Below are 72089 nucleotides of genomic sequence, written 5' to 3'. Positions count from 1 at the left end.
GACCCCCCACACCCCTGCACCATAAAACCCAACTCCTCCAACACGCCCCTAAAAGCAAAATTACCCCACTCCCTCCACCCCACCCTAAAAACAAAAATTCCCTAAAAACTACCTCCAGCCCCACTTACCTGACCGCGTCCTCTCCCAATGCTGACTCCCTTTTTCTCTGCCTTAACCACGCATGTTCATTGTTCAGCAAATGCGTGGATAAGGCAGAGAAAAAGGGAGTCATTGTTAACGCAAGTGTGGTTCCGCTTGCATTAACAACATTGTTGTAGTTCCATCATCATTGTTCAGGACGCTTTCCCTGACAGGAGATCAACAAATGCTACATAATGCTTTTGGCCCCTAAATTAAACATATTTCCAATGAAGTCGAATAAACCTAAATGTTTGATCACAAGTGCTGATTTTGTCACAAAAACCCGCTTGAAGGGCAGACACAATATGACTGTTATCCATCCTGGCCTGCAGTTTGTCGAGTACCTGTCTTGCAAAAATCTTTTGCAGGTTATCAATTAAACTTATTGGCCAATAGTTGGAAGTGCTTTGAGCAGCACACTTTTAAAAAATGTTGATAATCATTGTCCCCCTCCAAGTCTTTGAGATTTCTGCTCCTGCATTTATGGTTTGGATTGAAGATTTATGTAGGGGGCCCATATCCCGGTCATTCTTGTATAAGTAACCAGTTATGTGATCAGCTTTTAGGCAACTTTTTGCGGAAAGAGTATCCTCTAAACTAAAATTTAGCAGCATGCTGCTACGAGGGGAGAGCTCAACTTCTGTCAAGGGGGTCAGCTCAGTCAGTGATGTTTCAGTGTAACCTCCTTCCGCTTCAGAATATAGGGGGTCATTACGACCCTGGCGGACGGTGTAAAAGGTGTGGTAATACCGCAAACAGGCCGACGGACAAAAAAAGGGAATTATGACCCTGGCGGAAACCGCCAACAAAGACAGCCACTTTAACACACCACCCGCCATGGCGGTACAGACAAGCAGCACGGCGGTCACCGCCAACAGACAGGCGGGAGACAATGTACCGCCCACACTATTACAACCCGCCAATCTGCCACCTTTTCCGGGGCGGATTCTCTGTGGATAAAAACACGGCGGAAACAGCTTTTGCTATGGGAAAACGCTCATCTGAACATATCCCACGAGGAACGACGACTCCATAGACCCCGAACTCCAAATACTACCTGCCCTTGTCTTTCTGCTCCTTTACGACCAACAGCGAAGTAGGCGCAGAAGATACCGGTGAGTACTGCATCTACGACACAGGAGAGGGGGGAGGCAAAAGTTAGGGGGACACCCACCAAACACCCCCACCCTCGCATAGTACAACATACACACCAATGCAGTAAAAAATATCACATTAACAACCCACAATCCGCCCGGAAGAATGAAAACACAAAGCGAATTTCGGTCAAACATTGTAATGTGCCAATATACATGTCATACAAAAATATACAGATATATATGTCTAAATCACTCATAATTATATATACAATACAAGAAGTAGTGCAGATATGTACACAACAATGTCCGTGCACCAACAGTCCAAAAATGCATGGGCGAGGCCCACAAACGATACCTGACCAAAATCGGAGAGAATACTGCCGGGGCATCAGATAGAAATTAAACAGGCACCTCAGGGGGAAGGGAAGGGCGGGCACCTCAGCCAGATGAATGCGAAGCCAGATCCACGACGGGGCTCCATGCCCATTGATGTATCCTGGGGAGTGCAAAGCCACAGTCTCTCAAGTCTCTACAGTGGGTGGTTTGCCCACCGTGCCATCCTGGGGAGTGCAAAGCCACAGTCTATCAAGTCTCTACAGTGGGTGGTTTGCCCACTGTGCCATCCTGGGGAGTGCAAAGCCACAGTCTCTCAAGTCTCTACAGTGGGTGGTTTGCCCACTGTGCCATACTGGGGAGTGCAAAGCCACAGCCTCTCAAGTAGATGCAGGTCTCCACTTGTTCTGGAGGGGGACTGGTGCCCAGACTGGATGAGTCCCCCCGTGAAAGTTCCTGTCCTGTCACTGTCCCAGCTGCACATGGGATAAGTATGCCTGATGTGGCGGTCCATTCATTCCTACACGGTCTTTGCCCTGTTCAGCGGTGCTTTGCCATTGAGGTTCAGGACTGTTCAGCGGTGCTTTGCCATGGCGGTCCTGATACTGACATTGGTGTGTGGCATGACGATCTCTACTCTGGGTATTGGTGTGTGGCATGACGATCTCTACACTGGGCATTGGTGTGTGGCATGATGTTCCATCATTGGCCAGCGGGGCTGTGGCATCCTGTCCCCTTCTGGGCTGTGACTCTGGCGGTGGTCTCTGGACCAGTGACGATACTTGGGCCCTCCTGGGCTGTGACTCCGGCGGTGGTCTCTGGACCAGTGACGATACTTGGGCCCTCCTGGGCTGTGACTCTGGCGGTGGTCTCTGGACCAGTGACGATACTTGGGTCCTCCTGGGCTGTGACTCCGGCGGTGGTCTCCTGACCAGTGACAATACTTAGGCCCTCCTGGGCTGTGACTCTGGCGGTGGTCTCTGGACCAGTGGCGATACTTGGGCCCTCCTGGGCTGTGACTCCGGAGTGACGATACTTGGGCCCTCCTGGGCTGTGACTCCGGCGGTGGTCTCCTGACCAGTGACGATACTTGGGCCCTCCTGGGCTGTGACTCTGGCAGTGGTCTCTGGACCAGTGGCGATACTTGGGCCCTCCTGGGCTGTGACTCCAGCGGTGGTCTCCTGACCAGTGACGATACTTGGGCCCTCCTGGGCTGTGACTCTGGCGGTGGTCTCTGGACAAGTGACGATACTTGGGCCCTCCTGGGCTGTGACTCTGGCGGTGGTCTCTGGACCAGTGACGATACCTGGGCCCTCCTGGGCTGTGACTCCGGTGGTGGTCTCTGGACCAGTGACGACGGTGCTGGCGGTTGTGTCTGGACCGCCGGAAAAGATGGCGCACTTCTCCGCCGTGACACTCACAACAGGCTGGGCAGACTTCCTCTGGACCTTCCCCACCTTTTTTGGAGTTACAGCTGACTCACCAATCGCCTTCGATCCCATTTAACTTGTTGTCCCACCAGGAGTCTTGACACGGTCCCGTCGTCCACTCTACATTTTCAGAGCCTTTACATGAGGTGGGCTGCCAGTGCCTTGGCTCCGGGTCCTACTGCCTGCCCTGGTGGACGGTGCACTCCAAAAACCTGGAACACGCACCACTGGTACTGGAGGCTTTTTGGCTGAGGTGCTACGACGGGACTGATGAATTGGAGGGGGGGTGGGGGCAAAAAGGTCAATTTGGCATAGGGACAGTTTCTGACGGACACTGGGATGGGTAGCTGGAGGGGGTCTGGGAGTGGAGGAAGAGGAGGTGGTTGTCGGAGGTGTCACTTTAGGTGTTTTGGGTGCAGGTGCAGGTACTGGAGGCTGTCGTGAGGTGGAGGAGTGATTGCCGGCGTTTGTGTACTTTGGGAGGGGGCGTCACAGACACACTGGGAGAGGACACAGGGGACGTGTAAATGGCAGTGGAGGTGGTGAGTGCAGGTGAGCGGCTTGTGGTGCTGAGTGTCCTGGTGCGAGTCCTAGTGCCTGTAGATGGGGTGCATGTAGGTGTGTGTGTAGATGAGACTGAGAGGGAGGAGGGAGAAGAGGAGGAGGGGGACACAGTGGAGACAGTGGATGTTGCTGTATCTGTATGTGTGTGTGATGCTTGTGTGAGTGCCTGTGGTGTGTGTGGTGCCTATGTTTGCTTGAGCTACTTGGGTGTGTTGACTTGTGTGCATGCTGGTCTGTAGGTGTGCTTGGGATGGGCTGGGGTACAGGGGATTGGGTCTGGGAGGAGGAAGTTGGAGGGGGGAAGCTAGACACAGGGAAAATGGCTGCCATCAGTGCTGAGGCCGGAGATTGCAGGGTTCGCTGAAGGGCAGCCTGACCAGAATGAATGCACTCCAGGAATGCATTACCGTGTTGCAACTCTCGTTCTACACCCTGGATGGCATTCACAATGGTAGACTGCCCAACAGTGAGTGACCTGAGGAGGTCAATGGCCTCCTCACTGAGGGCAGCAGGGGTGACTGGAGCAGGGCCTGAGGTGCCTGGGGCGAAGGTGATGCCCACCCTCCTGGGTGTGCGGGCACGGGGCGAACGCTGAGGGGCTGCTGGGAGGGTGGTGCTGGTAGGGGAGGTGGCGGCTGTACCTGTAGAAGTGGGGGCACAGATGGTGCTGCCACCACAAGGGAGTTCCCATCGTCGGACGAGTCCGTGTCGCTGGTTGCTGATCCGGTGGCCGACGTGAAGCTCCCCTCGCCCTCCGTCCCACTGGTGCATTCAGAGTCTGTGGTGTGGCCCTCCATGGCCTAGTGGGATGCAGCTCCCTCGTGCTCCGGTGCCACTGTACCTCCGCCTGATGATGCTGATGTACAAAAGGACAGGGAGAGCAGAAAATGTGGGGGAGACAGAAGTAAGAGAGTTTTAGTGCATGGCATACCGCTACCGTTGGCGGACAAGACAGACGCAGCAGCCCCATGCATTACGCCGTGCTCCTGGCCTCTGCACATGCAATTTCTGGGATATGGCCTACATGGCAATGGTGGACATCTGCGCACATGGATGCCACAGGGGCAACTATACCTCAACATGGCACTCTTCTGAGGTGGGGTAGAGTGCCACATGGCCTACATTACAGAGGGGCCTTGCCTACCCAGCTCGCCCTGGGCTAGGGACACCCACAGCCCACCTCCCCCACCCGGACCCCTCCACTGCACGCAAAGTCCGCACAATGAGGCTGTACTCACCCCCTTGTGTCTGCTGTGATGTCCTCAAGCACCCATCCAACTCTGGGTAGGCCACCGCCAGGATCCGGAACATCAGGGGGCTCATGGTGCGACGGGCACCCCTCCCACGTTGGGAGGCCATCCCCAGCTGAGCCTCTGCCGTCTTCTTGCTGCAGCGGCGAATGTCCTCCCATCTCTTCCGGCAGTGGGTGCCCCGTCTCTGGTGGGCCCCCAGGGTCCGGACCTCCCTGGCGATGGCATGCCAAATGTCCCTCTTCTGGTGGGCGCTGACCTACATGACATGCACAAGGGAAGAGGAACAGTCATTACCAACTGCACCATCAATGTGAGTGGCCCCCTCCCTACTCTGACCATGTGGCCCATTTATTCCCATGCTTTACTGTAGTATGAACTCTGCCTCCTTCCCTCTTCCACCCAGCCCTGTCCACCCAGGCCTAGCCCATACAACGTGCTCCCTGTGTACTAACCTGTTGGTCTGGAGGACCGTAGAGTAGCATGTACTGGGGGAGGACCCCATCCACAAGTTTCTCCAACTCCTGTGCAGTGAAGGCAGGGGCCCTTTCCCCAGACGCAGCAGCCATTGTCGCTTCCAGACCGAGGTCACAGCAGCACTAGCAGTGTAGGTCCTCTCCTGTCGAAGGTCAGGTATCTAGTGATTGAACAGATAGAAAATGGCGGTGACGTCCGCGGCGGTGACGTCCGCGGCGGTGCGCATCATCACTGCCAGCGCACCTGTTCATTGGCTCCTGGGACCCATAGGGTCCAATGTTAACCAATGCAGCAGTGCGCCGCGGTCTACGACCGCCTACCGCGACGGTGTGCAACGCCAGCGCTGTTACCCCACAATCCCATTGTCCCAGGTTAGAGGTCAGGCAGCCACCATTTCAGGGGCCCACATGGATTCTTTTTCAACTGCGTCACACATACCGAGGCCTACACTCAACACACATACAGGAAGGGTTCATTGTCTGGTGTAGTCTTGTGTGTGACTGTGGGTACATACCTGGAGGAATAGTGACTGTTTCTTCACTGTTGTCCTTCTTAGGCACTGTCAGCTGGGACATATGAGAAGATGGCGGAATCATCTGGTGTACCGATCGCTGGTGGACCTGTTGACAATGGAAGAGAGACATTTAATCGTCACCTACAGGTTTGACCGTGCCACAATCCACGAACTATGTAGCCAGTTGGAGCCAGACCTGATGTCACCAATCCGCCATCCGACTGGAATCCCCCCTGACGTGCAGGTGCTGTCAGTGCTCCATTTCCTTGCAAGTGGATCTTTTCAGACAACAGTGGCCATGGCATCAGGGATGTCCCAGCCTATGTTTTCCAATGTGTTGTCCAGAGTGTTGGCTGCCCTGCTGAAACACGTAAGGAGATACATCATTTTCCCTGAGGTGGAGGATTTGCCTACAGTGAAAGGTGACTTCTATGCACTTGGACATATCCCCAACGTCATAGGTGCCATTGATGGGACCCATTTAGCTCTGGTCCCCCCCGCAGGATTGAACAGGTGTACAGGAACCGGAAGAGTTATCATTCAATGAATGTCCAGATGGTCTGTTTGGCAGACCAGTACATCTCGCAGGTAAATGCTATGTTCCCTGGCTCTGTGCATGATGCCTACATCCTGCGCAATAGCAGCATCCCTGATATGATGGGTCAACTCCAGAGGCACCGTGTATGGCTATTGGGGGACTCTGGTTACCCCAACCTTTCCTGGCTATTGACCCCAGTGAGGAATCCCAGGACCAGGGCAGAGGAACGGTACAATGATGCCCATGGGCGGACTAGGAGGGTGATCGAATGCACCTTAGGCTTTCTTAAGGCCAGGTTCAGGTGCCTCCATATGACAGGTGGGTCTCTATTCTACTCACCGAAGAAGGTGTGCGACATCATCATCGCCTGCTCCATGCTCCATAATTTAGCATTGCGACACTAGGTGCCTTTTCTGCAGGAGGATTGTCCAGATGACGGTGTTGTAGCAGCTGTGGAGTCTGTGGAGCCTGTGGACAGTGATGAGGATGAAGCTGAGGAAGAAGAAAACGACAACAGGGAGTCAGTCACACAGCAATATTTCCAGTGAAACTCAGGTGAGTACATTTTCAGGTTTAACATTACATTAACTTTCACACGTCTACCTCTATCCTGTACCGACATTTCACTCACTAGTTGTTAACTGAGTTGTCCCCTTCCATTTCAGTTTCACAAATGTGGTTACCTACGTGTCAACTGCTTGCATCCTTGAAGGGCTTGTGATGTGTGACATTGGTATGTTAGCCTTCCAATGGGTAACCCATTATGACACTGTTATTGATAAAACAAAATTACAAATCATAGACTGACTCCAGTTTTTTTAGTGTTTCAAGGGTGTTTATTTAAGTGCTAAAAATGAAGGGGGGTTGTAAAATGGTGATGGATGATGGTGGAGGAATGTCCATGGCAGAGTCCAGTCTATTAGTCTCACAGGTACATTGCACATCTGCCTATTGGAAGTGGAGCTGGGGCAGTTCCGATTTGGACAGGGTAACAAAGTGGGACAGTGGGGTGACAATCAGGGTGGTCTCATTTCCTGGCGGGGGTCTTGCCATCTTGCTCTGTCCTGTTCCTGGATCTCAGGGCCCGCTTGCGTGGTGGTTGTCCGTCTGCAGGGGATGGGGTGCTGGTGTGGTGGTCCTGTGGCAGGGCGTCCTGTCCACTAGCGCCGGTGGAGGTGGTAGGCAGTTCATCATCGTGGCTAGTGTCAGGGGCCCCTTGGAGTGCCACGGTGTCCCTCAAGGTCTTTTGAATGTCCCTACTCTGACCATGTGGCCCATTTATTCCCATGCTTTACTGTAGTATGAACTCTGCCCCCTTCCCTCTTCCACCCAGCCCTGTCCACCCAGGCCTAGCCCATACAACGTGCTCCCTGTGTACTAACCTGTTGGTCTGGAGGACCGTAGAGTAGCATGTACTGGGGGAGGACCCCATCCACAAGTTTCTCCAACTCCTGTGCAGTGAAGGCAGGGGCCCTTTCCCCAGACGCAGCAGCCATCGTCGCTTCCAGACCGAGGTCACAGCAGCACTAACAGTGTAGGTCCTCTCCTGTTGAAGGTCAGGTATCTAGTGATTGACCAGATAGAAAATGGCGGTGACGTCCGCGGCGGTGACGTCCGTGGCGGTGCGCATCATCACTGCCAGCGCACCTGTTCATTGGCTCCTGGGACCCATAGGGTCCAATGTTAACCAATGCAGCAGTGCGCCGCGGTCTGCGACCGCCTACCGCGACGGTGTGCAACGCCAGCGCTGTTACCCCACATTCCCATTGTCCCAGTTTAGAGGTCAGGCAGCCGCCATTTCAGGGGCCCACATCGATTCTTTTTCAACTGCGTCACACATACCGAGGCCTACACTCAACACACATACAGGAAGGGTTCATTGTCTGGTGTAGTCTTGTGTGTGACTGTGGGTACATACCTGGAGGAATAGTGACTGTTTCTTCGCTGTTGTCCTTCTTAGGCACTGTCAGCTGGGACATATGAGAAGATGGCGGAATCATCTGGTGTACCGATCGCTGGTGGACCTGTTGACAATGGAAGAGAGACATTTAATTGTCACCTACAGGTTTGACCGTGCCACAATCCAGGAACTATGTAGCCAGTTGGAGCCAGACCTGATGTCACCAATCCGCCATCCGACTGGAATCCCCCCTGATGTGCAGGTGCTGTCAGTGCTCCATTTCCTTGCAAGTGGGTCTTTTCAGACAACAGTGGCCATGGCATCAGGGATGTCCCAGCCTATGTTTTCCAACGTGTTGTCCAGAGTGTTGGCTGCCCTGCTGAAACATGTAAGGAGATACATCATTTTCCCTGAGGTGGAAGATTTGCCTACAGTGAAAGGTGACTTCTATGCCCTTGGACATATCCCCAACGTCATAGGTGCCATTGATGGGACCCATTTAGCTCTGGTCCCCCCCACAGGAGTGAACAGGTGTACAGGAACCGGAAGAGTTATCATTCGATGAATGTCCAGATGGTCTGTTTGGCAGACCAGTACATCTCGCAGGTAAATGCTATGTTCCCTGGCTCTGTGCATGACGCCTACATCCTGCGCAATAGCAGCATCCCTGATATCATGGGTTAACTCCAGAGGCACCGTGTATGGCTATTGGGGGACTCTGGTTACCCCAACCTTTCCTGGCTATTGACCCCAGTGAGGAATCCCAGGACCAGGGCAGAGGAACGGTACAATGATGCCCATGGGTGGACTAGGAGGGTGATCGAACGCACCTTCGGCTTTCTTAAGGCCAGGTTCAGGTGCCTCCATATGACAGGTGGGTCTCTATTCTACTCACCGAAGAAGGTGTGCGACATCATCATCGCCTGCTTTATGCTCCATAATTTAGCATTGCGACACTAGGTGCCTTTTCTGCAGGAGGATTGTCCAGATGACGGTGTTGTAGCAGCTGTGGAGTCTGTGGAGCCTGTGGACAGTGATGAGGATGAAGCTGAGGAAGAAGAAAACGACAACAGGGAGTCAGTCACACAGCAATATTTCCAGTGAAACTCAGGTGAGTACATTTTCAGGTTTAACATTACATTAACTTTCACACGTCTACCTCTATCCTGTACCGACATTTCACTCACTAGTTGTTAACTGAGTTGTCCCCTTCCATTTCAGTTTCACAAATGTGGTTACCTACGTGTCAACTGCTTTCATCCTTGAAGGCCTTGTGATGTGTGACATTGGTATGTTAGCCTTCCAATGGGTAACCCATTATGACACTGTTATTGATAAAACAAAATTACAAATCATAGACTGACTCCAGTTTTTTTAGTGTTTCAAGGGTGTTTATTTAAGTGCTAAAAATGAAGGGGGGTTGTAAAATGGTGATGGATGATGGTGGAGGAATGTCCATGGCAGAGTCCAGTCTATTAGTCTCACAGGTACATTGCACATCTGCCTATTGGAAGTGGAGCTGGGGCAGTTCCGATTTGGACAGGGTAACAAAGTGGGACAGTGGGGTGACAATCAGGGTGGTCTCATTTCCTGGCGGGGGTCTTGCCATCTTGCTCTGTCCTGTTCCTGGATCTCAGGGCCCGCTTGCGTGGTGGTTGTCCGTCTGCAGGGGATGGGGTGCTGGTGTGGTGGTCCTGTGGCAGGGCGTCCTGTCCACTAGCGCCGGCGGAGGTGGTAGGCAGTTCATCATCGTGGCTAGTGTCAGGGGCCCCTTGGAGTGCCACGGTGTCCCTCAAGGTCTTTTGAATGTCCGTCAGCAACCCTACGATGGTGCCCAGGGCGGAGCCGATGGTCCTGAGCTCCTCCCTGAACCCCAAATACTGCTCCTCCTGCAGACGCAGGGTCTCCTGCAACTTCTCCAGGACCGTGGCCATTGTCTCCTGGGAGTGGTGGTATGCTCCCATGATGGAGGAGAGAGCCTCGTGGAGAGTTGGTTCCCTTGGCCTGTCCTCCCTCTGTCGCACAGCAGCCCTCCCAGTTCCCCTGTGTTCCTGTGCCTCCGTCCCCTGGACCGTGTGCCCACTACCACTGCCCCCAGGTCCCTGTTGTTGTTGGGATGTTGGGTTAGCCTGGGTGACCTGTAGTGGTGGACACAACGCTGATTGACCTGTCCTGGGTAGGGAGGTTTGGGCCCGCTAGGTGGGTGCTGTGCTGGTGTTATCAGAGGGTGGAAGTTCGGTGTTGGGCTGTGGCTGGGCAAGGGGAACCGACTGTCCTGAGGCCCATGATGGTCCGGGCTGGTCATCAAGATCCAGTAGGGCAGAGCTGCTGTCGTCATTGTGGGCCTCTTCTGGGGGTGGAGTGGTGTTGTCTGGACCCTCTGGTGTGGTGACGTTCCTTCGGGTTCCTGCGGGGGTATAAGTACATGATTATTGCATGTGTGTGTGTAATGGTGTGCAATGGTTGGGTGTGCGTGAACCCCAGTGCAGGCATTCCTGTGTGTGGGGTTGTGTGCTGATGGTTGGGGGGTGTTCTGGGTATGTGCAGTGGGCATGCTTTAGTGATGGGTGTCCATGGTTAGTTGTGTCATGCAGGTCTTGGGGTTGGGATGTGTAGTTGGTGTTATTAGTACATTAGTGAGGAGTTTGGGTGATAGGGGAGGGTGTGAGGGTGTGGGTGTGTGATAGCTTGCAGGTAGGGTGAGGGATGTGATAGTTAAGATTTGACTTACCAGTTTCCGTTCCTCCAACTACTCCTCCGAGGCCCTCAGGATGCAAGATGGTCAAGACTTGCTCCTCCCATGTTGTTAGTTGAGGGGGAGGAGGTGGGGGTCCGCCACCAGTCCGCTGTACCGCGATGTGGTGCCTGGATACCTTTGAACGCACCTTCCCCCGTAGGTCATTCCACCTCTTCCTGATGTCCTCCGTATTTTTTGGGTGCTGTCCCACTGCGTTGACCCTGTCAACTATTCTTTGCCATAGCTCCATCTTCCTTGCAATTGATGTGTGCTGTACCTGTGAGCCAAATAGCTGTGGCTCTACCCGTACGATTTCCTCCACCATGACCCTGAGCTCCTCCTCGGAGAAGCGGGTGTGTCTTTGGCGTGACATGGGGTGGTGTGTGTGATGTGTGGGGTGGTGTATGTGGTGATGAGTGTGGTGAGTGTAGTGGTATGTGGTATTTTGTGCTTGGATGTTGTGTGGGTGATGGTGTTGTGTGCCTCTGTGTGGTGGGGTTGTCTATTGCTGTAGTCTCTGTCTGTCGCCTTCGTCTTCAGTTTTTGGTCGTAGGGGTTTGTGGGTGATGTGGGTGTGTGTTTTATATTGTGTTGGGTGTGTGGGAGTGTTGTTTGTATGTGTCTCAGGTGTGTGTAATTCGAATTGTCCAATGTGGCGGTGTTTTGGAGATGTGTGTGTATTTTGAGCACGGCTATGTGTACCGCCAATGGAATACCGCGGTTGAAAGACCGCCACGTGGATTCGTGGGTCGTGATAGCATGGGCGTGTTTCTGTTGGTGTGACGGTGGAGGTTTTGTTTTCGCCAGTTTATCACTGACCTTTGGTGTGGCAGTCTTGTGTGGGTGTCTGAATTTCGGCGGATTCCGTGATGTGGGTCATAGCTGTGGTGGAATTCCGCGGCCGCGGAGGTGTATTGGCGGTCTTCTGCACAGCGGTAAGCACCTTTTACCGCCAATGTTGTAATGACCCCCAAAGTACATTTCTATTAAAAAGGCTCCCCTCAAGAGATAGTGACATTGGGTTTTGGTCACTGTCCTCACAGGAAATAACTTTCATATCATGGAGCAGTGGCCAAACCCTTACATCAAAAATAATATAACCTATGGTGCTAGTGTAAAAACCCATTTTAAAGGTAGGAGACCTTACAGAGTCAGAATGAGTTTGACCATTGCACACTCTGAGGCTCCTCCCAACTACTACAGAAGCTAACTAAAGAGCAATATTGGAAAAAGAGCATTTTGCTCTCCCAGATAAACTAGGTATATTCCATAATTCATCTTCATCCCCAGTGAGTGCTATGTTTGACAATGAGGGCTCTAATGAAACATTAAGATCCCCTGCTACCAAAATCATAGCCTGCTGCTGATAAAAACCAATCAGATCATCAAGCATTGTTAAAATTGGAGAATTAGCAGATCTTACATAAACATTAAACAGAATCAAGATGAACTCTGAGGGGAACCCCTGTACCCACATTAGATCTGGTGAGTCAATATTCAACTGTTTGTGTGCAGAGGCAATAGTCTGTTTCTCCAAAATTAAGAGGCCACCCAGAACCCTCCCATGATTTTTCAGGGAACCTACTTTGCCACTATTAGTAATATAGCCATTAATTTATACGCTCCCCACATCCCAAGTCTCCTGGAAGACACGAACATATTTGTCTATAATAAGAAAGCCATTCCAGGTCAATTAGCTTGGAGTTGATTCCTGCCAATTTCTAATAAATCACAGTTAAGTGCTTTGCAACCTTGTAGGACCTTTGCGATCCTCTGCGCCTGTTCCCAGAGCCACTCAAGGGGGAAGAAGTAAGAGCAGATTTAGCATCGCCCTTGCTAGGAGAAACAGCATCAGCAGATACAATTGTCTGTGATGGAATATTCAAGGTGGGGTATAGTCAACTCAGCTGATCCGAGTGCAAGTTTGGTGTAAACCTGTTATGAGTGGCAATGGGCTGGCCCAAAGGGGTTTGTGGGATCATGCTTCTCTGCAGCTTATTTGGCGGCTTATAGAAAAGCCCAATTGGGAGGACCTCAGTTACTGAAGGGGATGGAGCTGCAAAGTCTACTTTCATTAAGATGTCTTTAGCCACCTTTCTATGTTTGAAATGTATTACTATACAATAATTATCATTAGGGGAGTTTCCCACCTAAGCCATCCTGTATACCGGATTAATCTGGTCATGTACCAGCACCTGCCTGCCCAGTCTCCTGTTGGTCCAATGAACCTCTTTGTTTACAAGTTGGTTGTGCTCCTCTCCGCTGTGGAACATTCTTCAGGATGATCACATATGGAGTTGGCTGGTGGGGCAATTGAAGCATGGGGAGATTTGAGAGACCGAAAGACCTCTGTTAATGACACCCTGGGATGCCTGTGTACTGTGGCAACATCTCAAGTTTCCCCTGAGGCTGAAGGTCCTGTCCAGGTCTATTCAGCGTTCCAACAGACACAGCCATTAGGGCCACATGGCCCAAGCCTTGCTTCACTGGAGCATCAGATTCTCATCCTTCGGTCCCCCTGATAGCATCTTAATGTTCTGTGCCCTGTCACATCGCCCCCAAATCTCTCACTGCTGTTTCCAGTTTCTCTATCTGAGCCAATAATCGGCCCAGTGTGTCCCTGAACATTAATGCTACCCTCTCACAGATTTTGTCCAGGCTATCTGCTAGGACTTGGCCAGATACAGTTGTCAGGTCACTGTTAGTTTTAGGATTAGGTAGTGGGGCTTGGTCAGACAGGGTCAATGGAAAACCTGGGCCTTGTCATTTAGACGTAGTTCTTTTCTCCACTCTCTTTCTCTTATCCCTGGTGTCTTTGGGCTTTCCTTTCCCAGCACAAGGGCTATTTGAGGGTGGTGGCACTTGTGGCACTCACCTCTACTACCGTTCGCCTCTGGTAAGAGGAGTGAGTTAAGAGGGGACACAGTGCAGTTGCCCCTGTCAATCGTATGGTTAATAGGTGACCACTGTGGTGAAAGAGTCTTAATGGAGGAATTTTCTGTGGTCGTCAGTGATGGCCCATGCTCCGAGTCTCAAGAGGCAGATAATGACATGTGCAGTTCGGCAAGTCCTATCTCATTGCCAATTGCCCCCTCTGCACGCTGTAAGAACTCATCAAGGGTGCAGTGACGCTGATGGCAAAGCTAAGAGATTACTCTTCCTATGAAAATGTCACCATGTTTTTGGACCTGTCCACATTGATGACCAAGTCCTTTCTTCCAGCATATTTGGGTAAAATAGTAAAGTCTTATTTACATGTGAAGACTCCTAGTTTAATGGCCAAAATTTACCCATCAGGCACATCAAGTGATGGTGTTAGCCAACTCTAGCGAATTGCCCATCTCGCTAGGGGTCCTGTCAATGTTTTTTTTTTACAGAGGTTCCTACTTGTTTTGGGTTGGTTTTAAGCTCTTCCAATATTTTTACGTATTGGAAAAAAGGCAGAAATATATTGTGAGACCTTTACTTTGAGTCTGGAGCAGTAGGTGTTTAATTGGTTGGATCGGTGGTGGATACCATGTTTACAATTGCGGTTTTAGAATTTAAGACTATTTCATCTAATTTGGATGGGTCCTCCTTTTTTTAAACGTGGCCCTTCAAACATGTCAATAGTGAGCAGTCAAGACCTACTCAAAGAGGAGGTGACGGTATTGAACCTCAAAGACCGTATTCCACCTAAATCATACCCTATAAGCACCTTATCAGCCATTCTGGTAATATCTTTTAAAAGGATCAGATTTAGAAATGGTGGTTATGAAATGAACCACCACAAACTGCACCCTGTGAATAATGTTCCCTCAATCCCCAACAAACATCTTACAATGTGTCTGTGTGTGCAATGTGACATGTGAAGTGATAAGGGAACTAAGACCCATACTTATACTTTTTTAATGCCGCATTTGCATCATTATTTGACGCAAAAGCGGCGCAAACTTACAAAATACAATTGTATTTTGTAAGTTTGCGCTATTGTTGCGTCAAAAAATGACGCAAATGCGGCGCTAAAAAAGTATAAATATGGGCCTAAGCCACCCTGCAAGACTTAAATGCTGTGAGGGAATGTGGCCAGACTTGGATAGGTAAAAAACTGACCAAAGATGATCAATGGGTCTGTGGCTGGAGCCAGCCATTTGGTGGGACCTTATCCTTTAATGCAAAAATCAGTGCATTTAACTGAGGGGAGGTGCAATTTGATCATTACATCAGGCTACATATGAGCCATGTGGCTTGGTTGTGGACCCTTTTCTATTTGGCAAGTGGCTTCTCTTTTTAAAACTGTAAATCTCTGGCATTACAGTGGCTTTATTTTGCATCATGCGGGATTTCCTCTCCTTATAGGTGTGGACTGCACAGAGTCTAATATAATCACTATAATACGGCAAGCCCTTCTTACTTGTTGCTTTAATGTACTACTTGCTGTTTAATGCCTGATTCAGTATAGCTTTAGGTACATTCTCCCCACTGGCATGTAATTGCTGACCCTTTTTAACCATCTCTTCTTTATTTCCAAATTAGTTCATCTCTCTTTGCATCTTTAAAAAATGGGGTTTGAGAGTAATTGCTGTGTTTTAGGTGCTCAAAGTTGTAGCCATGGTCTAGCATTTGGTGCTTCTACCTGCTTGTATATCAGCTAGCCCACCAGTGTAGGACATCTGTGCCTTCTCTAAATGCCTCATCTTCAAGTCTCACTGGCAAAAAGGAAGGTGTGGGACTATCTGTCTTTGAATTTTAATCGTGCACTAACCTGGAAACCATTAGTGAACAGCCCCATAATTATAGTAGTGTTGGAGAGGCATAGACCTAGCTTCTTCACCCAGTTTGATTAACCTATTGTATTTCCACTTAATTAAGCTTTCAAATATGTGTACATATTTTAATAGATTATTGAAGATATGTTTAGCCATTTTACTGGTAGCCCCATTAGATAAGTAATGTCTTGCAAAGTTGCTTTCAGTGATGCCAGGTAATTAATGGTCAATTGACGTCACTTCCTGTGAGGTTATAGTTTATGCAAATTATAGGGGTCCCGCATGTTCCTATTCTTTCTGGGGTCCCACAAATCCTTGAACCAGTCCTGTGGAGAGTAATGTGAGAATATAGTACTAGTTCCAATTTTCCACTTTCTCCTCGGACAACAGCGACATAGCTATATTTTCCAAATGCAACTGATGACCCTTCTTTTCTCTCAGGCCTTCGCCGAGACTGGCAATTTGACTTTGAATGGACTCAAGGCAACACAAATACATAAAATAATTATTCCGTACATGACTAGCTCTTGGCATGGTTCAAATGACTTCATCTGGCTGTCACTACATTATTTAAGAAGAATAGCCTATCACCCTGGCGCAGTGGGAACTAGAATTCATATAGGTATATACGTGTTTATAATAAATTGTGAATATTAGCTGATTTTACTCTCTGTTTTATGCTGTTTTTCATAATTTGTCAACTCCTTCACTATGCTTTTCCTGGGGAACTTTAAAGCGACTACAAGTGGTGCCTAATAAATCACAAAGATAGGATAAAAGAAATATTATTTTAAAAGAAGCATACCCACTGTCAGTTTCATCATCCCATGTTACACATTTATACGCTTTCAAGTGAACATATAAAACATCATGAAACACAGTTACAACACCACAAGGCTAGAAAAACGTAGGCTGTACTCATATTCTGGCTATACCTTTGGAGAAGTGTTGGGTCCACAACAATAGGAAAACATATCAGAACTCTACAAAGGGTTCAGGACATAGGGCCAGATGTAGCAAGCATTTTGCATGGTGCAAACTGCGAAAATTGTAGTTTGCGCCATGCAAAACGCCCATCGCGATGCACATTCACAATTTGCGAGTCGGTACCGACTCGCAAATTGTGAATGCGACTCACAAATAGGAAGGGGTGTCCCCTTCTTATTTGCGACTCGCATCGCTATGCTAAATTGCTTTGTGACCGCGAATGTGGTCGCAAAGCAATTCGCAGTTACCATCAGTGTCACACTGGTAGTAACCCATTCGCAAAAGGGAAGGGTTCCCATGGGACCCTTTCCCCTTTGTAAATGTTGCCCAGAATGTTTTTTCAGAGCAGGCAGTGGTCCAATGGACCACTCCCTACACTGAAAAAACGAAACCAAATGGTTTCACTATTATTTTATTTTGCAACTCTTTTTCCTTTAAGTGAAATGGGCTGCAAAATAAATTTAAAAAACTGCTTTATTTAAAAAGCAGTCACAGACATGGAGGTCTTCTGTCTTCAGCAGGCCACCATCCCTTTGAGTGTAGGGAAATGCTAGGGGGTCGCAAAATACGACCCACCTCATTAATATTAATGAGGTGGGTCTTTGCGACCCCATAGCGATTCGCAGAAGGTGTCTGAGACACCATTCTGCATATGCTTTTGCGACTCGGAAATTGCAAGTCGCACGACCCACAATTTCAGAATTGCAAAAGCATATCTTGCTACATCTGGCCCATAGTCCTCAATGGAGGTCGAAAAGAGGTTACAGTGAGAAAAAAAACGTACAATTTCACACTAGGTTGATCTTTAGAATGCACTGTCTGAGGCAAGAAAATATACAGTCATATTTTTATAGGCCAGACCTTCTGCGGACATGTACTCGCCTTGATGACCAAAAGCATAGTGAATTTGAAATGCCCTGCCGAGGTGTTTAAAAATAACCAGAGCAAAATATTTCACTACCATTCATATATGGTTAGAAAAAATAATTCAACAATTGTCTAACGAATAGTGAGATGCATAAAAAAGTTATATGAGCATTTCCAGGATTTTTAAATTATTGGATTACACATTATGGGATTTTTGGCAAACTATGAGAATCAGTTTAAAAGAGTCTTAATGGGAATAGGAATTTTTACATGGTAATAAATATAAATCTTTGAAGGGTATGGCATGTGACTATTTTTTGTTTATGTAATACCAATGTAAGCAATTGGGTTCTTAATTGAGGGAGGTAAGTGGCCCCCTCAAGTAATAATTACATTCCTTATGAGAGTGAGCTCTTATAGTCACTTATACCTGAGTTCAACACCCTGATAGCCACGATACAGAGTAAGCATCAGTAACTTTGAGGCAATGTGTAAAGCATTTATGTAACAGTAAAATATTAATAATATCAAAATGCAAAACAACATAATAAATTAGAAAAATAGAGTAACATTTAATAAATTAAATGACAAAATTCCAAAAACAGGAACAGAAGATATGAAGTTTTAAAGTTTTATGGTATGGTTTGTGCCAAGCAGCACGGAGTGCCAATGATAATCGATGCTTGCGGTAGACCAGGTTCTATGCACAGTTTGCTGCTGACTGAGATGAATCGTGGGTCGGATACACTACCAGGCTTATCCTGGTGAAAGATTTTAGCCTCCGACTTTAGTCCTTTAAGTCCAAATCCACCACAGGAGTACACTTCTGAAGCCCCCCAGAACCTCAGCGGAGGAAATTAGAAACTCACAGGATAAAAGTCAAAGGCCAACAGAAGGGCCCAGTCCAGGTTTAGTTGCCACTGGTCAGCTGGACACTTGAAGGAAGAGGCCTCTTGTAACTTTAACAGGATGTCAGTCTTAAGTTCCTTAGAATCTAATTCTTGGGCCTTTGTACAAGACAGAGAGCAGGGTTAAGTCTTGTAGGTTCTTCCCAGGTCTCTGACAGCAGGCTGTGTCCACTGCTGATGTTCCCAGGTCCATGATTGATCTGAACATGCCACATTCATGCTTTGCATGAACTAGTGGGTGCAATTGACCACTGGGGATGAAATGTTCCTGGGGCAACTCTTACCTGCTTTGGGCATTTTCAGGATTGCTGAAGCCTTTAGCCACACTGAACCTGGGCTCTGAGAGGTTGGGGGGGGGTGTTATTGAAGTTCTACTGTTCTCTCACATCCAGTACCAAAATCTAATTTTGGACAAACCTTTAACCACATCAGAGTCAGAAGTGTGGTAGAACAAAGCTAAGTATTCAGCAACTAAACATGGTATACACAAGGATTGGTTTGGTGTGCCAGTCCTTTCAGCAGCACAGCAGCTCTTCTTCCTGGTATAGTATCCACAGGTACAGAAGTGTACTGAAGACTTGGTGTCTGGTGTCCAATATTTATAGCTGGGACTTTGTTTGAAGTGGGGAAGCTTCTAGTGTTTTTCCTTTGAAGTGCACAGGTTTCCTGCTTCCTTTGGCCTGGCTCTAGACTAATTATATGGGCTATGCAGTTCTTTGTGGGGAGGTAGGACACAGCCAATTCAAGTATAAGTAGGGCTGTGCCCAGCTCCCCCTCCAATCCTGCCAGTAATGGCCCATCCAGGCACAATAAAGCTTTCTTTCATGTGTGGCTGTCTAGGAAGAATAGACAAAGTCCAACTGTCAGCGACATCCAGTAATGTGACCCAGTAATGTGGTCGCAGGCACTAAATGCCTAAGGCAGGAAAATGCCAAATTTCTAAACATGCCATTTACAAAACTTATTTTTAAATCTGTCTTCACCGTGAGAGAGGATTTTTCATTACAGTTCCAAAGATATCAAACATGAGCTGTGCACCTGCTCCCATTAGTAAAGTATCACTTATTAAATGTAATGTAATAAGGTAACTCTAATAATATCTTATGTGAGAGGCAAGCCTTGCAGTAGTGAAAAACAAATTTGAGAGTTTGTCACTACCAGGACAGAAATCAATCAATTTATTGTTTTTGTTAATTAAAACCATAACAATGTTACCATTAGAAATAATCACCATAACAATATTACCATAAGAAATAGCACAATATGGTAATGTAAGAATATTTAAAGTGCATCTGTGCTCAGTCAAACTTGATTACAACCAATTTTCCTTATACTGCATCATTTGGTAGGAGGACAACTCTAGAAAAGATGCTTTAGCAATTAGAGGACAGATTGGTTCAACTAACCTAAAAACGTGTCTGTTAAGATCAGTTAAAGGATTGTTTGGTTCACCTAAGCTACAAATGTCTGTTAAGGTCAATATCCAGTTAAATATACAACCTTTAGAATGTGCTAAAACACTATCCAACCGTGTATAATGTGCTTTAAAAAAGGCACATTACCCCAACCCATGGGCTGGCCATCTTTTCACCACTGACGGGCCATCAAGACTGACTGTCCTCAGCTCATTTCCAGCATTAAAGCGGCAAAAGGAAGGCTGCCATCAGAAAATTCATGAATTTGAAGTTCAGCTGAAGGCCTGCTGGGTTGAGACTTGCTTTTATTGCTTCTCTGCACGTTCAAATGCCTCTGATGTTGAAAATACTTTTCAGTAGACTGTGCAAACTTATAGAGATGGGGACATTTCCAAACCAGGTATATGAGGTCATCCTTTCTATTGTTGCAGAACCTACAAATTGTTGAGAAAATAAATGCAAGTTTATAAGGTCAAAAAGTATTAGACTTCAGTTCCATAAAATGATGCATATTATTGAATGCAGGCGGTTATCATGCTGTGAATTCTTCTATTTGTATTAATCTTTTGACTTTCCTCTAAATAATTTTTTATAAGAATTTACCTAAGTTTATGAAGAAATTCACAAAGTTTACAATTGTGAATAATAATTTGCTTGAAATGCCTTCATTTTTTATAGTCGTACGTTCATGTGTATATTTTCTTGGCCTGATAAAGCATCTATTGTCATGAAACAAGTGCTGGCCTGAATCTAAGAAATTTACCCGAGAAAAATAATAATCAAATAAAGCAATCTATTATTTAATTTCAACTTTTGTGGAGCTGAAGTCTATTACTTTTTGGCCTTAGAAACTTGTCTTTATTTTTTAATTCCAGTGCAGGAGCTGAGGGTTCGGTCTCCCAGTATTCTTGAGGTCCTAGGTGTCTCAGCTTCATGTTCATTCTCTGTATCCCTCCACTTGCCTAATCCGTTTCCAGGGAGGTTGACTTGCCAGTGCTGGTAGTTGGCTGTAATATAGAACAATCAATCTTCTCTTGATGTATGCAGGGAAGGCAGTATTTAAGAATGGTGAAGGTTTCAAACATTGTAATGTCTGAGATCTGTAGCAGTTTTTATTATCCATATGTGACTGAACCCTTACCACTTTATTCACCATACACTTGAAGGCTGGAAATGGTAAAGTCTTGTCCCAAAGGTCTGCTAAGTGCAGCAGTTTCATAGTACTGAACTGGTACTTGTGGTAAGCGATTGTAGATCATATTCCTGGAAGCCCATAGTGATCTGTTTAATGGATTTTTGGAACCCTTCCAAATTTTGTACCAGAATTTTAGGGAAGCATCCATTCTACAAAGGTCTTGCTTTATAAACCCAAACTCCAACCACATTTGAGCTGGGGATACATTTTGGGGGCGGGAGAAGGCCTGCCTGAAGGAACTGGCCTGCAGTCTGTCAAGAAGGGCTGCATCCTGGCCTCTCAGGGGCATGTAAAACGTAAAAGTACATGTCCTAGATTTTAAGTACACTGCACCCTACCCTCCGGTGTTAGATCCTGTTACCTGCTCAGATAGATTGACCTGACATCTTGGCCCAGCAGGGGCCTTACCACATAAAGGCGGTCATTCTGACCCTGGCGGTCAAAGACCGCCAGGGCGGAGGACCGCGGGAGCACCGCCGACAGGCCGGCGGTGCTCCAATGGGGATTCCGACCGCGGCGGTAAAGCCGCGGTCGGACCGGCACCACTGGCGGGCTCCCGCCAGTGTACCGCCGCCCCATTGAATCCTCCAAGGCCGAGGGGATTCCGACCCCCCCTACCGCCATCCAGATCCCGGCGGTCCGACCGCCGGGATCCGGATGGCGGTAGGGGGGGTCACGGGGCCCCTGGGGGCCCCTGCAGTGCCCATGCCACTGGCATGGGCATTGCAGGGGCCCCCGTAAGAGGGCCCCTAAATGTATTTCACTGTCTGCTGCGCAGACAGTGAAATACGCGACGGGTGCAACTGCACCCGTCGCACAGCTTCCACTCCGCCGGCTCGATTCCGAGCCGGCTTCATCGTGGAAGCCTCTTTCCCGCTGGGCTGGCGGGCGGCCTGAAGGCGACCGCCCGCCAGCCCAGCGGGAAAGTCAGAATTACCGCCGCGGTCTTTCGACCGCGGAACGGTAACCTGACGGCGGGACTTTGGCGGGCGGCCTCCGCCGCCCGCCAAGGTCAGAATGAGGGCCAAAGTGTCCTACCAAGCCCTCTATAGCCCCATGAACCACATTTACTGCTTGTCCGAGGTGCATCAAGGGGAATTGGACAAAATAGTAAAGGCTTGGTCACAATGGTCTCACTATATCACCGCTGTCACACTTGCATCACCACCAAAGCTTCCTGGATTGTGTTTCTGGATTTCTGTGAATGCTGTAGAAGAACAAGAGCAGCATTATCAGTCTGCATCACCACACTCTCTGCTAACTTCCACAGCTTTCATTCTTGAGATTTACCCTTACATACCTATTGTGTGACCAGTTCTCGCTGTTGTTTCTTGGTAGGTTATCACCTTGCAGTTGCCTCCATGCAAGATTACAAGATTGTCCAATTACAAATCTCTGGGCTTGTGGGTGCTCTGAGGCCCTCCTTTTTGAGCTTACTAACAAGTGTCAGCTCGCCGAATCAGTTACTGCACTAGTCAGGCGCAAGCCATTAGGAAGCAATGGTTAGTTCTTAGTTTGCAAGGCACGAACTATGGTGCTGAATAGTCACTAGCTGTTGCAGAAGTGCTAATTGTAGTGTGATTAGTGAAGGCTGCACAAGGATATTGTTCCTGAGTGGACCGCGTTAGCTTTGATCACAGTTCTGGTTCCAGATCGTGATCCCTGCTGTTAGGATGTGGCACAATCTCTGCTAGTCTTTGAATGCTACACACGCTTATCAGTTCTAAAACTTACTGTCTTTCTTTTCTTTCTGTGTTCTGGGATGAACGACTGCCCCCAGAACTGGTGGTGGAGAACACTTAGGTTTAGAGGAGAATGTAGCCCAGCTTGGGTGGTGGTGTCGCAGGAGCCGTTTCAGGTGAGTGTTCTCTATTAAGTCTAGCTTGCCTAGGTATGGGGTGCAGTCAGTGCATGGTCTGGTTTAAATAGAGGCAAATCCAAGATGGCCACTGAGATGTGTTAATCTCATAAGGCCTCACACTCTTCTCCTGTACATGCAGACTCCTCCAGAGCTAGCCACATGCTCCCATCGAGTCATATAATAAGGCACGCTTGCTTAACTTCAATGCACCTAAATTCAATGTCGCCAACATTTTATCAAATTCATGCTCCACCCAATCAAACCAGTCCCCCAAACAGTCAATGTTGAACAGCTCATTCTTGCCCCTCCATGCTTGCACTATAGTGACCCAGGAATATATATTTATGGTTTTGCCTATTGTAGTATGTTCTGCAATAAGGTAGTTTAGGGCTTTGGAAGTACTTTTAATTCCAAAGTTGAATTTGAGGTTAACTTTAACTTCAAAGGAGCTAGTAATGCAGACCTGTTTTTAACATGACACTGGACATCACAGCAGTGCCCTTATGGGTGCACTATCTGTACTGGGGTCCCTAAACCTACATGCCCTACCGCATACTTGTGACTTACAGGTAGTTGTCAGAGCCAATTATAATTAGATCTCATTTACATATACCATTTTACACAGAGCACTGGCCCTGGGACTGGTTAGCAGTGTCCAGAGCATAGTCAGAGCCAGTATCAATCCAAAAGTTTGAGGGGTAATCAGGGCAAAAAGGATGACTTTCCCACACTGATCAAATGTGGAGTCAGTGGAGGGCCAGGTTTGCTTCTCCGAATGCCTAGAATGGGTCCATTGGTGACAACACTTTCTGGTGTAAATGCACAAATTAATGTTGATAAACCACGTAACACCATCTTGTTTTCAAGGAGGGTAGGGGATGGGATTTCTCCTCATGGGAAAATATTTTCAATGTCAGAAAAGCAATGATTTGTAGTTTAACAAGAACTGCAAATGGACATATTTTCTAGAGCAAAAAAATCCCTATGAATTTAGGGATAAGCGATAAATGTGAGTTTTACTGAGGTTGCGATTGACTGAGAACAGTAACTTCATAGAAATTGTAGGTATAAATGTACTGCTCCGAAATGTACTATTTATGTGAAGGAGAACCAACATGTCTGTTAATTGCTGAATCTAGTTTAACCAAAACAAGCATATTGATTTTGTTCTTAATGCTCGTACAAATGTTGGTGCAAGTGGTAAGCAGACATTTGAGCCAATGCGATTGCCGTAGTTGATTACATGTTCTACTTAATTGTCTGGACTGCGAATTTAGCCAGTATAATTCAGTATAAGGCGATCTCTATATGTAACACCCATATATAGAGGTAGATTTCAAACCAGCAGGCTGATATTTTTGTTACAACTTTTTATTCAGCTTAATCATGCTTGTTTATGGATAATAATGCATGTTCACTTCGACTCCTCTCAGACCCTTCTTATCCATCACAGTAATGCTTCCCAGAGGGATGATGGAACGCACTGGTGTGGTGGTTTATGTATAATCGAACATTTCTGGAATTGAAAAGGCACGCATACACACTCCGACTATTACAGAAAAGAGGAATTGAAGCAGAAAAATAAGCTTCAGCAAGTCCATTTCCCTACTTGAATTCAGGATCTGTGCAATTTGTGGAAAAGGGATTAAGAGTTGTGTTCATAGGCTGACTATAGAATGTTTAAGTCCTACTTATTGCTTTGCAACTTCTTACAAAGCCAGCTTTGGTTTTGTCACCCTTTCATCTACACATATGCTCAGGAAGCTTACTTCATACTTAGCCAGCTTCACATTCCATATTCCTGAAATATAATCAACATACAGTCTTGAAGTTCCTCTCACTTGGTAAGAATGTAAATGACTTGTTTGTGTGAGCAGCCACCTTTATTCAGTCACTAAATAAAGCAACTCTTCTATGTGCTAAGAGATGGAGCCCACTGGCCCACTGACATTGTGGAAATCAGCCCCATCTGCTTAGCTGGTGGTATTCTATGTTATGTTGATAAGCTTTGAAGAGTGCCCAAAAAACAATTTGGTTTCTTGTTATTGTTAGATTAATGCATACCTGTCAGCTTTACAGCTTAACAGACATTTAGAACTAATTAAGGTATGCATGAGGAAAGTTCCACAAGGTTGAGGCTTGGAACAAACATCTTTGACTCCCGAACTAGACTCTACATCCCAGAATTCTTAAAAGTGCTGTCTATGCAGACCTGGGATGGTGACCTGGAAAATACTGATGAATTCTATTTTTATTGAAATTAAAGGTAGAGCTGAAAATAGCCTTGAGTAAAATACACATGATTTTTAAAATGATCCGTTCTATGAGTAAGAATCAATGGAGAGACTTCATGATGGGTGAAATAGTGATGAAAACTTAGGGGCATAATTACGTTCCCCTAACCCCACTGGAGCGTCACTTTTTGTGATGCTCCGGTGGCGCTGTGCACTGCACCATATTTAAAGGTGACTCTAAGCCACTTTTTGTGATTTAATGCTGCCTTGTAAATATGGGCCCCTGCAACGCAGTTTTCTGCTAAAGAGGGGCGTACAATGAGTGTTGCTGTGGGTATTCCACTGCAACACTCAGTGCTTTTGACTCTGCCCCATATTTAGAAGAATTTGTAGATCTGTGGCAGTTCTGAAAACTAAGCCACCCCAGGGATGGCATTAGCATGGCACAACAAGGAGAAATAGTTATATAAACTATATAACTTATACAAACTATAAACAATCATTCAATAATGACGATTTGGTACTTCCATGTGGATTGCATTTTGTAGCACACATAGCAGTGCAAAATCGCCATTGTAGATTGCTTATGTGCAGGAAGGGACACCTTCATGCACATAAACAACCATTCCCTTCAAAACAGACACCCTTGTACTACGGTGAAAGGATGCCTATGCTGGTGCTGGCTGCTAAATTTTGCGCCAGCACTAGGGGAAACACAGCTGTGTTCCATACGTGTGTAAATATGGCGCATTCCTGCGTATCAGAAGTGATGCAGAGTGGCACTGCCAATTTTGTCGAAGTGCCACGCTGAGCCACTTCTGCTTAAATATGCTTCCTGGGTCCTAACAATTAAAGGGCCATCTAGATTTGCAACGCTTCAAGTCTGGCCATGAAATATTATAGGATGCATAGATGAACACACATTACAGAGTCTAAAGTGGATCTGACTGTCACGGCTAAGGATAGCCTTTTGTCATCGTCATTGAGGTAAGGAAAGATCTAGCTAGAGTTGCTGTACTTGAAAGGTGCAACTAAACATTGTATAATTGTGGCTGCAGATCGTAAATTTCCATTGAATATTGATTTTGGGTTACAAATTATTTGGCCAAGGAATAGCTAGCTCCAGTTTGTAAGGCCGATACCTTCCTATGAAGAGAATATGATGACATAGCTCTTCTTTGCAAAGACATTTGACAATCATCTTTTAGGTCTAAGGTAAATTTTCAAATCCATGGGAATGGACAAGAAAATCTAGAAGCCATGACATTCACACCTTTCCTGGAGAACACAGATCCCTAACCATGTACATGTGTAAATGTACATGATCTATATTTATGACTGTGTAAATCGACAGAAAGCTTTTCGATTTCCCTGGAGTGACTACCAATTTTGTTTTGAGGGGCGGTTGCCTCCGCATTATATGTCAGATTTAAGCACTGATTTGAAGTTTCACAGACAGGGCACTCCATCACAAACGTGGCAGAGTACCCTGTCTGCCAAACTGAGGGTTCATCTGCCTTATTTAGGGTCTGAAGGACCACCAGGTTTCTGTTGACAGAAACACTGTCAGAGAAAGAGCATTATACTGCCCACCCTAATTAGGGTTCAAGGTGTCATGTCTTTTTTCTGTCCATCACTGCCAAGTAAATTCTGGCATTGAAAGACAGAAAAAAACAAATAGGGACCTCAGGGAAAAAAACTCCCTGATTGTGGGGGTAATGTTTTTGTCTTCTGATAACAATCTCCCCCTTTGGGAGTTTGTATTAAAAAAAAAAAATTGTTAGAGTTTGGTGGACAGCTGTCAACAGCAGTCGCCCGCAAAACTGTTTGTACTTCGACGGAAACTGCCAGGTTGATGGTTCCGCTCAAGGTACAGAAATCATGGCTGGACCAGCAATGATCTCTAAATTTGGAAGATGGTAGTCCCTCATGGTGGTAGATGTAATGTCGTTCGGTCACTCTGATGGATGGAGTACCATTCAGCAAACTCTGGATCTAGCCCTTAATCATCCTCGTGGAATTGTGTGTCAGTCCCAACGAAATTGTGAGTTTTTGGATGTTCGGCTATTTTTCAAGTTATTCAAGTCCTGCTCTGCACCACTATCCCATCATTGGGAGCAGATTTCCTTTGTCATATTAATACTTTACAGTGGTATAAACATACATGCAATTTTTTCGACTTATAAGTGTAAAATTTAGGTTTTAGGAATTGCCGACCTGAACTTCCCCTCGTAAATTATGTCATGTGCACAGCTCTGCTTATTTTAGGCCTACAAATGGATTTGTGAACAACATCCTAGTTACCGGATTGTGCGGAAATTGTATTGTGAATCAGGTCCAAGAGTGAAAGTCACGATCGGCCACAAAAACCTTTTCATGTGTTCTCAAGTATTAGTCGCAATTCTTCATTCCACAGCAGATTAAAATAATATTTTTCGACATAATCATGAAGCGAACCCACGCAGAACGAAGATTTGTAAAGGCAATGTCAGCATATGTTTTTAACCACCACATGCTTTTCCCGTTAATGAAGACCTACAGCGGCCCTCCTTTGTGACAACCCTTTCAGCTTTTCGGTTCCATATGACTAAGGGGTTGCAATGTGTCAGGGGCACTACGGAGTGAGCAAATTTCAAAATGAAGTTGCTTTATGAAAACAGGCAACCGACAGGAGTCAAGAGGCCAGCGGGACGTCACTGAACACAGCTGCAGTGTTTTGCAGCTAATTTAATTATTTTTAAGAGAAGAGAGTAATGTGCATTAACGAACGATACATTATCGTGACTCTTTCAGTTCAACAAGAGAGTGCTACAGGAAACCGAGATTCTTTGGTAAATAATTGAATTGTGCTGCAGACTCCTGCGCTTTTTAGTAGAAATAAAGATATGGTAGAAAAACTCAGTGAAACTGCAATCCTTTTAGGGAAGATATTAGGTGATGTGCAAGGTTCAAAGGTGTGTTCCTACCGTAGTGCTGCAAACGATGCTGCACATATGTATGTATGTATGAGGAGAATAGATGTGTTAGACCTGACAGCCTTAGGGTAGCCTTCCCCCAACCTGTTGCCTGCCTCCCTCCATTTTTCTGATCTCATTTTATGGTTTTAGGACTCTGCACACTTTAACACTGCTGACCAGTGCTAACGTGCTTGTGCTCTCTCCCCTAAACATGGTAGCATTGACTCATACCCAATTGACATATTTAATTTACTTATAAGTCCCTAGTAAACTACACTATATGTGGCCAGGGCCTGTAAATTGAATGCTACTAATGGGCCTGCAGCACTGATTGTGTCACCCATTTAATTAGCCCATTAACCATGTCTCAGGCCTGCCATTGCATGGCCTGAGTGCAGTTTTACTGCCACTTCGACTTGACATTTACAACTGCTTGTCAAGTCTTAAATTCCCCTTTTCTCACATATAAGTCACCCCTAAGGTAGGCCCTCGGTACCCCATAGGTCTGGGTTATATGTAGGCAAAAAGCAGGACATGTACTTATAAGTTTTACATGTCCTGGTAGTGGAAAACTCCAAAAGTCGTTTTTCATTATTGTGAAGTCTGCTCCTTTTATAGGCCAGCACTGGAAATTCCCTTATATATACTTTAAGTGGTAAATTCTGATCTAAGAGGAATAGACTTGTCATATTTTGTATGGTTGCAATGGTAGTAAGAAATTTGATTTTACATTACTATTTCAGAAATGCCACTTTTAGAAAGTAGGCATTTCCCTGCTCTTGCTGCCAAGAGTGTCTTACAGCCTGTCTCCAATCCACGTCTGGTCTGTGCTGGTTGACAGCTTCCCTTGTGCATTCCACCCAACAGCCATAAACCCAGGACACTCAGCTGCATCTGCATTCATCTGCATACAGATGGGTTTCCCTGGGCAGGAAGGGTGGAGGGGCACTTATTTACATTTCAAAGGCCAATGGCCTGCCCTCACACAAATGACTGATACCCCCCTCACCCTGGGCTCCTCACAGACAGGGCTGGGTTCAAAGGGGAACTTGTGCACTTCAAAACAACCACTCTTTGAAGCTTCCCTCTCTTCAAAGGCACTTTTGGGTATATTCTGGGTCTCTGACCCCATCAAATCAGACATTTCTGGATCTACAACTGGACTCTGTTAGAGGGACTGTTTGGCTGACCAAAGGACTCATCTGGACTGCTTTGCTGGAAGGACTGATGCTCTGCTTGTGACCTGCTGCCTGCTGGCTGGAAGGACTATGGCTTCACCACAAGTGCTCTCCAAGGGCTTGGATTGTGTTTGCCTCCTGTTCTGAAGTCTCAGGGCCACAAAGACTTCACCAAAAGGAAGAAAATCTCAGTGCGCCAGAAAATCGATGCAACACCTGCAGAAATCGACACAGCGCCTGACTCGCGCCTGAAAAATCACCCCCCCCCCGCCGCCAGCGAATCGACTCAGTGCCTACTGCTTCTTGCAAATTGGATCTTAGTCTTTTTGGTCTTAATTTATTCAGACAAATATTATCCTTTTTTCTAAACTGGTGTGGAGTACATGTTTGGTGTTTTCACTGTATCACTGTACAAGTTATTGCACAAATACTCTACACATTGCTTGGCCCATAAGTTAAGCCTGCCTGCTCTGTGCCAAGCTACCAGAGGGTGATCACAGGATAATTTAGGTTGTGTAGTGACTTACCCTGACTAGGATTGTGGCCCCTACTTGGAAAAGGTTGTATACCTCTGCCAACTAGAGACACAATTTCTAAAAAGATGCTCATGTGCATACATAACATTTTTGGAGTAGTCAGTATTCTGAAGCGAAGACCATCATACAGAACACTACAGGTAAATCTCTGTGGCCTCGTTTACAACATTTTGGCACAGGGCAGCACTGCAAGGAATCTTGCTGCACTGCCCTGCATAAAACGTAAAGGGCAGGAATGTTCAGTATTAATGACATACAGTGCATTCCATGTTTTTCTCCCGGCGCACATATTGGTGCCTAGCACCAACGCAGGCACCCTTGCACCATGGTGTTATAGTGTCTGCATTGTTGGCATGATTGTTTTTGTGCAGGAAGGAAAACCTTCCTGCACCAAAACAATCAATGGAAGAGAAATATATTTACTACTCCTTGTTACGCCTCCCCTAGAGTCACATAGGCCCTCATTCTGACCTTGGCGGGCGGCGGAGGCCGCCCGCCAAAGTCCCGCCGTCAAGTTACCGTTCCGCGGTCGAAAGACCGCGGCGGTAATTCTGACTTTCCCGCTGGGCTGGCTGGCGGTCGCCTTCAGACCGCCAGCCAGCCCAGCGGGAAAGAGGCTTCCACGATGAAGCCGGCTCGGAATCGAGCCGGCGGAGTGGAAGCTGTGCGACGGGTGCAGTTGCACCCGTCGCGTATTTCACTGTCTGCGCAGCAGACAGTGAAATACATGTAGGGGCCCTCTTACGGGGGCCCCTGCAATGCCCATGCCAGTGGCATGGGCACTGCAGGGGCCCCCAGGGGCCCCGCGACCCCCCCTACCGCCATCCGGATCTCGGCGGTCCGACCGCCGGGATCTGGATGGCGGTAGGGGGGGTCAGAATCCCCGCGGCGGTGCAGCAAGCTGCGCCGCCGCGGAGGATTCAATGGGGCCGCGGTACACTGGCGGGACCCCGCCAGTGGTGCCGGTCCGACCGCGGCTTTACCGCCGCGGTCGGAATCCCCATTGGAGCACCGCCGGCTTGTCGGCGGTGCTCCCGCGGTCCTCCGCCCTGGCGGTCAAAGACCGCCAGGGTCAGAATGAGGGCCATAGTTTTGACGCATTCCTAGGTGTACAGATACTTGTAAATCTGGGAATGTGTCAAAACCCATGGGTGTTGTGTGGGAAAACCCATTGCAACACCCATGGAACACTTCCTTGATGTAGAATAAGGCAAGGCAGTGCCTTGCCTCAAGCAGGGGCCACAAAAAAAGGGGGTCCCAAAACACTTTAGCGGTCATTACAACATTGGTGGTAAAAGCCGCTTACTGCCGTGCAGAAGGCCGCCAACACACCGCAGCGGCCGCGGAATTCCGCCACAGCTATTATGACCCACATCTCGGAATCCGCCAAAAGTCAGACACCCACACAAGTCCGCCACACCAAAGGTCAGTGATAAACTGGCGATAACAAAACCTCCACTGTCACGCCAACAGAAATACGCCCACACTATCACAACACACGAATCCACGCGGCGGTCTTTCAACCGCGGTATTCCATTGGCGGTACACACCGCCGCGCTCAAAATACACACACATTTACAAAACACAGCCACATTGGACAATTAAAAATACACACAGCTGAGAAACATACACACACCACCCCCACACACCCATTACAATATAAAACACACACCCACATCACCCACAAACCCCTACGACCAAAAATACAGAAAGAAGGCCAGAGAGAGACACCATCAGCAAGTACAACAGCATCCACAGGCACATAACACCATCACCCACACAACTTCCACGCACCTCACACAACACACCACTACATATCACCACACTTATCACCACACACTCCACCCCACACATCACCTACACCACCCCATGGCACCACAAAGATACCCCAGGTTCTCGGAGGAGGAGCTCAGGGTCATGGTGGAGGAAATCGTCCGGGTAGAGCCACAGCTATTCGGAGCACAGGTGCAGCACACCTCAATTGCAAGGAAAATGGAGCTATGGCGAAGAATAGTCGATAGGGTCAACGCAGTGGGACAGCACCCAAGAAATCGGGAGGACATCAGGAAAAGGTGGAATGACCTACGGGGGAAGGTGCGTTCTGTGGTCTCAAGACCCCACCTGGCGGTTCAGCGGACTGGCTGCGGACCTCCACCTCCTCCCCCACAACTAACAACATGGGAGGAGCAGGTCTTGGCGATTCTGCATCCTGAGGGCCTCGCAGGAGTAGGTGGAGGAATGGACCCTGGTAAGTCAAATCTTAACTATTACAACCCCCACCTTACCTGCATGCTATCACGTACCCCCACCCTCACCCCATCACACCAACTCCTCACAAATGTCCCAATATCACAACCCACCCATCCCAACACCAAGCCATGCATGCAACTACAGAGCATGGACACCCATGACTAAAGCATGCACACTGCACATAGCCATACACCTATCTAAACCATCATCACACAAGCTCCCACACAGGAATGCCAGCACTGGGGTACATGGTCACCCACCCATTGCACACCATGCCACAAACAGATGCAATAATCATGTCTTTCCACCCCTGCAGGACCCCTACCCAAAGTCACCAGACAGGAGGGTCCAGGCATGTCCACTCCACCCCCAGAAGAGGCCCACAGTGATGACAGCACCTCTGTCCAACTGGATCTAGATGACCAGCCCGGACCATCGGGGACCTCTGGACAGTCGGTTCCCCTCACACAGGCACAGGCCACCACAGACCTTCCCCCCTCTGGAAACACCAGCCCAGCACCCACCCAGCGGGCCCATACCTCTGTCCCCAGGACACGTCAATCAGCTGTGTGTCCACCACTACAGGGAACCCAGGATAACCCTCCACCCCAACAACAACAACAGGGACCTAGGGGCAGTGGATGTGGGCACACGGTCCAGGGGACGGAGGCCCAGGAACACAGGGGAACTGGGAGGGCTGCCGTGCGACAGGGGGTGGACAGGCCAAGGGAACCCACTCTCCACGATGCCCTCTCCTCCATCATGGGAGCATACCACCACTCCCAGGAGACGATGGCAACGGTACTGGCCAAGTTCCAGGAGACCCAGCGCATGCAGGAGGAACTGTATTTGGGCTTCAGGGAGGAGCTCAGAAACATCAGCTCCACCCTGGGCACCATCGTAGGGGTGCTGAAGGAAGTACTCAACACCAGGAGGGACACTGTGGCACAACAAGGGGCCCCTGACACTAGCATGGACGATGAACTGCCCACCACCTCCGCCGGCGCTAGTGGTCAGGATGCCCCACCACAGGACCACCACACCAGCACCCTACCCCCTGCAGACGGAGAACCACCCCGCAAACGGTCCCTGAGATCCAGGAACAAGACAGAGAACGATGCCAAGACCACCGCCAAGAAATGAGACCACCCTGATTGTCATCCTACTTTCCCACTTTGTCACCCTGTCCATAATTAAACTGCCCCAGCTCCACTTCCTATGCCCATATGGGCAATGCACCTGTGAGACTAATAGACTGGACTCTAACATGGACACTCCTCCGCCATCAACCTTCACCAATTAACTTCCCCCTCCAATATTTTGCATTGAAATAAACACACCTAAAGCACAAAATGATATGGAGTCTGTCTGTGATATCAAAATAGTGTATTAGCAATTACAGTGACAAACTTTGTTTCAAATAGTAATGTCAACATAACTATGTCACACAGCTCTAGTCCATGAGGAATGTAAGCAGATGACACACAGTGGGACCCACATCTGTGAAACCGTAAGGGAAAGTGACAACTCAGTGACCATACACTGGGTGAAAACGACAGACAGGATAGAGGTAGTAGTGTAAAAGTACATGTAGTAGGCAGGATTGTATTCTCACCTGTGTGTCACTGGAAATATTGCTGGATCACTGAGTCCCTGTTCTGCATGTCTTCTTCCTCTGCTTCATCCTCATCACTGTCCACAGGCTCCACAGTTGCCACAACACCGCCATCTGGACCATCCTCCTGCAGAAAAGGCACCTGTCGTCGCAAAGCCAAGTTGTGAAGCATACAGCAGGCCACGATGATCTGGCACACCTTCTTTGGTGAGTAGAATAGGGATCCACCTGTCTAATGGAGGCACATGAACCTGGCCTTCAGGAGGCCGAAGGTCCGCTCGATCACCCTCCTAGTTCGCCCATGGGCCTCACTGTAGCGTTCCTCTGCCCTGGTCCTGGGATTCCTCACTGGGGTCAGTAGCCATGACAGGTTGGGGTACCCAGAGTCACCTGCAAATGGCGAGGGACAACTGTTAGACATGCACTAACCTGTAGGGAAAACCCCAGACAACCATTCCCACTGTCTTGCTTCCAGGTGCTCACCTAATAGCCACACACGGTGCCTCTGGAGTTGACCTATCACATAAGGGATGCTGCTATTCCGCCGGATGTAGGCGTCATGCACTCAGCCAGGGAACATGGCATTCACATGGGAGAAGTACTGGTCGGCCAAACATACCATCTGTACATTCATGGAATGATAACTCTTCCGGTTTCTGTACACCTGTTTACTCCTGTGGGGGGGTACCAAAGCCACATGTGTCCCATCAACGGCACCTATGATGTTGGGGATATGTCCCAGGGCATAGAAATCACCTTTCACTGTAGGCAAATCCTCCACCTCAGGGAAAACGATGTAGCTCCGCATTTGTTTCAGAAGGGCAGACAACACTCTGGACAACACGTTGGAAAACATAGGCTGGGACATCCCTGATGCCATGGCCACTGTTGTTTGAAATGACCCACTTGCAAGGAAATGGAGCACTGACAGCACCTGCACTTGAGGGGGGATTCCTGTGGGATGGCGGATTGCTGACATCAGGTCTGGCTTCAACTGGGTACACAGTTCCTGGATTGTGGCACGGTCAAACCTGTAGGTGAATATCAAATGTCGCTCCTCCATTGTCGACAGGTCCACCAACGGTCAGTACACCGGAGGATGCCGCCATCTCCTCACATGTCCCAGCGGCGGGGCCTATGAAGGACAACAGCGACCACAGAGTCAAACAACTCAGAGGTACGTACCTACAGTTTATACAGAACACCAATCATACACAAAATGTGGCCTGTATGTGTGTTGAGGCTAGGCCTAGGTATGTGTGATGCAGTTGAAAATGAGGCCATGTGGGCCCCTGAAATGGCGGCTGCCTGACCTGTAAAGTCGGACAATGGGATGTGAGGTATCTGCACTGGCGTTGTACACCGTCGCGGTAGGCGGTCCGAGACCGCGGCGCAATGCTGCATTGGTTAACATAGGACCCTATGGGTCCCGGGAGCCAATCACGATCTACGCCGGCGGTGATGGTACGCACCGCCGTGGACGTGACCGCCATTTTCTATCACTTCAATCACTCGATACCTGATCTTCGACAGGAGAGGACCTACACTGGAAGTGCTGCTGTGACCTCAGTCTGGAAGAGACAATGGCTCGTGCGTCTGGGGAAAGGGTCCCTGCCATCACATCGGAGGAGTTGGAGAAGCTCGTTGATGGGGTCCTCCCCCAGTACACAATACTCTACGGTCCTCCAGACCAACAGGTAAGTACACAGGGAGCATGTTGTATGGGCTACGCCTGTGTGGAGAGGGCTGGATGTTAGAAGGAAGGGGGCTGAGTGCTGTGTGCATGTAAGACGGTGAGTGCATGTGCCACATGGCAAGGGTAGGGATGGGGGCCACTCACATTGACAGTGCAGTTGGTAATAACTTCTCTTCTTCCCCTGTACATTTCATGTAGGTTAGCGTCCACCAGAAGAAAGATATTTGGCGTGCCATCGCCAAGGACGTCGGACCCTGGGGGTCTACCACAGACGGAGCACCCACTGCCGGAAGAGATGGGAGGACATTCGCCGCTGGAGCAAGAAGATGACGGAGGCTCAGCTGGAGATGGCCTCCCAACGTGGGAGGGGTGTCCGTTGTAAAGAAATGGCTCCCTGTTGCAGTTACCCCCCCACTTTTTGCCTGATACTGATGCTGACTTGACTGAGAAGTGTGCTGTGACCCTGCTAACCAGGCCCCAGCAACAGTGTTCTTTCACCTAAAATGTACTTTTGTATCCACAATTGGCACACCCTGGCATCCAGGTAAGTCCCTTGTAACTGGTACCTCTGGTACCAAGGGCCCTGATGCCAGGGAAGGTCTCTAAGGGCTGCAGCATGTCTTATGCCACCCTGGAGACCCCTCACTCAGCACAGACACACTGCTTACCAGCTTGTGTGTGCTAGTGAGAACAAAATGAGTAAGTCGACATGGCACTCCCTTCAGGGTGCCATGCCAGCCTCTCACTGCCTATGCAGTATAGGTAAGACACCCCTCTAGCAGGCCTTACAGCCCTAAGGCAGGGTGCAATATACCATAGGTGAGGGCACCAGTGCATGAGCACTGTGCCCCTACAGTGTCTAAGCCAAACCTTAGACATTGTAAGTGCAGGGTAGCCATAAGAGTATATGGTCTGGGAGTCTGTCAAACACAGACTCCACAGCACCATAATGGCTACATTGAAAACTGGGAAGTTTGGTATCAAACTTCTCAGCACAATAAATGCACACGGATGTCAGTGTACATTTTATTGTGAAACACACCCCAGAGGGCACCTTAGAGGTGCCCCCTGAAACTGTATCCAACTATCTGTGTAGGCTGACTGGTTCCAGCAGCATGCCACACTAGAGACATGTTGCTGGCCCCATGGGGAGAGTGCCTTTGTCACTCTGAGGCCAGTAACAAAGCCTGCACTGGGTGGAGATGCTAACACCACCCCCAGGCAGGAGCTGTCACACCTGGCGGTGAGCCTCAAAGGCTCACCCCTTTGTGCCAGCACCGCAGGACACTCCAGCTAGTGGAGTTGCCCGCCCCCTCCGGCCACGGCCCCCACTTTTGGCGGCAAGGCCGGAGAAAATAATTAGAAAAACAAGGAGGAGTCACTGGCCAGTCAGGACAGCCCCTAAGGTGTCCTGAGCTGAAGTGACTCTAACTTTTAGAAATCCTCCATCTTGCAGATGGAGGATTCCCCCAATAGGATTAGGGATGTGACCCCCTCCCCTTGGGAGGAGGCACAAAGAGGGTGTACTCACCCTCAGGGCTAGTAGCCATTGGATACTAACCCCCCAGACCTAAGCACGCCCTTAAATTTAGTATTTAAGGGCTTCCCTGAACCTAAGAATTTAGATTCCTGAAACTACAAGAAGAAGAGGACTGCTGAGCTGAAAAACCCCTGCAGAGGAAGAACAGAAGACACCAACTGGTTTGGCCCCAGACTTACCGGCCTGTCTCCTGCCTTCCAAAAGAAACCTGCTCCAGCGACGCTTTCCAAGGGACCAGCGACCTCTGAATCCTCTGAGGACTGCCCTGCTTCGAGAAAGACAAGAAACTCCCGAGGACAGCGGCCCTGCTCCAAAAGAACTGCAACTTTGTTTCAAGGAGCAGATTTAAAGACCCCTGCAACTCCCCGCAAGAAGCGTGAGACTTGCAACACTGCACCCGGCGACCCCGACTCGACTGGTGGAGAACCAACACCTCAGGGAGGACCCTCCTGCGACTCCAAGACTGTGAGTAACCAAAGTTGTCCCCCCTGAACACCCACAGCGACGCCTGCAGAGGGAATCCCGAGGCTCCCCCTGACCGCGACTGCCTGAACTCCATTTCCCGACGGCTGGAAAAGACCCTGCACCCGCAGCCCCCAGCACCTAAAGGAACGGAACTCCTATGCAGGAGTGACCCCCAGGAGGCCCTCTCCCTTGCCCAGGTGGTGGCTACCCCGAGGAGCCCCCCCCTTGCCTGCCTGCAACGCTGAAGAGATCACTTGATCTCTCATTGAAAAGCATTGAGAACCCGACGCGTGTTTGCACACTGCACCCGGCCGCCCCCACGCTGCTGAGGGTGTACTTTTTGTGCTGACTTGTGTCCCCCCCGGTGCCCTACAAAACCCCCCTGGTCTGCCCTCCGAAGACGCGGGTACTTACCTGCTGGCAGACTGGAACCGGGGCACCCCCTTCTCTCCATTGAAGCCTATGTGTTTTGGGCACCTCTTTGACCCTTGCACCTGACCGGCCCTGAGCTGCTGGTGTGATAACTTTGGGGTTGCTCTGAACCCCCAACAGTGGGCTACCTTGGACCCAAAACTGAAACCTGTAAGTGACTTACTTACCTGTTAAAACTAACATTACTTTACCTCCCCCAGGAACTGTGAAAATTGCACTGTGTCCACTTTTAAAACAGCTTATTGTGTTTTATGTAAAAAGTAGATATGCTACTGTAATTATTCAAAGTTCCTAAAGTACTTACATGCAATACCTTTCAAATGAGATATTACATGTAAAATTTGAACCTGTGGTTCTTAAAATAAACTAAGAAAATATATTTTTCTATAACAAAACCTATTGGCTGGATTTGTCTCTGAGTGTGTGTTCCTCATTTATTGCCTGTGTGTATGTACAACAAATGCTTAACACTACTCCTTTGATAAGCCTACTGCTCGACCGCACTACCACAAAATAGAGCATTAGTATTATCTCTTTTTGCCACTATCTTACCTCTAAGGGGAACCCTTGGACTCTGTGCATACTATTCCTTACTTTGAAATAGTGCATACAGAGACAACTTCCTACATTGGTGGATCAGCGGTGGGATACAAGACTTTGCATTTGCTGGACTACTCAGCCAATACCTGATCACACGACAAATTCCAAAAATTTTCATTAGAAATTGATTTTTGCAATTTGAAATTTTTCTAAATTCTTTAAAGTCCTGCTCGGGCCTTGTTTTAGTCCCCGTTAGCATTTCTTTTAGAGTTTAAAAGTTTGGTAAAAGTTTGAATTAGATTCTAGAACTAGTTTTAGTTTCTTAAAAAGTATTCCAACTTTTAGAAGCATAATGTCTAATACAGATGTGAATGTGGTGGAACTCGACACCACACCTTACCTCCATCTACAGATGAGAGAGCTAAGGTCACTCTGTAAACTAAAGAAAATAGCAATGGGCTCCAGACCTTCCAAACTACAGCTCCAGGAGCTGTTGGCAGAGTTTGAAAGAGCCAACCCCTCTGAGGATGGCAACACAGAGGATGATGATAGTGACTTGGAGGGTGATTCCCCCCCACCAGTCCTATCTTGGGAGAACAGGGCCTCTCAAGCCCTGACTCCACAAATAATAGTCAGAGATGCTGGTTCTCTCACAGGAGGGACCAACCTCTCTGAAATCACTGAGGATAACTCCAGTGAAGAGGACATCCAGTTAGCCAGGATGGCCAAAAGATTGGCTTTGGAAAGACAGATCCTAGCCATAGAAAGGGAAAGACAAGAGATGGGCCTAGGACCCATCAATAGTGGCAGCAACATAAATAGGGTCAGAGATTCTCCTGACATGTTGAAAATCCCAAAAGGGATTGTAACTAAATATGAAGATGGTGATGACATCACCAAATGGTTCACAGCTTTTGAGAGGGCTTGTGTAACCAAAAAAGTGAACAAATCTCACTGGGGTGCTCTCCTTTGGGAAATGTTCACTGGAAAGTGTAGGGATAGACTCCTCACACTCTCTGGAAAAGATGCAGAATCCTATGACCTCATGAAGGGTACCCTGATTGAGGGCTTTGGATTCTCCACTGAGGAGTATAGAATTAGATTCAGGGGGGCTCAAAAATCCTCGAGCCAGACCTGGGTTGATTTTGTAGACTACTCAGTGAAAACACTGGATGGTTGGGTAACTGGAAATGAAGTGCATGACTATGTTGGGCTTTATAATTTGTTTATGAAAGAACACATTTTAAGTAACTGCTTCAATGAAAAGTTGCATCAGTATCTGGTAGACCTAGGACCAATTTCTCCCCAAGAATTGGGAAAGAAGGCGGACCATTGGGTCAAGACTAGGGTAACCAAAACTTCCACTGGGGGTGACCAAAAGAAAGGGGATACAAAGACTCCCCAGGAGAAAATGGGTGACACTAGAAACAAAGAAAAAGAGTCCTCTGTAGGCCCCCAAAAACCAGAACAGGTGGGTGGGCCCCAAGACACAACCCAAAACAAAGGTGGGTACCAGGTTAAGAACTGGGATGCCACTAAGGCATGGTGCCATAACTGTAGACAGACAGGGCACCACACCAAGGACACTTCTTGTCCCAAAAACAAACCCCCTAGCAAAATCCCAGGGGTGGCCAGTGTAGCCATTGGGGATGACTCCTCAGATGAGGAGGTCTTCATAGCCTTCAACTGGAAAAAGGGCCCAACAGGTGAGTTGGAGATTCCAGAGGGAAGTAGACACTTCCACCACCTACTGGTGAATGGAATCCCAGCCACTGCCCTGAGAGACACTTGTGCCAGTCACACTATTGTGCATGACAGGCTAGTGTTCTCAAACCAGTACATCCCAGGTGAGATGGCCAGAGTAAGAGTTAGCCCAGACAGGGTCACTGATAGGCCTGTGGCTTTTGTGCCCATAGAAGTGGGTGGGACTTTTAGCTGGAGAAGGGTGGTAGTCAGTACAGACCTCCCCTTTGATTGTCTCCTTGGAAATGACTACCCAGAGGTTAGTCAGAGCCCAAGAGAGGAACTGGTCCAGTGCCAGTCCTCTCCCAAGGACTCTGGAGGTGCTACCCCTGCAGTATCTGCAAGTAGGCCCCAGAAGAAAAAGAAAGGAAAACAGAGTAGGAAAGGTGGACAACCTTTAGCCAAGGTTCCAGCAAGCCAAGGAGATTCTGCTACAGTAGGGGAGAACTCCAAAAATGGCACTGTTAAAGTCCAACCTGACCCACAAGAAGTCCTGGCTAGTCAGGCAACTGTTAAGCCTGAGTGGGTGGCTCCTCAGCTAACAGAAGAAAGAGTGGAAGAAGGGTGTTTACTACAAGATGTGGTAACCCCCCACTCTAATACAGCAGACAGGCACCCTGAACCCAAAGAAGCCTGTAACTTAGCCCCTTCCCTTGTAGGTGAAGAGCTAAAGGTGTGGTTCTGGGCACTGACAGCTGTTAGTGGCCTCTGCTGGGTGTTAGCCTTTATGGCTGCACTATCCTTGGCATGGTGGTCTGACCCCATTCTAAATAGCAAGTTAGGCCCCCTGACCCTGTTGGTCATGGTGGGGTTACTCCAGCTCTGGGTAACCTCTTTGGGTAAGCTAGGGGTGACCCTGGCTAAGATAAGATTAGCAGAGGTGGATACCTCTAACCCCAAAATAGAGAGAATGGGTGGAGACATTAAAGACACAGACAAGAGGCAATTCAGACTAGGTCCTATCACTGTGGAAGTGGGTCAGTTCCCCAGAGGGAATGACTTGAACAGGAGGATGTAAGGCAGAGTAGGCCCTGCAACAAACCAGCACAATTTCCTCTACTCTTCCTCGCCTGACAGACTAGGAAGACTCTCCCAGCTTTGGCTGAGTCTCATGGCCTGTGGGCTGGGGGGGGCTTGTGTAAAGAAATGGCTCCCTGTTGCAGTTACCCCCCCCCCACTTTTTGCCTGATACTGATGCTGACTTGACTGAGAAGTGTGCTGGGACCCTGCTAACCAGGCCCCAACACCAGTGTTCTTTCACCTAAAATGTACTTTTGTATCCACAATTGGCACACCCTGGCATCCAGGTAAGTCCCTTGTAACTGGTACCTCTGGTACCAAGGGCCCTGATGCCAGGGAAGGTCTCTAAGGGCTGCAGCATGTCTTATGCCACCCTGGAGACCCCTCACTCAGCACAGACACACTGCTTACCAGCTTGTGTGTGCTAGTGAGAACAAAATGAGTAAGTCGACATGGCACTCCCCTCAGGGTGCCATACCAGCCTCTCACTGCCTATGCAGTATAGGTAAGACACCCCTCTAGCAGGCCTTACAGCCCTAAGGCAGGGTGCACTATACCATAGGTGAGGGCACCAGTGCATGAGCACTGTGCCCCTACAGTGTCCAAGCCAAACCTTAGACATTGTAAGTGCAGGGTAGCCATAAGAGTATATGGTCTGGGAGTCTGTCAAACACGGACTCCACAGCACCATAATGGCTACATTGAAAACTGGGAAGTTTGGTATCAAACTTCTCAGCACAATAAATGCACACGGATGCCAGTGTACATTTTATTGTGAAACACACCCCAGAGGGCACCTTAGAGGTGCCCCCTGAAACTGTATCCAACTATCTGTGTAGGCTGACTGGTTCCAGCAGCCTGCCACACTAGAGACATGTTGCTGGCCACATGGGGAGAGTGCCTTTGTCACTCTGAGGCCAGTAACAAAGCCTGCACTGGGTGGAGATGCTAACACCTCCCCCAGGCAGGAGCTGTCACACCTGGCGGTGAGCCTCAAAGGCTCACCCCTTTGTGCCAGCACCGCAGGACACTCCAGCTAGTGGAGTTGCCCGCCCCCTCCGGCCACGGCCCCCACTTTTGGCGGCAAGGCCGGAGAAAATAATGAGAAAAACAAGGAGGAGTCACTGGCCAGTCAGGACAGCCCCTAAGGTGTCCTGAGCTGAAGTGACTCTAACTTTTAGAAATCCTCCATCTTGCAGATGGAGGATTCCCCCAATAGGATTAGGGATGTGACCCCCTCCCCTTGGGAGGAGGCACAAAGAGGGTGTACTCACCCTCAGGGCTAGTAGCCATTGGCTACTAACCCCCCAGACCTAAACACGCCCTTAAATTTAGTATTTAAGGGCTTCCCAGAACCTAAGAATTTAGATTCCTGAAACTACAAGAAGAAGAGGACTGCTGAGCAGAAAAACCCCTGCAGAGGAAGAACAGAAGACACCAACTGCTTTGGCCCCAGACTTACCGGCCTGTCTCTTGCCTTCCAAAAGAAACCTGCTCCAGCGACGCTTTCCAAGGGACCAGTGACCTCTGAATCCTCTGAGGACTGCCCTGCTTCGAGAAAGACAAGAAACTCCCGAGGACAGCGGCCCTGCTCCAAAAGAACTGCAACTTTGTTTCAAGGAGCAGATTTAAAGACCCCTGCAACTCCCCGCAAGAAGCGTGAGACTTGCAACACTGCACCCGGCGACCCCGACTCGACTGGTGGAGAACCAACACCTCAGGGAGGACCCTCCGGCGACTCGAAGACTGTGAGTAACCAAAGTTGCCCCCCCTGAGCCCCCACAGCGACGCCTGCAGAGGGAATCCCGAGGCTCCCCCTGACCGCGACTGCCTTAACTCCATTTCCCGACGGCTGGAAAATACCCTGCACCCGCAGCCCCCAGCACCTAAAGGAACGGAACTCCTATGCAGGAGTGACCCCCAGGAGGCCCTCTCCCTTGCCCAGGTGGTGGCTACCCCGAGGAGCCCCCCCCTTGCCTGCCTGCAACGCTGAAGAGATCCCTTGATCTATCATTGAAAAGCATTGAAAACCTGACGCGTGTTTGCACACTGCACCCGGCCGCCCCCGCGCTGCTGAGGGTGTACTTTTTGTGCTGACTTGTGTCCCCCCCGGTGCCCTACAAAACCCCCCTGGTCTGCCCTCCGAAGACACGGGTACTTACCTGCTGGCAGACTGGAACCGGGGCACCCCCTTCTCTCCATTGAAGCCTATGTGTTTTGGGCACCTCTTTGACCCTTGCACCTGACCGGCCCTGAGCTGCTGGTGTGATAACTTTGGGGTTGCTCTGAACCCCCAACGGTGGGCTACCTTGGACCCAAAACTGAAACCTGTAAGTGACTTACTTACCTGTTAAAACTAACATTACTTTACCTCCCCCAGGAACTGTGAAAATTGCACTGTGTCCACTTTTAAAACAGCTTATTGTGTTTTATGTAAAAAGTATATATGCTACTGTAATTATTCAAAGTTCCTAAAGTACTTACCTGCAATACCTTTCAAATGAGATATTACATGTAAAATTTGAACCTGTGGTTCTTAAAATAAACTAAGAAAATGTATTTTTCTATAACAAAACCTATTGGCTGGATTTGTCTCTGAGTGTGTGTTCCTCATTTATTGCCTGTGTGTATGTACAACAAATGCTTAACACTACTTCTTTGATAAGCCTACTGCTCGACCACACTACCACAAAATAGAGCATTATTATTATCTCTTTTTGCCACTATCTTACCTCTAAGGGGAACCCTTGGACTCTGTGCATACTATTCCTTACTTTGAAATAGTGCATACAGAGCCAACTTCCTACACCCGTCGAACCATGATGCCCCTAATGTTCAGGATCCTGACGGTGGCCTACCCGAAGTTGGATGGGTGCTTGAGGGCATCACAGCAGACACAAGGGAGTGAGTACACTCTCATTCAGCTGACATTGCGCGCAGTGGAGTTGTCTGGGTGGGGGAGGAGGGCTGTGGGTTTCCCTAGGCCAGGGCGAGTTCCGTAGGCTAGGACCCTCCATAAGGCATGGCCCTGTGGCCCCCCACCCCACCTCTGTAGAGTGCCAAGTACAGCTATTCATGCCCCTGTGTCATCTATGTCGTCCATAGTCTTGTAGGCCATTTCCCAGGAATTGCACTGTAGAGCCCAAGTGCGCAGAGGAGTGCAGGGGGCTTCTGTGTCTGTCTTGTCCGCCAACAGTAGCGGTAATGCATGCACTCAACATGTCTTTATTCTGTTTCCCCTCCTCCTCCCCCTCCCCCTTTTTGTGGTTTCCCTGTTCTTGTGTGCATTAGCATCATCAGGCGGAGGAGCAGTGGCACCGGAGCACGAGGGAGCTGCATCCCACATGGCCATGGAGGGCCACACTATGGACTCTGAATTCACCAGTGGGACGGAGGGCAAGGGGAGCTCCACGGCGGGGACAGGAGCTGACACCAGCGACACAGACTTGTCCTCTGATGGGAGCTCCCTTGTGGTGGCGGCAACATCTGTGCCCCCCGCATCTACAGGTACAGCCGCCACCCCCCTACCAGCACCGCCCTCCCAGCAGCCCCTCAGCCTTCGCCCCGTGCCCGCTCACTCAGGAGGGTGGGCATCACCTTCGCCCCAGGCACCTCAGGCCCTGCCCCAGTCCCCCCTGCTGCCCTCAGTGAGGAGGCCATTGACCTCCTCAGGTCACTCACTGTTGGGAAGTCTACCATTTTGAATGCCATCCAGGGTGTAGAAAGGCAGTTGCAACAAACTAATGCATTTGCTGGAGGGCATTCATTCTTGTCAGGCGGACCTTCACTGAGCCTTTCAGACTCTGGCCTCAGAACTGATGGCAGCCATTGTCCCCTTGTCTAGCCTCCCCCCTCCAACTTCCTCCACCCAGACCCAATCCCCTGTACCTCTGCCTATGTCAAGCACACCATCAGACCAGCCTGCACACACCTCACCACTCAAGGGAAGCTCAGGCAAACATAAGTACCACACATCCCACAGGCACTCACACAAGCATCACACACATGCAGACACAACAACATCCACTGCCTCCACTGTGTCCCCCTCCTCGTCGTCTCCCTCCTCCCTCCCAGTCTTGTCTACACACACACCTGCATGCACTACCTCTTCAGCCACTATTTCCCTCACCAGCACACCCACCAGCACACCCCGCTCACGTGCAGTCACCACCCCCACTACCATTCACATGTCCCCTGTGTCCTCTCCCTTCTGTGACACCCCCTCCCAAGATACACAAACGCAGCCACACACCCACCCAACAGCCATCCACCTCACAACAGCCTCCAGCGCATGCACCTGAACCCAAAGTCACCAAACGTACACCTCCTACTACCACCACCTCTTCCTCCACTCCCATACCCCCTCCAGCTACCCGTCCCAGTGTGTCCCAAAAACTTTTTATATCCAGCCTTGACCTTTTTCCCACCCCTCTCCCACCCCGTCCATCTCATAGGCCCCGAACTAGCACCTCAGCCACAACATCTCTGGGACCAGTGGTGCCTGTAGTCACAGGTATGTGGAGTGCACAGGCCACCAGGACAGCCAGTGTGGCACGGAGCCACAGCACAGCCAGTCCCCCCGTGAAGCATTAGAAGTTGGCCAGTGCCCGCCAGGAGAGAGGGAAGACTCCAGCCACCAAAGCCGCTCCCAGTGGTCCCAGTGGGAGTGTGGACTCAGGTGTGACACCTCCCAAGGTGGGGAAGGGCCAATAGAAACCCGGCAAGTCTGGGAAGAGCAGCACGGCGGAGAAGACCGCCATCATCCCCGCTGCCCAGGAGGGCCCCGCCATCCCCATCCCAGTTGCCCAGGAGGCCACCGTCAGCCCTATCCCAGCTGCCCAGGAGGGCCCCGCCAGCCCCAGCCCAGCTGCCCAGGAGGCCACCGCCAGGCCCAACCCAGCTGCCCAGGAGGACACCGCCAGCCCAGCTGCCCAGGATCCCACCGCCAGCCCCAGCCCAGCTGCCCAGGAGGGCCCCGCCAGCCCCAGCGGACCATTAAGGACCGCCAGCACATGCCCCGTTGGGCCATGAAGGACCGCCAGCACAAGCCCCATTGGGCCATGAAGGACCGCCAGCACAAGCCCCGTTGGGCCATGCAGGACTGCCAGCACAAGCCCCGTTGGGCCATGAAGGACCGCCAGGAAAAGCCCCGTTGGGCCATGAAGGACCGCCAGCACAAGCCCCGCTGAACAGGGCACCGCCAACTCAAGCACCGCTGAACAGGGCAAGCACCGGTGAACAGGGCACCGCCAACACAAGCACCGCTGAACAGGGCAAGCACCACTGAACAGGGCAAGCACCACTGAACAGGGCACCGCCACCTCAAGCACTGCTGAACAGGGCACCGCCAACTCAAGCCCCACTGAACAGGGCAAGCACCGCTGAACAGGGCACCGCCAACTCAAGGACCGCTGAACAGGCCAAGCACCGCTGAACAGGGCACCGCCAACTCAAGCACTGCTGAAAAGGGCAAGCACCGCTGAACAGGGCCCCGCCAAATCAAGCACCACTAGCCCATGAGCGGCAGGGGCACTGACACAACTGGGACTGTCACGGGTGAGTGATGCACTCTGGGCACCAGTCCCCCTCCAGAACCAGTGTAGACATGCATCCACTCCGTCTGTCCTTTACAGGATGAAGCACTCTGGGCACCAGTCCCCCTCCAGAACCAGTGGAGACATCCATCCACTCCGTCTGTCCTTCACAGGATGAAGCACTCTGGGCACCAGTCCCCCTCCAGAACCAGTGGAGACATCCATCCACTCCGTCTGTCCTTCACAGGAGGAAGCACTCTGGGCACCAGTCCCCCTCCAGATCCAGTGGAGACATCCATCCACTCCGTCTGTCCTTCACAGGATGAAGCACTCTGGGCACCAGTCCCCCTCCAGATCCAGTGGAGACATCCATCCACTCCGTCTGTCCTTCACAGGACGAAGCACTCTGGGCACCAGTCCCCCTCCAGAACCAGTGGAGACATCCATCCACTCCGTCTGTCCTTCACAGAACGAAGCACTCTGGGCACCAGTCCCCCTCCAGAACCAGTGGAGACATGCATCCACTCCGTCTGTCCTTCACAGGATGAAACCACTCCGTCTGTCCTTCACAGGATGAAGCACTCTGGGCACCAGTCCCCCTCCAGAACCAGTGGAGACTGTTATCAACTTGAGAGACTGTGGCTTTGCGCTCCCCAGGATGGATCAGTCAGCAAACCACCCACTGTAGAGACTTGAGAGGCTGTGGCTTTGCACTCTCAAGGATAAAGCAGTGGGCAAACCACCCACTGGAGAGACTTGAGAGACTGTGGCTTTGCACTCCCCAGGATATGGCAGTGGGCAAACCACCCACTGGAGAGACTTGAGAGACTGTGGCTTTGCACTCCCCAGGATATGGCAGTGGGCAAACCACCCACTGTAGAGACTTGAGAGACTGTGGCTTTGCACTCCCCAGGATATGGCAGTGGGCAACCCACCCACTGTAGAGACTTGAGAGACTGTGGCTTTGCACTCCCCAGGATATGGCAGTGGACAACCCACCCACTGCAGAGACTTGAGAGACTGTGGCTTTGTACTCCCCAGGATTGAACATTGGGCAACCCACCCACTCTAGAGACTTGAGAGACTGTGGCTTTGCACTCCTCAGGATTGAACAGTGGGCATTGAGCCCCCTCGTGGATCTGGCGTTGTGCACTCATCTGGCTGAGGTGCCCCCCTTCCCTTCCCCCTGAGGTGCCTGTTGTATTTCTATCTGATGCCCCTGCAGCGTTCTCTCTGTTTTGATCTGGTATCGAGTGTGGGCCTCGCCCATGCATTTTGGGCCCAGTGGTCTACGGACTATAAATGGTGCAATACCTGGACTTGTATTATTGGTGTATATATTTGTTTATAGTGTATATATATTTTATAATACTGTATTTTAATAGATTACAATGGTTACAATCATTTCCTTTGGTCTTTGCTTTCTTCCAGGGGGGCTGGGGGGTGTAACTATGATGTATGGATATGTATTAGTGTGTGTGTGGTAGAGGGTGAGAGTGGGGGTGGGGGTGTTGCATGTGTGTGTCCCTGTTTTTTGCCTCCCCCCTCCCCTATGTTATAGGTGCAGTACTCACCGTGCTCTTCGCTGCCGGCGTTCGTGCTCCTGGTACAGGAGCAGGAAGACTATCGCAGGTAGGATTTGGAGATCCGGGTCCATGATGTCCTCGTTCCTCGTGGAGTGTGTAGAGGTGAGCGTTTTCCCTTTGAAATTCCTGTTTCCGCCGTGTTTTTATCCGCAGTGAATTTGCCCCGGAAAAGGTGGCGGATTGGCCTGTCATGATACTGTGGGCGGTACACTGTCTTCCGCCTGTCTGTTGGCGGTGACCGCCGCGCTGTTTGTTTGTACCGCCATGGCGGTCGTAGTGTTAAAGTAGCTTTCTATGTTGGCGGTTTCCGCCACGGTCGTGATTCCAAATGTTTTACCGCCAGCCTGTTGGCGGTCTTACCGCCGCTTTAACACCGACCGCCAGTGTTGTAATGACCACCTTTGTCTCCATTTTAAATCAATGGGATTTTTCAATTCTTTTTGTCAGAACTACAGCCTGAACTACTGAACGGAATTACGCCAAATTCTGCAGAAAGCTAGCTCTTGGCCCAGTAAGCGTGCTTTTTGTGATTTTATGTAAATCCCTCAGTAGTTTTGGAGAAATTACTGGATGAAAATATAGATATATAGAGATGCGGATCCTCCGCTGATCCAATTTCCCCCATGCCGATATCCGATTGGCAGCCGACACTTCAACCAGGAAGTGTTGGCAGCCATCTTGGGATTCAGCTTCAGTCGAGTCCCCAAACAAAAGTGAAAAAAAAGAAAAGGGGCCAGGGTAGGAACACCATGACCCCTTAGCTGTAGTGGCCCACCAGGGCTAAAAAGCAATTTTTTTTTAATCAGAAAAATCTGCAGATCTGGTCCTGGTGGTATGCCAAAAAGAAGGAGGAGGCCCACAAGCCTCCCTCCTGGGCTTTACGAAGCCCGGGGACCATCACCTCAGCAGGGTAATTATTAGATTGCATGCGGGTGCCCCAACAACCACCACCGGATGCAAAATGCTTTTGTTAAAGTAGGAGGGTCCTGTGGACTCCCCACAACTGCAGGAACCGCCACCTTCCCGGGGGCAAATGCAAAGTGATATGTGGGGGGCTCTGTACCCCCCCAGCTCCGAGGACCACCACCTCCCCGGGGCTCAATTAATAATGTATATGCGAGGGGCTGCCCAGGCCTCGCAGGCCCGGGGACTGCCACCTCTGCAGGGCAAAGATAGTGGTGAATGCAGTGGGGCTGCAGGGCCCCCTCACAGTCTCAGGGACAACCACCTCCCGAGTGTAAAGATTTAATTGTGTCCAGGAGTTGCAGGGCCCCCACACAGCCACTGGGACCGCCACCTCCCTGGGGCTAAAATAAAGCAAGGAGGTGGTCTGTTTCAGACACCCAGCCCCAGGGACCACCACCCCAGGGGTGATACACTTTGGAGGGGTGCAGCGTGGCCCCCTCGATGAGCCAGTGATGGCCCTGGGGACCCCCATCTTGGGCCACTCCTGCTGTGTACTGATGTGTCCACCCCTGGGACATAGCTGTTTGCTTCTGCTTGGTGGAAGCTGATAGCTCTCACCAAACAAAAACAAAGAAAGTTTGCTTTTTGACGACGGGAGGTGTCAAACAACTCCCACTGGCAGAAATCGGAGTTTTCATCTGCTTCCCTGTACACAGATATGCACACAGATGAAAACATTGCTCCCACAAGCAGGGAGCTGCTATTCAAAGTAGTTCCCTGCTTGTGGGAGCAATGCCAGCTCCCACAGGACGTGCGGAGCTGGCTAGACTCATGGGGCCTTGAGGCTCCCCCCGCAGTCCTGTCACTTACTCTCTTCCATCCCATAATGGGATGGAGAAGAGAGCGAGATATCATTATTGCAATGATCTCTCCATAAAATATCAAAGAGACAGACTAGAGAGATGTTTGGTAAGAAAGTTATAGTTACGTTTTGATGGACAACTGACCATGGTTGCTTCTGGGCTGATGGTAAAGCTTTTGGACTTTCACTCAGTAGGCTCAAAGTTCAAATCATTGTATCTCATGGCAGTGTGTCTGTTTAGTTTCCAGTGTTTTGACTGTTAAACATTCCTGGTGAAGTAGCATTGAAGTCTTTTTCAACTCAACATCTTTGGATTCAATGTCATAACTAAGTCTGGACACCACGTGCTAAGGGTCCCCTTTTGGCATAATAGTTAATGTCTCAGAGTTGAGGGTTCTAGTCTGGGTGTGACTATGTCCATATCCATATTAAAATTTTTTGTACTTGAAATATTTAAGGTACATACCAAAAGGTGATATCACTCTAATTATTTGACCAATGTATTTTTTTTCAGTTTGTCTGAAATACCTCATTCTAAATATATCATTCATCAAAGCCTGAAAAAACTCTCTCTCTCTCCCTCTCTCAATTTTTCTCTGGGTGGTTATAGGGACTTAGCTGCAGGGCCTGGGCACATGTCAGGCCGTGCAGCCAACCTCCGATATACTCGGCCAAAGGCCATGTGGGGCGCTCACTTGGGTGCCTAAAGGAGTAGGCCCCAGATCCTGGCAACAGGCCAACCCATGCCTCACACAGCCGAAGGTTGGCTGGTTATAGGGGTTGGCCACAGGCGCTGTGTTGGCTGGTTATAGGGGTTGGCCACAGCAAATTTTACAGAGATATCAATGTTGTCATAGAAGATGTCATGAGTAATGTAATTAGCAGTGCATGGCAAGGACGCGAGTTAAAGTTATCCTAGGGTACAATTCTATAGTTACTTGAAATAACTTTAACAGATGAATTTCTATGGTTTTGTGTGTAAAATCTGAACCTAGCTATAATGCCGCTGTAACCTTTGTTTTTTTAGTGAATTTCTAAGGTTTTGTTTCTCTTTCCTAACTATAACGTCCCCATAACCTTTGTTTTTTTTCAATGAATTTCTAGGTTTCTTTAGCATTGAGTGAGGTTCCCCTTGCAATGCATGGTGGAGGGGGTTGGACACAGGACCTGGATGGCAGTGTGCTTTCCCCACCCAAGTTTGTTGCTCCTGGCCCCCTGCCCCTTGCCGTTCATTATCCCTGTCCATGCTCCTGCTCCCTCAAAACATCCCTGTGTGGCATTGTTCTGCCACTGCCCTTCCTGCTTGACCTAAATAGTTGATGTCCAAGTCCTTTTACCAGCCCCCTCCCTTCTGCCCTGCATGGTTCAATGTGCAGCCATTGCTCTCATTTACCTTAATGTCCCTGCACACTTCTCCTGCCCTTTGTTACCCAATTCTGTGCCCCATCATTACCCTACTGCTTAGCCTATGTACTTGGTTTGCTGCCCCTGCCCTCCTTCCCCCTGTCCACTGATGTCTGTGTGCATGTCCCTGTTCCGTTGTTTTTGACAAACATGTCCCATGGACCTGCCCTTTCTATCTACTCTGAGTGTTCTGTTGATCTGCCACTGCCCCTCCCACCTGCCTAGCATGGTTGGATTGCTGCCACCTGTCCCTGCCACTTCCTCTCTGCCTGTCCGACTTCAATGCCCCTATCCCCTCCCTCCTGTCCTCCATGGTGCATTTTGCTGCCACACCCTTCTGGCCTCCATGCTCTGTTGTGCTGCAACTCCTCCTCCTAACTTCCCTGTGTGGTCTGTTGTGTAGTCTCTTTCCCTCCCCTCTCTTGTCTGTGTCCAGCCCGACCCCTCCCTTCTGTCCTGCATGGTCCTTTGTGCATGCCCCTGCTCAGTCCCTCTTGCCCTCCATGATTGTTGTGCTGCCTCTAACAATCCTGCTTGCCATGCATAGACTTCTGTACTATCACAGGTCCTCCTCCTGCCCTGTGTGGTTAGCTTGCTGCCCCTGTCTCCCTCCCACCTTCCCTTCATTGTCTGAGTGTATGCCATTATAGTCTCACTGTTGCCCTTTATAGTGTGTTGTGCTTTCAATGCCCATTCTGCCTGCCCTCCATGGTCAGCTTGTTGCTCCTGCCCTCCTCCCCCCCTACCCCCGGCCCTCTGTTTTCCATGTGCAGGCCCCTCTCCCATTCCTCCTGCGTTGTCTGGTCCGTTGTCGAGCCCCTGCCTCCTCCCTACCGCCCCTCATTGTCCGTTATGCTGCAACTGTCCCTCCTGTCTGGCCGGTATGGTCGGCTTGCTGCCCTCCCATCTTTCTCCTATGCTTTCTGTTGTCCATGTGCATGGCCCTGTCCCCTTCCTCATGCTTTCCATGGAGTGTTGGACTGCACTCCCTTTCTGCATGCCCTTTGTGGTGTATTGTGCTCCTGCAACCCCTGATGCCTGCCCTGTAAGTTCAGTTTGATGCCCCTGCCTATCTCCCTCCTGCCCTCTTTTGTCCGAGTCCATGTCCCTATCCCATTTCTGCTGTCCTTCGTGATCTAATGTGCCATACGTGCCAACATTTTGGACTTGGTAAGAGGGAGATTTGGAAAAAAAAACTGGGAAAGTGATTTTCCCATTGACTTACATTGAAAAAGAGGAGATTTTAGGCAGGATACAGATACAATAAAGCCCTTTTGGGCTTAACAGCAGTCTCCTACTTGAATCAGGTCTTTTGGCATGTATGGTACTGCCACTGCCTCTTCCCTCAATGGTCTACTATGTTGCCACTGCCCCTCTTGCTTGTTCTGCACATTGGTTTGTTGCACCTGCCCCCCTTTCACTTGATTATATATTACAGTCAGGGGAGAGGATGTAGCGTTACAGCCAGAGCTGCAGGCTTTACAACAGGGAAACATGGGTTGGGTTTCGGCTTTAGCTCCAAATCCTGTGATTCTGGGTAAATCACTTAATCTCCCCATGACTAAAACCAAAATGAATGTGTCCTTGTGCTATCTAACTGATGATCATGTAAAGAACTCCAATGCATTTGAGTCAAGCATGCACTACATAAAACTGCAACAAAACTAAACAAATAGGGACATATTTACACAGTGGCTGTTAGAAATGGGGTCCCTAGTTGGTAGAGGTACACACCCTTGTCCAAGTAGGGACCACAATCCTAGTCAGGGTAAGTCACAACACAATCCAAATTATCCTGTGCCGACCCTGTGGTAGCTTGGCACTGAGCCGTCATGCTTAACTTAGAAGGGAATGTGTAAACCATTTGTTCAATAACCTATACAGTAACACGGTGAAAACACCACAACAATACACCACACAGGTTTAGTAAAATAGATGATATTTGTCTGAATAAAATAAGGTTGAAACAATGAAAATCCAATGTACACATGCAGAGTGATGAATGTTTAAAGAGTAAATCCCACTAAAATGCTTAAAAACACAATAGCTCCGATTGGGGGTCTCACAGAATCATTGACAGAGTCATTCCCAATAACCTGATGCCACAGGCACCGGTCACGGAGTAGCATGGGCCCCCTGGTACAGTACCTTTCGAGAACAAAGAAACAAAGATGTCATACAGAGTCGGAGAGATGAGGCGTCGCTGGGGCCTATGCAGTGTCAGTCCTTTACAGCGTCGGGGAGATGAGGCGTCAGTTCTGCCCTGCGAGGCAGGTGGAGGTGAGGTGTCATTTCTGTCTGGTTTCAGGGGGAGCTGGTGTGGCGTCAGTGATGATACGTTGGTCCCTTGTGACCCACCGGGGTCAATGGGTCCAGTTGGTCAAAACGTGATGTGTCGACTTCGCGGTTTTGCGATGACCCTGCAGTGTTGCGGCATTGTCTGACTTGCATTGCAGGCCGCAGTTGTTGCATGCACTGATGTCCATAGAGCTGGAGGTAGCTTGGGCGTCGGTGCTGCCATCACTGAAGTCATTCCTGGTGTTGCTGAAGTTGGAAAACTAGCAAAATGCTAATGGGTAAAAGCTTTGCTGTCCCTGTAACTTCACAACAGAAGGTAAGATCAATCCAAGGCCTTGGAAAGCACTTTTCAGGAAGGCAGAGTCCTTCCAGCAAAGCCAGAGGCCAGCAGGGCAGCAGGGCAGCAGCAGGACAGCAGTCCTTCTCAGCAAAGCAGTCCAGATGAGCCCTTTGGGCAGCCAGTCAGTTCCTCTGACAGGGTGGAGGTCCAGACGTGTCTGGTTTGGTGTGGTCAGGGACCCAGTTTGTATACCCCAGAATGCCTTTGAAGTGGGGGGAACTTTAAAGAGTGGTTTTGAAGTGCAGAAGTTTCCCTTTCAGCTCGGTCCTGTCTGCCAGGATCACTGTGAGGGATTATCAGTCATTTGTGTGAGGGCAGGCCACTGGCCTTTGAAATGTAAGTGTGAGACCCTCCACCCTTCCTGCCCAGGAAGACCCATTCAGTATGTAGATTAATTCAGGTGTGACTGAGTGTCCTGTGTTTATGGTTGTCTAGGTGGAATGCAGAAGGGAAGCTGTCAACCAATACAGACCAGAAGTGGATTGGAGACAGGCTGTAATGCACAGATGACAGTAAATGCAGAGAAATGCCCACTTTCTAAAAGTGGCATTTCTAAAATAGTAATATTAAATCCAGCTTCACCAGTAAGCAGGATTTTCAATTACCATTCTGGAAATACCAAACAAGACATGGCTACTCCTTCCAGATTAGAATCTACCACTTAAGAGTATATGAGGACAGTTCTAACGTTAGTCTATGAGAGGCCTCACAGCAGAGGAAAACGAATTTATGAGTTTTTCAGTACCAGGACATGTAAAATACATAAGTACATGCCCTGCCTTTTACTTACATAACACCCTGCCCTATGGGTTAGTTAGGGCCTACCTTAGGGGTGACTTATATGTAGAAAAATGGGGGGGTTTAGGGCTTGGCACATAGTTTTAAATGGCAAGTCTAAGTGGCAGTAAAAATGCACACAGAGGCCTTGCAATGGCAGGCCTGAGACATGGTTAAGGGGCTACTCATGTGGGTGGCACAATTCAGTGCTGCAGGTCCACTAGTAGCATTTAATTTACAGGCCCTGGGGACATGTAGTGCACTTTACTAGGGACTTAGGTAAATTAAATATGCCAATTGGGTAGGAACCAAAGTTACCATGTTTAGGGGAGAGAACATATGCACTTTAGCACTGGACAGCAGTGGCAAAGAGTGTGGAGTCCTAAAACCAGAAAAACCAGGGTCAGAAAAATTGAGGGAGGCAGGCAAAAGTTGGGGAATGACCACCCTAAGACTGTCAGGTCTAACAGTGGTGCTGCGCCAAAATTGAAATACAGGGATGGGCCATATTTGGCCAATTACAGCCCACCCCTGTGTTTCCTGTGCTAAATGTAGCTGCCAGTACCAGTGCAGGCATCCTTGCACCATAGTGCAAGTGTGTCTTTGTTTAAGGGAATGATCGTTTATGTACAGAAAGGTGTGCCTTCCTGCACATAAACAACCTACAATGGTGATTTGTTACTTCCATGTATGCTGCAGGATGCAGTACACATAAAAGTAGCAAATCTGCATTATTGAATGAGTGTTTATGTGCATGAAGGAACACCTTCCTGCATATAAACAATCATTCATGATGTTTTGATCTTTCTAAGTGTGCTGCAAAATGCAGCACACATAAAAGAGCAAAAAAAAGAAGAAATAAAAGTATCCCTCCTCATTGTGCCATGCTAACACAACCCTTAGGGTGGTGTCAGTTTTGGCGCTGCCACAGATTTATGAATTCTTATAAATCTGGGGCAGCGTCAAAAGCAGTACACAGCACCATCAGAGCATCAAAAAAAAGCGACGCTTTGGTGGCTCTAGAGAATGTGAATATACCCACAAATGTTTTGCACACTTCTGTCATTGGGCTATACTTGGGCTTCATTTGGGTGATATGTGTGCTACGTTTGGGAGCTTTATTCCCTGGGGTCCATCTTGGGAGATTTATTTGTTAGGAAGCTTCCTTAATTACAGCAGGATTCTCAGTAGAAAATGCATTCAGGTTTCCACTTCGATTCCATCAAGATGGCGTTCAGATGTGCCACACTTTTTGTATAAATTCAAAATGTTAGCACGCTGGTTGCTCATTAGAACCCTGTAGTGAAGCTGTTAATCAGTCTGTTGCTGATGTTGAAAATGCATGTTTCAGTCTGCATGTCGGAAAGATTTAATAAAATGGATGAGGAATGTATTTGAGTACTCACTTAAAATGTGCCCTAATTTTTCTTTCTACACAACTAACCATAATTTTTATGATGAAATGAATCCCATTGTTTGGTTTCTTTCTAAAGTAAATGTTTTAAGGCAGTGGTTCCCAACCTTTTGACTTCTGTGGACCTCCACTTTATCATTACTAGAATCCAGGGACCCCCATTGAATCATTACTGGAATCCAAGAATCCCCCACTAAGTCATTACTGAAAGCTGGGGACCTAATCTGTTAATATTATTAAATTTTTTAAGCAGTTGCAGACCCCCTGAGGAGGCTTTACGGACTCCCAGGTGTCCCCGGACCACAGATTGGGAACCACTGTTTTAAGGCTTATCATTTTGATTCAATCAAGATGGTTTCAGGGAGTGCCACACTTTTGTCATGAGTAGTACTGTTAGCGCTCTAACTCTGGGAGGCTACAGTAGAACACAATGGAATCAACTGGCATGCTGCTCCTGTTGGAAGTACATGTTTTAATGAGAATGTCAGACTTCATTCCCATATGTCTGGGAAATATATTGTGAATTTATAGAAGATTTGCCCTTATTCTAGCTTCTAGAGTACCTTCCATAACTTCTATGGGAAAATCATGAGAAAACAGTTTTCTCTCAAAAATGGTGCATGAAATCACTGCAGAAGGCATTTTTACAGAGTAAAATCACTTTAGAACACACCACAATTCCTAAAATTAGCATAGTACCCTCAAAAAATGATTTATATTGTAACTAAAATCTGTTACCACCTTTTATATGTTCTTTTTACTATGACCCTCAAAACCTGACATTCAATACAATGCATTTTTTTGGGGTCCATGTGCCAGAGTCCTGTAACGACTGCCACAAGTAGATAGTTATAGGTAAGACCATGTTTCCAAAGGAAAAGCATCTTTGGCGTTGCTTTAGGAATCTTCACTAAATTTTCAAAAGAAAATGTGCCAGTGGTTCATGTTGCGCATGGAAAAGTGTGTTTCCCATGTAAATTCCCCTCTGAAATTTGAACCCGACTACAGCCCGACCCACTAGACAGAATTACACCAAATTTGGCAGAGATTTTGTTCCGCAGGTTGTGCTTTTTTTGCATTTTGTGGAAATCCATTCAGTAATTGTCGAGAAATTAAAGGAAATCCAAATTTTTATACCTAGGGCTGCAGATCTTTTGCAATGAAGTTGATATTATTGCTGCAAATACAGGAATAAACCCACCAATACAGATGCCGTAACTAGCTGACCGCAACCTGAGTAGAAAGTTATGGCCACCATTTTAGGTAATGGGATGCTGCCCATGGGGCTAAAACTTAAAATCAATAGTGGTATGAAGGACCAGGTTAGAGGTGCCCTGAACCTATGTTTGGCATGTACAGGCCTTTGAGGGACCCCTGAGGTGTATAATATGGTGCCAAACAGGAATTTTTCTTCCCTCGTGCAATATTCAGGAATTTGTCGCAACCATCAGTGTGGTTCCCCATGTAACTTCATGTTGAAATCATGATTAACTCTGAAAAAATAAAAATAAAAATTCAGACACTTATTCATTCACTCATCGATGCATTCAGAGACTCATGCAGCCACTCACACACCCACTCAGCGACTCATGCACCCACTCCCACACCGACTCAGACACTCACACCCACCCACTCACCCACCCACGCAGACACTCATTTACCTACTCACAGATCCACTCAGAGACTCACACAACCACTTTTAGAACCACTCAGACACTTGTGCATTCACTCATAGACCCACTTAGACACTCATGCACCCACTCACAGACCCACTCAGACACTCACGCACCCACTCACAGTCCCACTCCACACTTACCTCTTATGCTACTTTTTATTTAGTTTTTCAGCCCAAGGGACCCTCTCCCTTAACATAAAATGGCAGCCACGAATTTCTGTTCAGGTTTTTGCCAGCCAATTACAGCACTTCTATTTGAGAGTGCATTCGTGAAAATTCATGAATATTCTCGATTTATTCGCAACCTCAGTTATTCAAATTTGGATTTTCTTTATTTTCTCATAACTGCTGAATGTACTTACGCTAAATAACAAAAGTATAATCTGTCTACTGAAAGATAGCTTTTCTGCGAAATTTGGTGTGATTCCGTCCAGTCATTCCGGCTGTAGTCATGTCTAAAGGTCCTAAGGGAAGTAACATGGGAAACACAACTTTTTTGACTCCCCCCATTTTCTCGCCCCCCGCTTAACCGATCACCCCAAAACATTCCCATGTGCAACAAGAATCACCAGGGCACTTTTCTCTGGAAAATTTAGTGAAGATTTATTAAACTGTGTCAAAGATATATGCAAGAGAAAAAACACTTTTTTATGGAAACATTGTGCTAACTATAACTACCTAGAGGTGACCACCAGTAGGTAATATATATATTTTATATATATTTATACACATATGTATGTATATATATGTGGGAAAAGGCAGCAGTTGACATTTTTGAAGGGAACAAAAATCAATCAGATGTGAGCCAAACAAATAGCACAAAGATAAAACAACGCCTAACATTATCACAGACCTTGAAAAGGCATGAGTTTCTGAACAAAAAAAATTGTGGGAAATGGCATCGCTCACCAAATATATAGAATGTGGCAGGGTGCCACAGAGCTTATGTATTTCAATCTTGTTCATGTTTGGTGATAGAGATTCAGATTTATTAGATGAATGGAGAACATTTACAGCCGAATGCTCCTCAAAATTTATGGGCATATTGATAACACATGCTAAGCATCGAATGGATCAATTGACAAAGACCATTGATGAACTAATGAAAGAGCTGGACAAGGCACCCAATCAGGAAGAAGTAAAATTGTTGTTGGGGAAGAAGGAATATTCCATCATGAAACAGGAGGAGGAAACCAAAGTGGAGGAAACCAAAGCACGAAACGCACACAAATTCAATAGGGACAAGATAGATTATGAATATGGCATGATTTACACCTTTGCTCGTAAATATGACACTCAAGGAGCAAAATAGAAAATGAACACTAAAAGTGAAATGTCTGCCACTTACAGCAATTCAGACAAGAGTTCAGATCCAGGATCGTCAGCAGATGAATCACCACAGAATAAACTGGATTTTCATGGGGACATGCGTCTTATTCAAATAACCACTCCGCAATCAATAAGAAGCAGAGGGCGAGGCCGTGGCGGTACAAGACAAGGCGGGGAAAAAGGAAGAGGAGCAAATGTCAAGGAATAGATATACTTCCTGATTCATCAACAAATCTCTCTATGAATGCCAGGGGTGTCAATATCTCCCATACAATGTTGACCACTAAGCAAGAGAGGATTTTTAATCTCGGTCTAAGCTTCTGTCCAAGTATTGATTGGGACTAAGCCAAAACACATATCACGATGTATAAATTTGAGCAGAGATTGCGCCTGATGAAATATTATGCTACAGAATCCTCCCCCATGAAACAAATACAAGGAGTCCAGAATAATGTACCATCAGGATTTCAGATGAGGGACATCTCAGACCTCATAGAGACAAGTGACCTGGCAGTTGGCAATACACAGGAAGATCAGGTTGCTGATCCGAATGGGAATACAGAAATTGAAAGGTTAAATCTGATGGGTTTTGTCACTGACTGCTCAAATGTAAGCCAATTCAAGCCATCTAGCAAATTTAATCCACCATTACAACTGGTTACTTTATTGATATCTTTCATGAGAAGAACCAAACTAAGGCAATTAAAAGATCCAGAAATGTCACCCCAAACAACTGGAATGAACTTAATGCACTTAGAAATAAAGATTCCATCATCATTGAGCCCTCAGAAAAAGGAAGCAATATTGTCATTATGGACTTGGACCAATATATTAAGGAAGCCCAGCGTCAATTGCATAACAGTGATAAATATGAGGAATTGACAGGAAATTCAAACTCTAGTCATCAGAACTGTTACCATGATATGTTGAAGGGGTCAGCTTATTGAACATGAAGAATATGAATACTTGAAAGTGGACTTTCCAAAAATTCTATTTATTTACTTTCTGCCTGAAATGCACAAAAACACAAGCTTCCAACCCTGGGAGACCAATTGTAAGTATGATAGGCTCCCTTTTGGAGAATACATCCAGATATCTGGATCTTTTCTCATGTCCCCATGTCACGAAACTTCACATCTTATTTACGAAATACAACAGATTTTTTGACTAAAATTGATAACATTCCTTAGCAAACCAGTTGTCTCTTAGAGGCAATGAATGTTTCATCCTTATATATGTTGATTAAACACCAATACCAAATGTGAAGGCATTACATTTATAAATGGGACAGAAACTTAGGATAATGAAAGAAATTAAATGAAATGAAATGAAAGGAAAACGGTGTAAAAAAGGGGACGGGAAAGAACAACACCAGAACAACCCAGGTCCTGGGAATGAAAAGCTTAAATGTCGACAAGCATGCAGGTACTGTTTGAGAACACGTCACATTGAATTTGCTCAAAACACAGAACTGCTGATCACTATGTTATCATTCTGTTTAAAACAAACAAACAAAAAAATATTCAACAATGAGTATTATTCTCAGAAACAAGAGACGTGGATGGGGACATCTCCTGTGCCTACTTATGCTAACCTTTACATGGGATGGTGGGAGAAAGAAGTGGCATGGTGTGACAAACTTGGGGCCATATTTATACTTTTTGACGCAAAACTGCGCTAACGCAGTTTTGCGTAAAAAATATTAGCGCCGGCTAACGCCATTCTGAAGCGCCATGCGGGCGCCGTATTTAATCAATGACGTTAGCCGGCGTTAGCTGCCGGCGCTGCCTGGTGTGCGTGGAAAAAAACGACGTACACCAGGCAGCGCCGGCGTAGGGGGATATGGAGCTTGGGCGTCAAAAAAAGGGGCAAGTCAGGCTGAGGCAAATTTTTCCCCTCAACCCGATTTGCGCCATTTTTTTTTACTCCCAACCCCCATAGAAATGACACCTGTCTTAGCAAAGACAGGAGTCATGCCCCCTTGCCCAATGCCGATGCCCAGGGGACTTATGTCCCCTGGGCATGGTCATTGGGCATAGTGGCATGAAGGGGGGCACAAATTAGGCCCCCCTATGCCACAAAAAAAAAAATATATATATACTTACCGGAACTTACCTTAATGTCCCTGGGATGGGTCCCTCCAGCCTTGGGTGTCCTCCTGGGGTGGGCAAGGGTGACAGGGGGTGTCCCTGGGGGCATGGGAGGGCACCTCTGGGCTCCTTCCGAGCCCACAGGTCCCTTAACGCCTGCCTTTTCCAGGCGCTAAAAAACGGCGCAAAAGCGGCCGTACGTCATTTTTTTTGACCCGCCCACTCCCGGGCGTGAATTTTGCCCAGGAGTGTAAATACGGCGCACATGCCTCAGAGTCAATTTTTTAGATGGGAACGCCTACCTTGCATCTCATTAACGCAAAGTAGGTGTCCACGCAAAAAAATGACGCAAACTCCATGGACTTTGGCGCTAGACGCGTCTAACGCCAAAGTATAAATATGGAGTTAGTTTTGCGTAAAAAAAACCGACGCAATTCTGGCGCAAACGGAGTATAAATATGCCCCTAAGTTCCTATATGGAGAAAGTAGAGTTGTGTGTGCGATATGCTAACGCGTCCCTTTATGATAATTTATTACACATCAGGACTCGTTTTAGGCCAATGAATCTTTTGACCCAGTTGAAAGACACCTTAGAACGAGATAGCTAATCAATATGTCAATCAATATGTCAATAATGTCATCAATATTTATCGCAACAATACATTTCACTTTAGTCAAAGGCATTAATCAATTTCAAGACACTACCATGACCTTGCAGTCATGAATAACCACACCAGTTTAGTAGAATTTTATGAGTTTTATTCCCTATTAGTTACAATTCTAAAAGCAGATGCGTTAATCTCAAAACCAAAAAACACAATAGCATAGTCACGATATGGCAACTTTGATAAGATTTCATTAAGGCTAGAATCACAAACATTAGAACATAACACGGCGTGAACATAGATCAATTTAGCAGAGTGTCAATATCGCGTCACTTCAACAAAACACAGATTCGGTTGTTTGTCTATTTGCGTCAGTTTAGTGAACACCTGTCCTAACCACCGATTAGCATTGGCATGTTGGGCTTCATGCAAAACAATTTAGAACACCAATTTGGAAAACATCTAACTATGGTCTCTGTCAAAAGCAAGCAGTTGGTACCTAGAAAGGAAAAGCAAACAGGCAAATCACAAATGCATTGTCATAATTACCCTCCAAAGTTTAGGTCAACGCACAGGTTCAGTCTTCTTCTTCAGTACACCAGTCAAATCGCCATCAGTCAGAACTCAGCTCTGGGGCAAAAAGGGCACTTCATAAGGAGGTAAAGTGTAGAATGGGCAATCTAAGGACGAGGATGGTTCTAAGCGAACTAATAAGTCACCAAACAGAGTGACAAAGTTTCTGGATAAGATCAATAGCATTCCCTAACCCACCTAAATGGCTCCCCGTGTCATGGGGTTTTATCCCTTTTTTGTTGTACATTCACCTAAAATGTCATTGGTCGTTGGTTATACCCCACTATCTTTATCCAATTGGAAAATGCATTAGGTCATTAATCTTTCACCCCATATTATTTTACAGACACTTCATTGGTCCACATGATTGACGTCTTCAGAGGTAGCGCGTCCGGTATGATTTCATCCTTCTGTAATTCTTTGCACATCTTTTGGTCAGTAGCTCCATTGTCTTCACCGGTTTAGATGACCTTGTACATTACATTAATCTACACTGTTGCATTTTGTGTAATATCATTCTACAAGAAATGAAGAATTTGTGAGAACGGATCTACTATGGTTACATTCAGCTTCTAGTTTGAAGAAAACAAGGGGTCATGTCCTTTTGCAAGTCAGCACACTGCAAGATAGGAAAAATACATTTAATATGAGAGCCAGGCAGCTAAGCTTCAGCTCACGCTAACTTAAGGCCTACAAAGATTTCAGCACAAATTCAATAATACAGTCATTAATAATTAGTATAAACTTATTCAGTATAACAATTTATAAACATTTTAGTCATTATTATTATTCCACGTATACATTGGTGGCCACTCCCCGTGGTCACATTTCAAGTGCACGTTTAAGCAAAATTCACTATTACGGTTTCTATGCGGCATTATCACACATTAATTCATAAACATTTCATCTTAATATAGATTATATAAGCTATGCTCTCTCAGTCCCTCCTCTGATGACGTTCGTCATCACACAAACCTTTCCCTTTCACTTTAATTTTTCACCTTGCGCATAATGCGCATTTCAACATCTTGTCCCTTATGTGAACTCTCCCAAATTTAATTAAACATTTTCTCCCTTTCGCTTTCCTCATTCCTTTTATTTCTCCTTGTCCAATTTCTCTTAATTTTGTCATTAATTTTGCATGCTCCCCATAAACCTAATAAACAGGTCAGAACAATTAACAGACCCCCTAATATTTTGGCAAGAACCCCATTCCAAGTGTTGCTAAACCAGCTCCCTACTATGGCAATTCCTTTTCCCACTTTCTCCCACACTTCAGGTTCCTTTAAATCCTTTAAATCTGCACTATCTTTAGTTAGGTTAGTAAGCATACCTCTAATCGTTTTTACTATTATCTGGTATATACGAGCAACAATGGCGTTCGTTGAGCATCTTGCAGACTCCGCCGCTCTTTGCTAAAAGAATGTCTAAAGCAAGACGATTTTGAAGAGTCATAGCTCTTTCCCCAGCAAGTTCAGTATCCATCAGGAGTATAGCCCTTGTAAAGTTTGTCAGCATGTTATCCACAATAGTAGACAATTTTTGAATCTTTATGGAGTTTAAGATAACCCCTACTGAAGGAATTATGGCTCTAAATATGTCACCAACGACAGCAGCCGCTGTCTCTCGTTTTTGTCTAGTATGTTGTAATTCAGACGCTTTAGGTATTTGTTTTAAGTCATCAATCTGGTAAATCTTTGGGAAAACTATTCCCAAATAGCATGTCCCATACCATCCCTGAGGGAGACGGTAATAAGCATGAAGTCCACAGATATAATAGATCCCAGGGATCGCTGGATCCCGTCCATTTAACATGAATGTCCATTTACTTTGAAACAAAAACACATGTCTGCATTCACTCGTTCCCACAAATAAAGTGTCATGTTCAGATTTCGGCCTATATATACAAAGCCTCCCTACATGTAATGCATCTATAGCTAATTTGCCTTGCGTCTTTATTGCAGTGTAAGCATGATCATTTGCATATGTGCGTGTTTCTAGCCCTTTTTCTAATCTCTCTTTCAATGCTTTGCGTCTATCATCAGTGTGATCTAAGAAGCTTTTCTCCACAGGTGTTAATAAGCAAGTAAGATTGTTGCGGTGTGCATAAGCTGTCCCAAATGTAAGTGTCGGTTCAAAGAAACCTCTAACTAATTTTATACTATGCTCTTTAGCTAATTTGTTCAGAAACTCAATCACTGGCACAAAAGAAAACACCACATCCATATTTGAATAAAAACATTGCACATGCTCCTGATTATAGAATCTTGTTAGTAGCAAACTACAGCTTATCCCGTATGTTAATGGTAGGCTATGATAAGTAACCCCTTCTTGTACTGATGAAGGAAACTTTGTGTACACGTAACAGTTTCTCGCGTCCATGGTTTCAACATACTCATTCAGTAAGCAATAGAAGACGTTAGTGGAGAGTTCCCCTTTTGAGTTAGTTCCCTCATGCAAGTGTTTTGTATCTTGCGCAAACCTTTCCCACGGTGTTAGTGTTGTAGTCTCAGGTTTAGAAGCATTGTTAGTCGCTTTCTTATCCAGCCACGGCATTCCCACAATCACACCTATAATTATTATCGCACACACAATACCTAATATAAGGCTTAACCAACCACACACTTTACCCTTCTTGCTACTACCTCTATCATAAGCCATGGTCTGTAAAGAATCAGACAGCAGAATAACTCAAAGCAATCAATCAACTTGAGGACAATTTAAAAACTCTCTTTTTTATTTTTTTTCTCTTAATGCAAAGTCTCTCTTTCTCTATGTGTGTATTTACAACGTTTCACTCACTCCAGGACCCTTCTTGTCAATCAGGTTAGCAGCTTGTCATAATTGGGTTTCAAAGTCAATTCAGTTTATTAGTGTCACATCCGGTAGTTTATAAGTCTCTTTCCCAGCTTTTCAGCTTTTAATTTCAATTTCAGTTTTAATAAAGTCTCTTTTTCTGATTGATTTCAGGTACCGTAGTATTGGCCTGGTACTTCTCGATCAAAACAGAATGCCAGAAATTCTTGTTGCCATTCAGATGTTGTTGCATATGCCCATTCAGGACCTGCGTACCTTCTATTTGCAGTTCTCTTTCTTTTCAACCTGCGTTCACTTTGCAATTCTCCTTCACTTAGATCCTCTACTCGGGATGTATCAATTTCTTCTGCTATTGTTTCACCTGGCACGACCTTTTCTTTTGCAGCCTGCTTCTCTGGCCAGTTATCACCTTTATGCGTCTTCTCCCTGCTTGTCCTTTCAGGACGCTGAACAGAACCCTCCTCTTGTGCTATGGTGTTTTCTCTTGACGGACCTGCAACTGGTTCAGGGGATGCCGGTGTGCTTTGGCCTCTCTCTACTATTTCCCCTTCTTCTTCTTCTGCTGGATCTGTAACAGGTTCAAGCTCTAACCTGTATCCGTCTACTTCTGGGAGAATCTATCCTTGTCTTAGTTCTCCTTCTGCCTCTACTGAGATAGGCTCACTGTCACCTCTCTCAAACTTGTTTACTGGTTGAGGGACTAGGCTGTTCTCAGTGAGCTCTCCTGCAGTCTCTGTTCCCCCTTGGCTACTTTCTGGCCCTGAGACTTCCTTCTCTGGAACTGTTGAGTCAGAAACTTCAAGTTCCTCATCAGTCGGACAAGTTACCTTCTTTGTGTGACTGGCATGTATCCAGTTTGGAACCCCTGCACATTTCACAGCAGTGGTTGTTGTCAGTATTACTTGATATGGCCCCTTCCAGCGCGGCTCCAAACACGACTTCTCACGTGCTTCTTGACAACCACCCAGTCACCGGTTTGCAGGGTGTGACCTGGGTCACTGACCGGTGTCAATGTGTTGGCCTCCACCTGGTGGGAAAAAGAGCGAACCACATCAGCCAAACCTTTGCAGTAGTCCAACACCATATCATCCGTGATATTCACAAGAGCATTTGCAGGTACTGCGGGTAGCCTCATAGCTCTGCCCATAAGGATCTCATGGGGTGATAGTCCTGTCTTCTTATCAGGAGTGTTTCTCATAGACATCAGTACTAAGGGTAATGCATCTGGCCATTTCATATTGGTGGCTGCGCACATCTTTGCCTTTCTCGACTTCAAGGTACCATTCATTTGTTCTACTAGTCCTGAGGATTCAGGGCAGTAGCTACAATGCAGCTTCTGTTCGATGTCTAATGCAGCACACAAGAGCTTAATCACCTCATTGTCGAAGTGTCTGCCCCTATCTGATTCTAAAGAGACCGGAGAACCGAATCTGGGTATTAGTTCTCCAAGCAACAGCTTTGCAACTGTGAGACTGTCATTTCTACGTGTGGGGTAAGCTTCAGTCCAATGGCTGAAAACACACACAATCACCAACACGTACCTCAATCCTCCACAAACAGGCATCTCAATGAAATCCATTTGCTTTCTGCTAAATGGACCGCCAGCTCTCCCTATGTGACTCAAAGTTACCACAGTCCCTTTTCCGCCATTCATCTGTTAACAGATGATGCACCTGTGACAGGTAACTTCTGCAGCTTGTCTGAATTTTGGGTTAAACCAGTCAATCTTGAATGACCTGATCATTGCATCTCTCCCAAGATGTGCCTGTCCATGATAAAGCCTTGCAAATTGTGACAAAAGACTGTTGGGCAACACCAGTTTCCCCTCCTCTGAGACCCTCTGAGTCAGCTCTCTGTACACATTGCATTCCCTGCTGGGAGCGTTTCTCTTCCCTACTAGCACAACCCTGTAGTGATTTTAGCTCATCTAGTGTATCAACCACCCTCAATGAAAAGTTCAAGCATGTTTCATTTTCAGTTTGCGGTAACAATTCCCACTGGTCCTTGAATGATATACAGTTCAATGCGCGAAACCTTGCGACTTGATCTGCATAGCCATTTCTCATTGACAATTTCAAGAGGTAACTGAATAGCATGTAACAAATTCTTAATCTGTTCGCCATTTTTCACTGGAGAACCAGAAGAAGTCATGAGACCTCTCTGTGACCACAATTGGCCAAAATCATGTACAATGCCGAATCCGTATCTGCTGTCTGTATAGATAGTGACTTTCAGATTTTCGGCTGCGTGGCATTCCTTATTAAGGGCAATTAGCTCTGCCACTTGTCCGGAATACACTCTCTCGAGCCAGGAAGCTTCAATAATACCAGCTATTGTACATACAGCATAACCGGCTCTCAGTATTACGACTGAGTCTTTCAAACAGGATCCATCAAAAAACATAATGCAGTCATTTTCTTTTAACTGTGTATCTTGAATGTCAGGTCGGGGCTTGGTACATAGTTCTGTTACCTCAAGACAATCATGCTCCACTTCCTCTTCATTATTAATCTCGGTACTTTCAACAGGAAGTGGAGGTGCCAGGTTCAATACAGTACATCATTTTAATGAGACATTAGGCAACCCCAAAATGATTGTCTCATATCGGGTAAGCCGGGCATTTGTCATGTGCTGAGTTTTAGTTTGGGTCAACAGATTTTCAACTGAATGTGAAACCATCACTGTTAAGGGATGTCCCATCACTATGCCTTCACACTACGTGAGGCTCTGACCAACTGCTGCAACTGCGCGCAAACAACCCGGTAAAGCTGCTGCGACTGGGTCCAAGGTAGCTGAAAAATACGCTACAGGACGGTTTGCACCTCCATGGACCTGTGTCAAAACAGACAAAGAACAAGCATCATGTTCATGACAAAACAGTAGAAAAGGCTTTGTGTAATCAGGCATACCCAAAGCTGGTGCCTGCACATGCATTCCCTCAATTCCATGAATGACTCAAGCTCTTCCTTGGATAGGGTTATGGTATACGGTTCATCCTTAGTCTCTTTACCTGTCAGCTTTATCAATGGTTTAGAGATAATTGAAAAGTTGGGTATCCACTGACGACAGTAGCCCACCATTCCCAAAAACATCCTGACATCTCTCTTTGTTGTCGGAGGGTTCATCTGCAAAAAAGATGTCACCCTTTCCTTTGATATTCTCCTGGTCCCTTTTTCGATCAAGTGTCCTAAGTACTTCACCTCTCTTTGACAGTACTGCAACTTCTTTGGAGACACTCTGGGGCATATTTATACTCTGTGTGCGCCGGATTTGCGTCGTTTTTTTTTACGCAAAACCGACGCAAAACTAACTCCATATTTATACTTTGGCGTTAGACCCGTCTAGCGCCAAAGATCTTGGAGTTTGCGTCATTTTTTTGCGTGGACACCTTCCTTGCGTTAATGACATGCAAGGTAGGCGTTCCCTTCTAAAAAATGACTCCGAGGCATGTGCGCTATATTTATACTCCCGGGCAAAAATGACGCCTGGGAGTGGGCGGGTCAAAAAAAATGACGTCCAGCCGTTTTTGCGTCATTTCTTAACGCCTGGTCAGGTCCCGTTAAGGGACCTGTGGGCTCGGAAGGAGCCCAGAGGTGCCCTCCCATGCCACCAGGGACACCCCCTGCCACCCTTGCCCACCCCAGGAGGACGCCCAAGGATGGAGGGACCCATCCCAGGGAATTTAAGGTAAGTTCAGGTAAGTATATATATATTTTTTTTTGTGGCATACGGGGGCCTGATTTGTGCCCCCCCTACATGCCACTATGCCCAATGACCATGCCCAGGGGACAGAAGTCCCCTGGGCATGGCCATTGGGCAAGGGGGCATGACTCCTGTCTTTGCTAAGACAGGAGTCATGTCAATGGAGGGTGGGAGTAAAAAAAAATGGCGCTAATCAGGTTGAGGCAGATTTTTTGCCTCAGACCGACTTGCCCCATTCTTTGACGCCCAAGCTCCATTTTCCCCTATGCCGGCGCTGCCTGGTGTGGGTCATTTTTTTTTTACGCACACCAGGCAGCTCCGCCGGCTAACATCATTCCATAAATACGGCGCCCGCATGGCGCTTTGGAATGGCGTTAGCCGGCGTTAAAATTTTTGACGCACAACTGCGTTGGCGCAGTTGTGCGCCAAAAAGTATAAATATGGCCCTCTATGTCCATTCTTTCCCAAATGGTTCAATAGGGCAATTGTTTCATACCTACAGTCTTCTTTTGTTCTGGACGCAATCAGTAAGTGGTCAATGTACTGCACCGAAGTCGAACTGAAAGACAGTTCTAGTGACTCCAAATCCTTCTTTAATGTCTGATTGAAGATGGACGGTGACTCAGAAAACCCTTGAGGAATTCTGCAACAACTGTACACCTTGTCCAGGAATTTGAAACTGAATAAAAACTGGCTGTCCTCATGAAGAGGCACCGAAAAGAAGGCTTGTGACAAGTCTACAACTGTGAACCATTCTGCATCACACGGAACCTGGAACATAATCACTGCTGGGTTTGGCACTATGGGGCAACACTTTACCACAATCTTGTTTATTTTCCTTAAGTCCTGCACAATTCAAACCTTCCCACAAGGCTTTTTCAGACCCATTATTGGTGAATTACATGGGCTGCTCAATACCTCTTTCAGAACTCCTTGCTTTACAAAATCCGCAATTATTTGTGACACCTGAATGAGGACATCTTGTGCCATGTGGTACTGCGGCACCTGGGGAAACACTGCATTCGGCTTCACTTGTACTTTAACTGGTTCTACCCCTTTTATAAGTCCCACTTCCTTTCCTGTTAAGTCCCACACTTTGTCTGTCACTGTTCCCTGTAACTCAGCTGGTAAGTCAGTCACTGTAAGGATCAGGAATAAGGTTATCAAAGGCTAATCTTCATTTGCGGTCTCTGTCTCTAACTCTGAGAACTAACCATCATCCCCTTCATCATCACTGTTTGTCTGCACCTCAATTCCATCATTGGAACAGATAATTAAACATTTCGTCTTGCGCAGCAGGTCTCTTCCCAGTAGGGACACAGGACTTGAATTGCAGACTACAAACTTATGCAGTCCTTGAAAGTTGCCAATCTCAACCTGAACCGGATCAGTAATCGGATTTGTCAAGTACTGGTTTGCTACTCCTACCACTCTTATGGTCCGCCCTGAAAGTGGCAGTTTTGGAACTTCTGAACTTCTAACTGTAGAGCGTGCAGCTCCTGTGTCAACCAAGAAGGAAACCTTGTGACCCATTACCTTTCCCTCTACATATGGTCCCCTCTGATCTACCTCTAAGGACGCTGCAAGCCTGCACTCTTCACTGTCTGAACTGTCATCCGACCATTCCTCATTCATTCCGTCTTCACCACATAATGGGAATTGCTGTACTGTATTATTTTGGCTCACTACTTGACCTGTGACCTGCTGAGGAAGCATCACCTGTTGCTGTCCCATTGGAGCTAATGGTAATTGCATTTGCTGTCTAGGTACCATGGGAACCTGCTGTTGTTCTTGCTGCATTTGCGCTGGTTGAACACGCGGCTTTTGCATTTGCTGCATGGGCTGTAGCCCCTGCATCTGAACCATGTTATTTTGGAAGTTCTGATTTTGACTTCTCATTTTTGGACCTCTCACATTTTGTAATGTACCGACATTTGTGCTTTGTTGAACGACACCATCCTGCACCGCATTCGGACATTCCCGCTTCCAATGCCCCACGCCCCCGCAGGCGTGACATGGTGACATCCTTTTCATCCCTTGTAAGTCATTTTGAACTACAACAGTGTTCAAGTCTGGACCGCGATTCACAAAACCTCGACTTGGCCTCTCGGTTGCGCCTGAAACACACCATTCTGTTGCGGTTGCTGCTGTATCATCTGCTGGATTCCATTCCCTTGCATACCTGCCTGCGCTGCCCTTATCTGCATCACCATCACATTCTCCTTCAACTTTCTCTGCTTCAGCTCAATCTCGTCACTACAGTATTTTGCATACTGTAACACCTCATCAATCGGCTTCGCTTGCCAAGAGATCAAATGATTCTTAATCATCTGGCTAACCTCTGGTCTCAGCCCTTCCACAAATCTAAACACGAGATCGTTCATGTCTTCCAGCTCAATAGTTTCAGTACCGCTGTAATGTTTGAACACTTTCAACAACCTCTCATAGTAAGCATGGATCGATTATTTAACCTCCTGTGCGGTCCGGTCGATTTTCTGCCAATCAGTCACTTTCGGAGGCACTTTCTGCTTCAAAAACTCAATCACTTTATGATAGTACTTCATCACCTCCTCAGAGGGTGCTCCAGTCGCCTTATCCCTTGCCAGTTCCTGTGTCGGCCAGTCTACGCCTCTCTTGCACTCAAACCATAAGTCGGGCGGAACAATGACCTCAAACAAAGTATTTAAGTCTTCCCAGAGACACTTTGCAAGCTTCACAAACCTATCTGTCTGCTGATACCACTCTATCGGTTTCTCCCTCAATCTGGGGTAATCATTTGTAAAAGACAGAGGCCCTCATTCTGACCCTGGCGGTCGGCGGAGAGACGGCGGTCGGACCGCGAACAGACCGGCGGTATTAAAAATGGCATTCTGACCGCGGCGGTCCCCGCCGCGACCGACCGCTACTTCTCCACTCCGACCGCCGCGGCGGTCATGACCGCGGGGCTGGAGTTTGCGCACTCCGGCCCCGCGGTCGTCCCAAGACCGCCAAGGGTATTATGACCCTGCC

Source organism: Pleurodeles waltl, chromosome 1_2 (assembly GCF_031143425.1).
Source record: "Pleurodeles waltl isolate 20211129_DDA chromosome 1_2, aPleWal1.hap1.20221129, whole genome shotgun sequence".
Classification (NCBI taxonomy): Eukaryota; Metazoa; Chordata; class Amphibia; order Caudata; family Salamandridae; genus Pleurodeles; species Pleurodeles waltl.
This window is presented reverse-complemented; position numbering follows the sequence as displayed.